The following is a 56,304-nucleotide window of genomic DNA, read 5'->3' on the forward strand; positions in this document are numbered from 1 at the left end:
CTTTTGTGGGTTCATCAAGGCCTTCAGCTTGCGTTGTAAGCAGTGATTCATAGCGCCTGTAGTATGCTTCAAATGTCTGGTTATTATCGAGATCATAATCAAATTGCTCCATGGAGTCAGCCAGACTTTGAATGCTGTCGAATCTTGTGCGGATATTTGCTGTTTTTGAGACTGTAAGACTAGTTTTAGCTCTTCTTGATGTTGAGCTGCATTTTCACCATTTGTTCGTGCATAGCTTGCACTTGCTGGCTACTCTGCTGTTGTATAGCAGCAAGTAACTGTTGGAATTGGTTTGCGTCCATTTCGAACGTTTGCACTAATGAGCGTGTTTTCGTTAAAAATCCTCGTCACCAATGTTGTAAACCGGAAGGTGGGATGGGTGGAAAGAAATAGGTTTACAATACTAATAATAAAGATATAAATTAATTAGTAAAAATAATTTAATATTTTATCTTTATACAAAATGTAATGTGTATGACAGCTAACGTAAAACTTGAATGAATTTTGTTAGCGTCGTTTAGCGTAGGTGAGCATATATGTGGTTGCTATGTTTACCACAGTGATTCTCTGTTATAATAAGTTATATGAAAATTTAAGGAATAACCTTAACTGTACTTTATAAATTAATTAGTTTTTTTTGCCCTATTTTATTGAAATTTACATTCTTAATAATGAATTTCATTTTTTTGTAATTTTACTAATTCCATACTTTTATTCCAAACTTTCTCACTTAGTTCTTTATTAGAGGCGATAGGTAATGTCCAATAATCTTTACAATCTTGAAAATATTTTCCAGAAATTCCATCTACTTTTTCACATACTGCACAATGAATTGTGGTTTCAGCACCTTCTTTAGCATTCTACAGACAAAATAACAAATTTTTAAATTAAAAAAAAAAAATTTTTATTGGCTTGTAAAATGACCAACCTTAAAGAAAAACCAGTAACTAAACGAAAGTGAAAGCCTCTTGTACCACGGTAAATGTTGCATTATTTCCGTGTGAACTATACCAGGATGTAAACAATTTGAAGTCACATTTGTTCCCTCTAATTTTCTTGCTAATTCGTTGCTCATTAAGATGTTACATAATTTGGAATTAAAATAATTTAGTTCATCTAATCCAGGTTTATTTAAATTATCTGGATCTAATGATGAAAATATATGTCCCAATGAAGAAACCGTCACAATTCTACTGGGTGCTGATTTCTTTAACAAATCTAAAAAGGATTAAATTTGATCAATCTGCATACTTTATTTTGTGGTTTAAGTGAAAACAAAAGAAAATATCCTAAAAATGCGAGTAGTGAACGCATAAGAGGGTTTCGGTTAAGTCTAGGTCAAGGGTAAGTTTTCAGTCCAAAATGGAACTGGTACTTTGAAATGAAATCGGACATGTTGTAACTAAACCAACATGGATAACTGTTACCTGTAATTTTAGTTTTCAAAAGTAACACTACAATAGAAATCACAGAAACTCCAAAATGGAACCGGTACATTTTGAAATGGAATCAGGAATGTTGAACATAAGTCAATATGGACTTATGATAACAGTCACCTGTAATTTTAGTTTTCACTAGTAGCACTACAGTAGAAATCACGGAAACCTGATCGTTTTTGAATCAAGAAGAAACTTTCGTCTAATAAAGAAATGGTTATCGAAGACGTTGTCATCAGTATGTATTACCGCTTTGAAATTTTATTTATTATCGCTCGTTTGGCGGATGCGAGATAAACGAGAAAAAGTTTCCGTCCGACACTTCAGTGTTTACAATATTCTCAACGAGGACTGGTTTTATGATAAGGGTCCTCGTTTGTCATGCAGCAGGTCATCAAATCAATAAATTTTGTTTAATTCTACTTTGTTACACAATGAGTGTACAATTTTTCTTAGCATAATTAGACAAGGTATGCTCTTGCGCAGGTATAGGTAGGGTGGGGAAAATCTCTCACTTTCGGTAATCTTTCTCGCATGGTACCCAGTCACAGCCATATTGATTATTTGTTTACGTTCGAGCTGTCATCTTGGTCAATGTTGTGTTTACATATTTGCAATGTCGATTTGTCTCATAACAAAATGTAAAAACCTGAGGCGAAAAAATTTCATTAATCATTAATTAATTATTAACTCATTTTAAGAAACGATTATTCCATTACTAAAATCAAGAATTGTTCACACAAACGTATTCACGTTTTTTAACATTTGAATCAGGAAGCGAGAACAAACTATGATGACATCGACTGGGTACGTGTGCGAAGTGAATCAAAACTCGTCCTCCATCGAAGATACCTTGTCTAACTCTACTATGAATACATAGTTTATAGCGAAAGAAACATAGTTCCTGCGAGGTGCCAACGAGACATCTGACTATTTTGCTTGTTTTAAATCCATCCATTCATAATTTCATAATTGCAAATATTAAGAATAATTTAAATTTATAGCAAGATTTAGCTTTTATTTAAATTAAGTATTTAAAACATAAACTTCAACAAATTACTTAGGAGATTTGAAACATTTTATAGAATTTTTTGCAAAAATAATACAAATGATAATGGAGTTTAACCTGGGTTTTTCAGATATATATCTAAAAATCTAAAACAGAATTCTCCCACATTATTATTCTTTTAATCTTTATTTATTTTATTTTAAACTTCATCAAATATACAATTAAATTTTTATGATGTGGGTGGAGTCCGTTACTTCGTTCTTATCCAAGCAACGACAGTGTGATAAATTTTACTGCCCCATTAATTATAATCTATCACATTCCCTCTGCCTGGATTCGAACTAGCAACCCCATAGTCAGTAATCGAACATTCTAAAGATGATTTAGATCGCACGATCACTGAGCCGGTTCGTCTTATATTTCTTTGGATGAGTTTTTAATAATGTAAATTTAATATAATTTTCCTTCTCGGATGAATATATTACTATCAATACTATAAGCCGTGGGACACAAAGAGCGCTTTGTAAAATGATTTATACATAGGTACTTGAAACTTCGTGAGTGGCTTCCTTTTTGCTATAGCAAAAATATATGATAGACTATAGTCTACCAACTTCTCATTTAAAAAAAAAGAAGAAATATATATATATATATATATATATATATATATATATATATATATATATATATATATATATATTATTTCTTTTTTTTTTACTTTCCTAGTACCTAGTAATTACAGAGTGTGTTGCCCAACGTATAAAAGCAGGGTAATTTTATTGCATTACAAAGATCCCATCTCTCAAGATTTCTATTTCAACAAAATTTGGACTGGTCTAATTAGTTAGAGAAGTTACGGCAAATGCGTGGTGAAGTACGCTTTTAAAAGTGATGTACGCTTTTAAATTTGGACACTCACGATATAATCGATAATAATTTCGAAATAATTTATAATTCATTATTTTATAATTTATAATTTATTATTTTAATTATATCGATTCATCGATATAATCGATATAATTTGGTTATCGAGTTTCATGTGCAATACCTATCTTTAAATATTTAGGTAAATATTTACTCAACCCATGGCAGTGTTTACCATTATCCACAGGCTTCATTCAACCTTAAAAAAAATGACACTAACAACTTTTTCAATATTTAATTGCTCGTTGTTTTAGTTCGCATTTTTTTCTAAATTAGTATTTTAATTATAAAGAAACATACCCAAAAGTAAATTTGTTAATAAAAATGGCCCAAAATGATTTACTTGCATGAGAATATGTAAACCATCCTCAGTAGGTTCATTTCCCAATCCAACAGCTCCAGCATTATTTATTAAAACATCCAATCGACTTTCATTTTCATGAATTAGTTTCGAAAATTCTCGTACAGACGTTAATGATTCAAAATCTACTTGATAGATAACAATATTTGTATTTCCAGTTTTTGAAATAATTTCTTGTTTCGTATCTTCAGCGAATTTTAATTTTATACATCCAAGAATAACTCTTGCTCCTCTAGCCGCCATATCGATTGCTGTTTCTTTTCCAATACCTGCATACGTATTTGCAATTAGTGAAATAAAATTTTGGTAATTTGCAAATAAATTATTTTGTACGCTAACTCATTCTAGATTTATATTATTATTTGAGACAGTTTTAAATTATTGAGAAATTGATTTATCGTAGAACCTTTTGAGTAAAATTTTTTCCAAACACTTCGAAAGCTTTGAATTATTTTTTAAAAATTTTTGAAATAATAATTTATAGCCCTGAAGGCTGTGACAGTAAAACTGCACTTACACGGATTTCCAAATTTTGCAAATGAATCAATACTATTTTACGATAGGTACAATATAGACTTAGGTATGCCAGGGCTTATCCTGGCAAAAATATTTTTTGCTGGGATTTTTTAATTTTTGACTAGTTTGACAGATATTTTGGTCAAATTTTGAGCTATAACACCGATATATTTCGAAAGTAGAACTCAAAAGGAACAAATTAAAAAAAAAAGTAATTCCGCGATAAGAGTAAAATTTTATAAGCTTTACATATTAAAAATCGGTATGACAGTCCTTTGTGCACGATAAGAGCTGTTACACCAAATTTTCCCAAAATAGATAAAATTTGCAATAAAATGGTCTCTTACAAATTAATTTCCATAAAAGTGCAAAATACTTGTAATTATTAAAACTATAAAAAATTTTTTTTAATATTTCTGCCAGGATAAAATTTGGCACACCTACTCCATATTGTTCATATGGTTAAATTCATGCGAAATTTCGAAATCCGTGTAGGTAAGTGCAATTTTAATGTCACGGTTTCCAACGCTATAAGTTGCCGGTTCAAAGACTACTTCAATGAGAATTTTAATATAAACATCCAGTTCGACCATTTACATCGACTAGTCAACATCTGCTCACTCCACTGATTTTTAGTAACCAAGTTCTTCCCGATCATAAACACTTGGTTATTATGTGACACACTGTAGAAAGTTGAAAATTGATAGGTACTTTTGAGTTGTCCGTCTATGGTGTCTGATATCATATGAACCCGATCTGATAACATTAAGAGTGTGAAGAAAGTGAGAGGGAGGTAATTCAATTTCAAAAATATTTATTTTATCAAATTGGGATTCATATACCAAACGAAAACCGTCTCTTGCAGTTTTGATGGATCTCTTGTAGGTTAGTAGATAAATTTTAGAAACCTCAGAGCACAACAAAATTAAATACAAAATCATGGTAATAATGGAAAAATTAATGGATCTTGGAATTTTCCACAGTTGTTTATTATTTTGTAATTACTTCGTACCAAAAACTCGATTTCTCAGGTGCGGACCTTAGCCCCTTTTTTGAATCTTAGTTGGGAGTTTTAATTAGTTTTTTTACAAATTAAAAAAAAACAAAAAAAACAAAAAAAAAACTATGCATCAAATAAATAAAAAATTCAAATAAAGGTTCTAGCTGATTTAATCGTGTACATTTTTGTTTTTTTATAGTCTTTCTAGCTTCAAAATTGACCAAGATATGCCAATTTTAAAATGGAATTTTTTTGCTATTTCAATCAAATGAAAAATAATAAATCTTGTAAACCGTTAGAGATATGAAAGTTTAAGTGTAAAAGTTATTCATTATAAATAACTAAATAACTTTTGTTTAAAATAATTTTTCGTAAACACCACTGTGTATCCATGTGGGCGTCTCGAAAATATTTATTAGACTTTCAAAAATTTCGAAAATATTTTCTAGAATTTTTTTTTCAATAATGTTACACAAGACCACTAGTTGAAGTTACCTGAAAATTTTCAAGACCAAAAAATTTTATAATTTTGGAGAAAATGGATACCAAAGTTGTTTGCTAAGTTTCCTCACGGGAAACAGTGAGGTTTACGAAAGAATGATTCAAACAAAAGTTTTTAGAAGGAATAGCTCTTACATTTAAACTTTTATTCTATCTCTAACGGTTTACAAGATGGATTTTTCATTTTATTGAATGAGCTAAAAATTCCATTTTAAAATTGGCATATCTCGGTCAATTTTGAACTAGAAAGTCGAAAAAAAAACAAATTGCACAATTAAATCCGCTAGAACTTTTATTTGAACTTTATTTATTTATTTATTTATTTGATGCATAGATTTTTTGTAATTTGTAAAAAAACTTGATTAAAAAAGGGGATTAGGCCCGCCCCCGAGAGGTCGACTTTTTGATACGAAATTATTACAACCTAATAAAAAATTGTGGAAAAGTTTTTAAGATGCATTATTTTTTACCTTTTAGATATTTTGTTTCATTGGAAATAATCCTATGGCATAACAATTTGGGAATACACGAAAATGAAAGATACAACTGATAGATGTAAGCAATATTTCCAACAGCATAAGCTATTAAAAATTTATCTCTATCTATATCACTATCTCTATATATTATAAATGTGAAAGCATGTTTGTTTGTTTGTTTGTTTTTTACGTTTTCACGCTAAAACTAACGAATGGTTTTTAATGAAATTGTACAGCAATATAGCTCAAACTTCAGAATAACACAGGAGATATAATTTATAAAGATATATTAATAAAAAAAATTTAAAACTTAATTTAATTTGACATTAAAATAAATTACAGATTTCTGTGAAAGTAGTCACTTGGCATTACCATAAATTACAGATTTCTGTAAAAATAGTCAATATAAAATATTTCACAGCCATCTTTTTTGATATACTCAATGAATAATTACGACTATTATACATTTAAAAAAATAGAAAACCATACATATATTTTACCTGTGTAAAACAATCTTTACCATTATTTCGAGTGTTATAGAAAGGGGATAAGCGACAGCGAAACGGGTGGGTGTCGAAGAACCCAAAAATTTTTGAAACCCATAAATATAAAAAGACAAGTTATTTGACAAGGAACAACAAAATTTTTACTATTCCTTTAACAAAAAAGCGAAAAAGTCGAAAATGGAACACGCCTCAGATCTTTGGAAGTTTTTAATTTATTTAGCTGTAGCCCTGCCATTTTGGAAGACATGAAAGTTCATGGAAGAAGTTTTCTGGCATCACTCAAGAGTTTCATGGCTCAAAATTATTTTTATAATTTTAATGAAATCTTTCATGTTGCGGGTGGCCCCGAGATGTACATAGCCCAGGGATGAAAGAGCTTTTTATTTTATGGCAGAGCTTTATTGTATATTTTTGTAAATGCTTTATTTATTTATTTATTCGTTTCGTTAATGTTTTATTGTAATTTATAATTTTAGACTATTGTATTTTTATTGATGGTATGTTATAATTTTATATTTGACTCAAAATTTTATATTTTTATTATATTTTATAATTTTATTTTTCATTTACTTGACAACAACTTTACTTCGGTTTATAGTATTAATATTTGACAACATTCTTTTTTTTTCTGTTCGGTCCTAGTATTTATTTAATTTCAAAATTGATACCCGCCCGCTTCACTGGGCTTAAAAGTAAAAACCGCTTTATAGCTCCATCCTCTCTTGATATACACAGTTTTCAATTTTGTTAAATGTAAAATAGTCATAATTCATTGAGTATATTAGAAAAGTTGGCCATGATTTTTACATTTGACATTTACTATTTTAAATTTTTACAGAAGTCTTTAATTTATGGTTCAAAATGATAGTCATAGATCCGTTCCATCTATTATCTTCATTTTGGCTCATAAATTAAACATTTCTGTAAAAATTTAAAAAATGGTAAATGTCAAATTAAATTAAATTTTTTTATATATATCTCTATAAATTATATAATTCATGTGTTATTCTGATATATCAGCTATATTGCTCTACAGTTTCATTAAACATCTATCGCTAGTTTTATAATGAAAGCGTAACAAACAAACAAACAAACAAACATGCTTACTTTCAAATTTATAATACATAGGGAGTTATATAACTTTTTAATATGAATTTTAGATTCAAGTACGAATCGATGATGTAACAACTATCATCAACCATCTTTGTTCATGGTTTTGCATGTTTTTCCGTGAACTTAGACGAATGTCGGGATTTGATTGAAATGAAATCAGCCATGACTGCAGGTGGACATACCATTCTCTTAACTTTTTTTTTATATTTAAAAAATAAATTTATAAATGACTTATTCTATACAAGTAATATTTTCAAAAAAAGAATCAATAAAATATTATTATTATTATTATTATTATAACAGATAGACTGTTCCCAATTGGCAAGTGATTTCGAAATTTTGGCCCATAGTGCTAATGGATGTAGCAGGTGAATTTTGAAAAAATTTTTCCTTATATCAAACTAAACTATAGACGATAGAAGGTTTAATATTTAATAGCTTTCATTCAATAATGTAGAGGCAGGAAAAATTGAGAAAGTGACAATTTTTCTGCTAAAATAATTTAATTTTTCAATTTCGTTCTAAAGTATATGGAAAAAATCCTAAGAAAAAGATGCAAAATTTGACTAGAAGTTTTTATACCATGCATGTATGTAATATGCAAGGTATATTAAGTTTAGTCCCAAGTTTGTAACGCTTAAAAATATTGATGCTACATAAAAAATTTTGATATAGGTGTTCATAAAATCACTTCATTAGTCCATTTCCGTGTGTCTGTCTGTCTGTCTGTCTGTCGTCTGTCGCCTGTCCGTCTGTCATCACGATAACTCAAAAACGAAAAGAGATATCAAGCTAAACGGTATCTTGTAAACCGTTAGAGATAGAAAAAAAGTTTAATGTAAAAAAATGTTTCTTATCAAAAAATAAACAACTTTTGTTTGAAACATTTTTTCGTAAATATCACTGTTTACCCGTGAGGGCGAAAATTAGGCGTAAATTGTATGTAATTATGGGAATATTAGTTATGTATGTGTGACATGTATGTATATGTGATATGATAGAGTCATCAACACTGTCTATGCATGGTATTTCAACAATTAACTCAGTCAATTGTTTGTTTTCACTTGTTTTTGGAATATTTTGCAGTATTTTTTCTGTCGAAGCAGTAGGTAATATACTTTTACTTTGAAGGAATTTCTAAGTTAATGATTGCTGTATTATATACAGTATCTTGATAATGGTATACTTTCCTAACATTATACCCAGAAAACTTTTGCACTGGCTGTATCTAGATAGACATTTTATTTTGCACTTCATTAGATATTTAGTAAATTAATTATCGGTATTTGACTTAGATTACCTACTTTTTGGGATGACTTGAAGAAGTCATTTTTCTTACTTCGTAGATAGAAAAATATAAGTTTGACTTAATTAAATAAATAAAGTAATTCATCTTTAAATAACCTAAATTTTGTTAAGGATACAATGATTAATGATTCGGCACTTTGAAAAATCTCTAGACATTTTTTTGAAAATCTAGAAATAAACAAGTAGTTTTGAAATAAGTTAAGTGTGTAAAATTACTTACCTGAATTGGCACCGGTAATAAGAACAGTTTTTCCATTTAGTTTCGCTTTACTTGTACATCGTCCTGTAGTTACCACTATGAATATTTTTACAACAATTAGAACAATTAGTATTAATCCAAGAGCGATCATTGTGCAATGTATCCAAGCAACGATTACTCGAACAGGATGCTGAAGCAAAATCATTTTTATAGACTGAATAAATTAGTTTAGGCGCTGAGTGGGTATCGTATGCATTTATAGGTTTCATCGAACAAGGAGTGTATTTCGACGTATTTTGACCCGCTGAATTCGAATTTTCAACTTCCTCATCGCTTATAGTGTGGGAGTTTGTTGTAAACAAATTAATTCTTTATACGTTCATAGCCAAACTATTGGAAATTTAGTAAACAATACCATTTTATTCTACATGAAAAACCGAATATTTATTTATTTTTTACTAGAGTGTTACCCAAACGCTTCGCTGGGTTTAAAAGTAAAGATTGATAAAGATTGCTCTCACTTATCCCCTTTATATAACACTCAAAATAATGGTAAGGATTGTTTTACACAGGTAAAATATATGTAAGGTTTTCTATTTTTTTAAATATATAATAGTCGTAATTATTAATTAAGCGTGAAAGCGTAACAAGCAAACAAACAAACAAACAAGCATACTTACTTTGGCATTTATAATATATAGATATTCGTCTTGATACGGCCAATAGAACCAGAGATATAATTAAAATTGCTAACAAAACATCCTTAGATTGGCCAATAAATAATATTTTTCTACTTTAAGGTACTCATTTTAAAAGTATGAGTCCATATTTTAATGGTTTGTACATAAAAATTCGTATTATGCAATATTGCAAAAATTAAGTTTTATCATTTTTCCGGCCCGCTATTAGTTTATAAGTTGAAAGCGAGCCCTTAGGAAAAGAAAACCATATATAATTATGTATGAAAAAATTGTAAATTTATTCTAGTTTAAGAATCTTTTTTATTTTTTCAAAATTCTCAATTAAAACTTTAGTTATTGCAACCGAACTCGAATATATAAATCAATTCTGATTCAATCAAATTAAACATGAAAAGGATATGTTGTATGCAATGTAAAGGCAATGTTAAATACGTTAAGTTTTCGACTTCGGAAAACGACCGGATCATGCCGAAAAAAAAATCTCGAAAATTTTTATTTTTATTTCAGTTTTTGCTGATTTTGAACTGGAAGGACTGATTTTTCATCAACTTATTTTAACTTTCACTTATTATTAAAGAATTTTAAATTTTCAATAAATTGAGATCAAGTCGGTTTTTATAGGACCGACAGTTTCGGAGATATAGTTTTTCTTTCGCTAAAGGCTCGCTTACGACTTATAAACTAAAAGCGGGCCGGAAAAATTATAAAACTTAATACTTACAATCGTGCTACCTTCGTTGCTATTGCACTACCATTTTTGTTTACAATTTTTACCATATCTCCGGTTCTATTGGTCCTATCAAGATGAATATAAAACCGAAATATTTGCTTTTTCATGTAAAATAAAATGGTACACGTTCCAATAGTTTGGCTATGGCCGTATAAAGAATTAATTTGTTTATAAAAATTTCCCCCCACTGTGAGCGATAGGTTAGGTTAAGTTAGGTTATAGTGGCTCAATTTCAGAGGCTGAGTGCACCTCCTTCATGCATATACCATCACCAGCCCATCACAACTATTAATTAAATTAATTTTGTTGCGACGGCGGGAATCGAACCCTTTACCCTAAGCATAACGCAGACGGAATTGGTTACGCCTTATCCAACTGAGTTCATAGGGCGACTCTGAGCGAAGAGCAAGTTGAAAATTAGGATTCAACGGGTCAAAATACGTTGAAATATCGTCTTTGTTCGGTAGGACCCTTAAATGCATACGAGACCTACTCAGGTATGTATAATTAATTATAATTTTAACTTCTATTGTTTTATTTTGGGGATAAACGTATCCGAGTAAAAAAAGGTGAAGGCTTTTCTCCGACACTATAAGGTGTAGAAAGTTGAAAATGCGCCTGCACCACCCAGTCATTACCTTGAACTTCCTTACCAAATGGTAACGTCAGGGTAGGTACTAAATTCTTCCCGATGAGCTAGAGACTTGAAATTTGGACCATAGCTCAAAAGCGGATGACAATGCATTCACATAACCCTAAAAAACATAATAAAAATACAATTTTTTTTATTTACCATGTTTTTATAACGGGCTAAAAAGTAAAAAATAATAAATATATTAAAATACCTGTAAGGTTGAAAAGAAAAATATAAGTTGCATGCAGCAGACGCTTCACTCTTTATAATTGTATGCGCCCCATTTTCGTTTCCAATCGTACAAGCATTTTAATAGCTATTTATTCGACTGTCCAGGTGTGGGTACGTTTTTGCTCGTATCTTGTACGTATGTATGTATATTTGTTTGTAAATTTCTTTAATACTTCGTAACTTCCAAACGGCCCAATGGATTTCAACATTTAAAGTATCATTATATTTATGTCAAAAACACAAGTGTTCTTAGACAGATGTTTGGAAAACAAACAAAATAGAAAACTTTTTTCGATTTATTTCAATAATTAATCATAAGTCTCGCAAGTTGAAGCTACCTACAAATTTTCATCCCTCCATCTTTTATAGTTTTGGAGAAAATGGACACCAAAATTTTGCCCTAATTTGCCCCTGCACGAGAAACAAATGATGTTTACGAAAAAATGTTTAAAACAAAAGTTTTTTATTTTGGTATAAGGAAAATTTTTTTACCTTTAAACTTTTGTTCTATCCCTAACGGTTTACTAAACGGTTTACTTAACTACAAAAACTGAAAAAAGTCCGAAAATTTTTCAGTTTTTCGTATTATAATAATATGCAGGAAGCAGAACTTTTTTTTTGCTTGCAAAATGTGGTTTCACACTTCCTTAAGGGATCCAAATAATATATCAAAAATGTAGCTTTACATCCCGTTTTGTGATTTTAGCTGTTTTTATTGTAAGATTTTTTTACGGGCGTACATTGGAAATTAATCTTAAAGTTAATTTTTCAACAAGTTAGACAATTGTTTATTAACAAAATTTTTATTGTAAACTAAAAAAAAAATTTAATAATTGACGTAAAATTTTTTGGCTTCGTGGAGCCCTTCTTATAATACATACTTAACCAGTCACATCAAAGGAATTAAAAAAATTTTAATTCTTTTTTTATTATACTGCTTGTTTAACAACTTAGTACTACTTTTGATACTTTGTATGTAATAATTTTTCAAGGTAAAATTGCAAAAAAATGAAAAAGCATGCATTTAAAAAAATACTATAAACAAAGTATTATTATAATTTTGAACTCTTTTTCATGATCTTGTTAAGTATGTACATGTATATAAGAAGGGCTCCACGAAGCCAAAACATTTTACGCCAGTGATTTTAACATTTTTATACCATGTATATATGAAATATATCATAGTATATTAAGTTTAGTCCCAAGTTTGTAACGCTTAAAAATATTGATGTTACGACCAAAATTTTGGTATACATGATAACTCAACATCAATGTACAGGGTAGCCAAAAATTTGGAATCACTATTTTTCTTTTTGGTAAACTGTCCGTTTTTATAAGTTGATAAAATCTCATTAAGAGAAGTTGCTCGCAATTAACAAGCATGACTCTATACAAAATATCAAGAACGTGTGTTAGTCGTGTCATTTTAGCATTTCATAGAGAATTTTTTGTACCTCAACCTATCGAGCCAGTTTTTTTTTTTTAAATATGGACCAGAAACGTATACTCGGGGGTTTTCGGGGTCTCTGATCACTATTCCGAAATCAGAATTTCGATATATTCTCCCCCTCTTGGGGTAATTTACCTCGCTGGTCCAAAATTGCAATACTCTGTAAATATTCAACAAAATGGATCAAAAAAGTATACTCAGGAGTTTTTGAGATCACTGAGCACGATTCCGAAGTTAGAATGAAAATGTACTCCCCTCTTCTGGGCTTTTTCGCCCCCGCTGGTCTAAAACGTGCCTGACTCTGTAAATATTCGACAAAATGGACCAAAAAAGTATACTAGGGAGTTTTTGGAGTCACTGATCACGATTCCGAAGTTATAATGGGGATATACACCCCTTCTTTTTGGAGTTTTTCGCCCTTCGTTGGCCTAACAATGCAATTTTCTGTTAATATTCAATTTGGACCAGCGAGGTGAATTGCCCCAGGAGGGGGGGGGGTATATCGAAATTTTGACTTCTGAATAGTGATCAACGATCCCGAAAACCCCCAAATGTACGTTTCTGAACCATTTTGTTGGATATTTTCAAGGTTTTAAAAATAAAAAATTTCAAAAATCACCTATTATAATAATGGGCTTTTTTGGCCCATAGCAATGGCCAAACTTTCTAGCGGCAAGAAGTTAGATGAAGATTTTGATATAAGGACCTTCCTGAACAAAAAAAAAAAAAAAAAAAAAAAAAAAAAACTGGCCGGATAGGTAGAGGTGCATAAAAGTTCTTCATTTTTGCCTTTTTTTATCTAAAATGATTCGTCTATATCTACTTTAATTTAAACATCATTTTTATTTGAACAAAAGTTGTGATTACTAAAAAATGTAACAAAGAAAATAATATTAAATCAACTAATATGTTCTTCTCCTTCCATTACACATTTTTCAACCAAAACTCTAATTTTTTATAAAGTTAATGCAATGTATGTACATTTATCTCATCTTCTGTGATTTTATTGTTTTAAAAGATTTTCATTGCCATTTAATTCACAATTATAAACTTTTTGTTTGAGATAGCCCCACAAAAAGAATCTAGAGTGTCATACCTATGTTAGAAAATTAATAACAAAATTTATTTTCTCGTATAAAGCAACATTCACTAAGAATGGAATTGTCAAAGTTGGAAAGATGTTCTTCAAATTTTGTACAGAGTCATAATTGTAAATTTCTTAAAATGCAAAATAGTAACAAGTATAGTTACCTCTATCCGTGCACACACTGTATATGATAAAAGATAGGCAAGTCTTAAAGAACGTATTTTGTTAACATCTTCATTTGTGTCCTTTTACTTTGGTTTATCCGACTCACCGTTTTGCTTAGAAATTCAAAAAACATCAAAACAGAGAAAGTTGTCGCTAAAATCATAATTTGTAATGATGCCGTAAATTGCAATTTTCTAACGTAAATCGATGGTTTTGACTGCACGAAAGTTCGCCTTGCTTATAATCAAAAAAAACTTTAAATGTAGACAATCTTTTAAATGATTTAAGTTGGGATTTTTGAATTTAAATGGGTGTTTGTTCCACTCTAGGGAAGCCTTTTTTGAAAAAATAAAGCAACAAGAAATATTTTTATGAAAAATTATAGTTATTCGTTTGCGTACAGAACCGAATTTTACCTCGAATTTTATTTTTTTTTATTACAAAATTTTTAATTTTGTTAACTTCTCAGTAGCTATAAAAAAAATAGAAATTTTCAACATATCTTAACGTTTCATTGTCAGGACAAGGCATGGACATCAATTTGGACAAGAAACGTTTTCATCAAAAATTGATATAAAAATGGTATTGATTGACATTTTTTGACAGATTTTTCGCATTTGAGGACTGGTTTTGGTTTATTTTCAACAGTTTCCGCAAAGATTTAAGTCGAAAGGTCAATTAGTTTTTCAGAATCGTGGGAACCGTTTTTTAAAACTATATTTCGAGGAAAAAACGAATAATTTTTTTAATGTACCGATATTATCAATATACATGTAACTAACAAGAATGCTGTCCAGGTGCTGTAGTAAGTGTCAAAGAAGAAGAAGATTTGTTATGCTAAATGTTTCAACAATACGACAGCTACCTTGAACAATTACTTTGAATATTAAAATATCTATTGATTTTATCTGTTAACATTAAATGGGAAAGTTGAAGATAAATAAAAAATACGTACTTTGAGCCAAGACTCGACTTTGTATTTTTATCCGTTCTCTAGTTATCCACATGTATTTTTAAAAAATTTTTATTAAGTCATCCAGCTGAACATTTTCATTGAATAAAAAGATTGTAGAACGATTATAGAATTTGGGTTGTATAACAAGATGTATAATATAACAAAATTTGTACAGTTAGTAGTTTTTTCGTATAAACTTGTGCGTTTATCATTTATGAACTTAATGTGTTTTTATACCATGTATATGAAATTGAAAAAAAATTGAAAATGTTTAGTCCCAAGTTTGTAACGGCTAAAAATATTGATGCTATAAACAAAATTTTGGTATAGGTGTTCATAAAATCACCAAATTAGTCCATTGCCGGTTGTCTGCCTGTCTGTCTGTCGTTTGTCGTCTGTCGTCTGTCCGTCTGTCCGTCTGCCCGTCTGTCATCACGATTACTCAAAAACGAAAAGAGATATCAAGCTGAAATTTTTATAGCGTGCTGAGGACGTAAAAAGTGAGGTCGAGTTCGTAAATGAGCAACATAAGTCAATTGGGTCTTGGTTCCGTAGAACCCATATATATATGAGTTTTACGGAACCAAGACCCAATTGAAATATTAAGAATCGGTCTATTTGTCAATTTGTAGTGGGCTGAGTTTTGATTTCGGTTAAGTATCTTAAAAAATGTGACCCGTTACCCTGTATGACTGTCCAAAATTTCAAATCGCCCACTCAGTCCACTACAAATTGACAAATAGGGCCAATTCTTAATATTTTGCCTAGCATCAGAGATGGTTAGAGATATCGAAAAAAAAACACTACTAGAAAAAGTTTTTAAATGTTATAATTATTAGTGTGCTATAAAATGTAAAAACTGGACAAATTGATAATTAAATATATGTTGTTATTAAGTATTCAAATATTTCTATAAACTTGTAATAATTTGAGTAAAGACCAAAATAATGAAAAAATTAAAAATGCGATTTTGGTCATAAAAAGGGTATAAAAAAATATTCTAAGCAACTTTTTCTGATAATTTTTTTCAGTACCTTTAACCATCTCTGATGCTTGGCAAAATATTTAGAATCTGCTCTATTTGTCAATTTGTAGATTGGCTGTGTTCCAAGTTTTGATTTCGGTTAAGTATCTTAAAAAATATGACCCATTACCCTGTATGACTGTCCAAAATTTCAAATCCATATTCTATAAATAACGAAAATATGAGGGTGTCTTCATCTTAAATGCGACACAAAGCTACGATTATTTGCAGTTGAATGAAATTTGGATACAATTGTTGTTTATGTAAATTTTGTCGCAGATTGTACTTTGATTTTAATTAACTTGTATATTAAAAATAATTTAAAGGTACTTACAAGTAAGTAATTTACTTTTAAGTAAATTACAACCGAGGCTGACAAAATAAACATAACTTACAAAATACAACAATAAGCAATAACAATGACAACTTTTAAAGTTAACTGTATACCTATTAAAAAATAAATAATTTCAAATAATAATTTTAACATGTATTCGTTCATGGGGATAAGGTTTTTATAGATATGAACTATTTTATTTCATGGGGATAAGGTCTTCAAAATTATCTCCTCCATAAGTATTACAACGTAAAAATTTTAATATTTGTTTTTGACTAATTTCAAAATTTACATTTTAATCGTACATTTTACTGAAATAAATGTGGAATAAACTTGTTATGTATTAATTCTTTCCAAGGTCAGCAAGGTCATTGGTTACTTTTAAAATTTGACCAATCAGATTATAAACATTACACTTATTGATTCTTTTGCCCTGATTGAAAAAGCAACGTAGCCATGTTTCGTCCTTAGGCTACTAATTTCGGGAGGCCACCGTGGAAGTTTTAATTATCCTGGGTGGCCATGAAACTCTGGTTGCTTCATTGCATGCCATAGTGACGGTTTTCACTAATTGTTCTAGCCAGCCCCTCCTTTGAGGAAGAACCTACTTTTTGGTAATAAAATTGGAATAGCTTCCTCCCCAATAGATTAATCCTCAGTTTTTCTTAAGGGAAGCAACAGAAACATGATTTGGGATAGTTCTAGAATTTCTAGGGGATCGGCAAGTTCGTCTGGGATCCAAGCCCTTGACTTTGGTCTGCCCGGGGTTGAGTCCCTTAAGATAGTTTTCAGTCTATCGCTCTCCCATAAATAATCTTTAAAAAAAATTTGTTGAAAAGTAATTTTTTAAATTTTTGTGTCTTTTCATCTTTTCTCACTCTTTCAACCCACAGTAAAAAGTGACAGGGGTGATAAAAATTGTTGAGCATAATTTTTAAAAACCTGAAAGTACAAGTTTTTAAAAGAGCATTATGAGATTTAGATGATGTACTATTTTATACAATGACAACCAGGTGAAAAAAATCCTAAAATATGGAAAAATTCGGATTTTTGAAATGCTGTAATCACGAAAAGTGAGACACTTTTTTACAAAATGATATGCAAGGGCTTAAAAGAAAGTAGTTTCATTTTTCAAATGATATGAAAAAATTTTCAAGGTGATGATTATTTCAGAAGTTACAGTATTTTAAATCAAGAAGTGGCATTTCGCTTGGAGAACGAATATCTTGGTCCAAGAAGCACGCACGGGAATTTTTCAAACTTCATTTAACATTTAGAGATAACATTTCTCACACTTTTAACCTTCCGTGCAAAGCAGCAAGGAAACAATCGAATTCAAGACTAGAAAGCACAAGTTTTCGAATGAGCGATTGCCGTTAAGAATTTTTCGAAGAGGTACAGCTGTTTGAACTTTTGTTTAAAAAATTTCCTTTAATACTTTGGTTTAGTATATTTCATTTTACAATTATGATAAAAGATTTCCTGTTATATTGAGTGACATGAGGAAGGAATACTTTAAGGACTGTATGCAATTAATTAATTTTTTCACTATTTTATTAAAAAATTTAGCATTTTTAATAATGAATTTCATTTTCTTGTAATTTTACAAATTCCATACTTTTATTCCAAACTTTTACATCTAGCTCTCTATTAGAGGCGATAGGTAATGTCCAATATTCTTTACAATCTTGAAAATATTTTCCTGAAACTCCATATACTTTTTCACATACTGCACAATGGATTGTGGTTTGGGCTCCTTCTTTAGTATTCTACAAACACAAAATCAAATTTTTAAACAGAATTTATTATTTATTGCCTTTAAAAATGAGCAAACCTTAAAGAGAAACGGGAATATAAGCGACACTGGAATCCTCTTGTACCACGGCAAATGTTTGAATAATGGAGTATAAATTACACCAGGATGTAAACAATTTGAAGTCACATTTGTTCCCTCTAATTTTCTTGCTAATTCGTTGCTCATTAAGATGTTACATAATTTGGAATTAAAATAATTTAGTTCATCAAATCTTCTAGGTTTATTTAAATTATCTGGATCCAATAATGTCAATATATATCCCAATGAAGAAACCGTCACAATTCTACTGGGCGCTGATTTCTTTAACAAATCTAAAAAGCATTCGTGCATTGCAGTTAACTAAGCTAGTGTAGTTTTGAGAGCAATAAATTTCTAACAGGCAGCGACTATAGGTAAAAATATTAGTTTGAGTTGTAAGTAACAGAGTAAAAATCAATTAAATTCGAGATCTTTGGAAATAGTGAAATGGAAATTGATTTTAGGGATGAATAGTGCAGTCATATTAGGGTTTCACCTCAGAATGAGAGATAATAAGGTAAATGTACCATATTACGGGATGTTTAGGCATAATGCCGTTTGAAGCTGAATATTGAAATAAATATAAATATTTCCACGATAAAAATTGATTTGTAGTACAAAATGATTTATTGAGAGTTAGTTTTGATCATTTTTTCACTCCTCAGTCTTTAATTTATAGTATTAAACGTTAATTTTCTGGACTTCGAGTTTGTCTTTAATTCCGTGATAAAATTTGGCTTTGAACCTGATTCCGGGGATGTATGTACATAATTCCGTGATACACACTTAACATAGGTAAATTAAAAAAATTGTTTTTTTTAATGTAATTAAGATTATTGAGTATTTTCATATAAAATTTGATAAAATCATTACATATTGCGGAATACTAATGGTAATAAATCACAGGTATTATAAGTATTATCGTTATTTAATTAATTAAGTTAATAGAAACTGTTATTTTTTTATTCATTTAATAATAGTAAAAGTTACTTTAACGTTAATAATCATCGAAAACTAATTTAAAAAAACAAAATATAAGTCAAGTTTCAATTTTCTCCTTTACAATGTGATACTCCCGGAATTGTATACATAAGTAAAAACTCGATTCATGTGAGATCTGTGAAATCTGGCGAGGCCACAATAAAATTGAAAGAAGGCAAGTATTTTACGCTGTGTGAAACTTAAAAGATTTAACTAAAACGGTGATTCCGAAATCCCAACTATTGCCTCGAATTGGTGATTTGGTGGTGGATGTTGGTAATTGAATGTTGGTTCGCTGCTTTGGGCATGCCTTTTAGTCTAAACGAGTTACGAAAAAAGATCGAAAGAAAACGGCATTTGTCACTCAAAGAGTTCATCGGCGATGAAAAGTACTTCCGTTTGGCTACAAAAATTCATGCTATTTTTCAAAAAGTTTTGGTGAATATAATTAGACGAAACAATTTGGAAAATTTTGCGTAAATTATATTGACGATATTTTAATTTTCTTCAAGAAAATTTCAGGAACATCTACAATTCATAAACTATTTTTATGTTCGTTAAAAAAGAAAGAACAAAATGTGAATACAGATGGACAAACAGACAGACAGACAACCGAAAATGAATTAATTAAAGGATTTTATGAACATCAATCTATACCTAAATTTTTTTCGTAGCATCAATATTTTTAAGCGTTACAAATTTGGGACTAAACTTAGAATACCTTTTTACATGTTATATTTATACAGGCTATAATAATAACGATAATAATCAGTAGCCGAACGTTTTAATGACGATTTAGACGCTCGACCACTGAGCGGGTTATACTTATATAAATAACATTTTTATTCATAGGACTGTGCCGGGACACTAAACAATCTAAAAAAAGGAAATTTAAAAATAAATAAAAGTAGGGTAATTTTATTACATTACGGTGATTCTATCTTTCAATGTTTCTATTTCAACCAAATTTCCGGCTGTCTAATTAGCCAGAGAAGTATTCGAAAGGAAGGAACGAGAAAAAGCAAATACGAGGTGAAGTTTCTTTAAAAAACTTTTAAACTTGTGTGTCCAAATTATCGAGATTCATGTGAAATACCTATCTTCAAACATAGTTAATTATTAGCTCAACTCATGGTAGTATCGATAATTTTTCAACAAGCTTCATTCAATGTTGAAATTAACAACTTTTTAAATACCGAATTGCGTGTTGTATGTTCGCCTTCTTTGTTTTTTTAAATCCGACATAATGTCATCAAAAACATACCCAAAAGTAAATTTGTTAATAGAAATGGTCCAAAATGATTCACTTGCATCATAATATGTAAACCATCTTCAGTAATTTTGTTTCCCAAACCCATAGCTCCAGCATTATTTATTAAAACATCCAATCGACTTTCATTTTCATGAATTAGTTTTGAAAATTTTCGTACAGACGTTAATGATTCAAAATCTATTTGATAGATAACAATATTTGTATTTCCAGTTTTTGAAATAATTTCTTGTTTCGTATCTTCAGCGAATTTTAAGTTTCTACATCCAAGAATGACTCTTGCTCCTCTAGCCGCCATATCGATTGCAGTTTCTTTCCCAATTCCTGTACACATAGGTACAATTATGAAAATAAAAATTTTTCATTTTGTAGATAAATCATTTTGTGTGCCGAAAAAAATTAAATTACAAAGTTGATCTCTCTCCTTCTAGATTTTTTTATCATTTGAGACAATGAATTATCATTTATTTTTTTCCCAATTATTGTCTTTCAGGTTCAAATGGTAATGACCAAATGATAATTTAAGAGTTAGCATGCGAAAGTTAAAATGGCGTAAAGTTAAAGGGCCGCTCTCTCAACAGTCGAAGGATTTTAAATATTTTTCATAAGCTGACTTATTAGAGCTATTTCCTTATCCCGCGTTTAGTGGATTGGGGCTAGACGGAAAAACTGTCTAAACAACACTTTGAACGCAGGGTGTTACTTTTTATTAAATACCATCTAAGAACACTCATCAAAACAAAATTACCAATAACTTCTGATTCTAATCTTTGCTAACTTTCGATTAGTGTTCATAGATGGCTTTTCAAGTTTATTAAAATTATTAAGTACAATTTTATTGCCATCCTTCATTGTGCTTGATACTGCAAGTTATATAGAAGCTCGATACACTTGTCCATAATGCACTAAATTACAGGAGTATTTTTTTTATTTAAATAGGCTCAGTTTCATGTACTGAATGTAAATGCACAACATCCTTACAAAAAAGAGGGGGGAAGTGCATCCATTTTAAGGAAAATCGTGATGAGCAATATTTCCGTAATCCTGCAGTTAAGACTAAAAATGGTAATACCGTTTTACTACAAAATTTTGAATTAAACTACTGATGGATATATGAATTACGAACCGGACGTATTTCAAAATTTTTCAAAAATCTCAATTAGGTCAAATGTTGTTGTAAAATAGGATAATGGCGCGTCACTTGCTTCAATACATCTACTTTTTCGTTCATAGATTCTCCCCTATAAATTTTAGATGTTAATAATTATCCCTTGCATAATAATAATTTCAAAAAAGCTTTCAAAATTTCGGATAAGTATTTTTATTTTTAGCAATCCTTTTGAAAACCTTTAACAAAGCAGGCAGTTTTAAAGTAAGTTTAGTGTGTAAAATTACTTACCTCCACTGGCACCGGTAATAAGAACAGTTTTTCCATTTAGTTTCGCTTTACTTGTACATCGTCCTTTAGTTACCACATTCAATATTTTGACAACAACAATAAAAACAATTATTCCAAAAGCGATACATGTGAACGTATTCATGATTCGAAATAACAATTACTTGAACAGGAACCTATAAAGCAATATTATTTTTATTGACTGAATGTATTTTTTACAATTTTAACTACTATTCCATTCCGAATTTATTGTAATCGAATCAGGGGAAAAAAATTAAACCTTTCTCCTAAATAGTGGAATTTTACGTTTCAGAGCAATCGTGTCGATTTCGAAACAAAAATAAAACTTTTTTCGCATTATAATTGCATATAAGGCCCATCTGATAATATTTAGAGGGTGAAATTGATATGAAATTAGGCACAATAAGCCAATAACTTGAAATTCCTTACCAAAATGGAATCTGTAGTATCTGATAGTTTCGGATAAAATTCTTGGAAATACCAAGGTACTAAATTGGGTAGTTTAGTTTTCAGATGTGTTCTCCAAAACTGTGAAAGATAGGATGGATATTTTATGGAAATTAATTTTTTTCAGAATCATCGCGTTGAAAAATCGGGCGGGTTTAGTTTTCTCTAATATGAAAATTCACAATCTATAATTGAGTAGTGAGCTGTTCTTTTTTATAGATTTAGCCAATGTAAATTTTGAAGCAAATGTAAATTTCTATCACTGATGCTGCACTCTCTCCTATACAAGATGGACCATTTTAATATATTATGGCTAATAGTTCGTTTTTGTAGTAAAGCAACCAAAAAATAACTTAATCAAAGTTGCAGAGTTTGATGGGGGGCATCATTTTCTGATATCAGATTGGACGTACTTCTCTGGGAATTTTAGAAAAAAGTTATCAAGGACAATAAAGGTCATTCATCCGTGTTAATAACTTTTAAGTCCAGGTAAATTGACTTGAAACTAGATTTTAATATCAAAGTCATGGCCCCAGGCGAATGCCCTCTAATTGCTCCTGACAACTCTAGGTAAACTATTTTTCTGTAGGTAGCGTGGTTTTTTAGTACAGTGCAACTTGATTAAGTACGCCCTAGATAAGTGAGAAACGTCCATAACTGGAACTCATGCTGAAGTCGCAGCACTTTTTAACTGAATTACCTCTGTTAGTGGGACGAAGCAAATCTCTATATCTGGGATTCGTTCTTTCGATTTTATCGTCTATATATGAGTATAATAATTACCTCTATAACTGAGAAAGCGAGTGAATTTCAAATTCATTAACCTTTGTGACTGAGAACTGAGATAACACCGTTTTGTTTGTTTGTTTGTTTAATTATTCTTATTCTACTCGCAAATTCTGCACTTAACTAATTTTGATCTTCAATGACCTTCAGTTTTAGTTTTACTTTACTATCATACGGATGTTTATTTGAAAAAGTCGAAACGAAGGCTCAAATCGTTATCAGTTCGTGAAAACATTTATATCCATTTATGAAAGTGGGAAGATACGTGATGAAGTCTGTGTCGAATTTAATATTCCCACATCTACTCTGTATAATAATTCAGAATAAAGATAAAATTCGTTCACAATGTTCTCTTCTGAAGGATGATTATTTACATGAAAATTTTATGTACACATTATATTAATATGAATATCTTTATGTATTACCTTTTTTATTTTTTTTACCCGACTGAGCAACGCAAAGGAGAGGTAATGTGTTTATCAGTCTATGTATGTGTATTCCTATATTGCACACTAGAGACCAAACGCGTGGTCGATTTTGATGATTCAGGCGTAAATCGATTTGTCTTAGACTTACGCGTGCTACTGAAGATATGACAGTAATGAAAATTCAATATGGCGACTACCAGACGCCATATTGTGAAAAAGCAAACAAAGAAAGTCAGCGAACTATGTTAAGGGGGTTTCTTGAAGAGCTATTAAATAGACAAATCGATTAGCGTAGTAATCATGAAAATTGGTTCACGCGTTTGGTCTCAAAGGGCCAAATATATATACTCAGGCTGAAATAAAAGTCTACAAACTATGTTGTCGGGTATCGTTTAATAGGTATTGAAAATCTTAACTAAGAAGAGTAAATAAAAAAAATTATTTAAAAAAACAAAAAACTCAACTGAGTTAATTATAAACTGAAAGAAAAAACACAAGTCCAGCAGTTTACATAGCGACTTCAACAGTCGGGGCCCATTAAAATCTACATCGGTTCAAATCTTCCCGATAATGGGTACCGATTGTTAAAGTCACTATGTAAACTGCTGGACTTGTTTTACGTAGCGGCTTTAAAAGTCAGGACCCATTAAAATGTAAATCGGCGCAAATCTTCTCTAAAATGGATCCTGATTGTTAAAGTCGCTATATAAACTGCTGGGCTTGTTTTTGTCCCTTCAGTTTATATTTAACTCGGGTTTTTTGTCTTTTGAAATAATTTTTTTATTTGATTCCCAAAAAAGATTAAAACTCACGTATAATGTTTACATAATACGTTATTTTATTTAATAATCGCACCTCTATTTATGAAATAACCTGTATTCTGATCTCTATTAATGGAATCCTCTGTAAACGAGTCAGATATTTATTTATACCTGGATATCTGAGATACTGGGTAAGTGAAATATTTCTATAAGTGAGAATAAATTGAGAGATTTCTACTGTATTAAATGCAATAATGCCATATTTTTAAGTGACATCTTCTCCGCAAGCCTAGCCAACTATTTTTGAAAAAATGTTTTTTTTTAAATGTTTGTTTTTTTTTTTTGTGAATCAACTTTCTATAATTTAAAGTGTTATTATATCTTTTACCTTTTAGGATTTAAATTGACTATTAAAGCAACCCAGAAAACTAGGTCCAATCTTATGTCTGAACATGATTCCCCTTTCAAACTCAATAATATCTCTTTTATTTAATATAGACGTCACGCTAACCTCCTTTAGATTGACGTCACGCTAACCCCCTAATTTGTAATGACTGCACAAATGAAAAAAGTGAATATATGAGAATTGTTGCTATTTATGTGCACTAAGAATCCAGTAAAATATTTACAAAAAAATCGTTTACAGTGAAACCTTTACAAAATTAAACAACACACCTATAAAATTTTTCATTTTATTATTTATATACCATAGATTACAACATTACTAACAAATATGTATAATAAGTTGCCTAGCATTAAAAACAATTTTTTTGTGATTTTGAATAACCGCCATATTGCATAGCCAATTGTGACTCGTAATGGAACTATTTTAAATTGTAACGAAACCCTGTACTTTCAAATCTATTTATGGTAGAACAAGGAAACTCATGCATGAATTATTATTATTATTATTATTTTTTAATAGATGATTCGAAAAATATGAAATTATTCAACAAAACATAAATTATAAGTACATACATAATTACCTATTCGTTCTGTGCGTAGTCATGGTAGGGGAAAAATTTTGGCGATAAAGGAGGCTGTTATTACTAATTTGCAATTCTTTACATGTTTATGTTATAGAAAATGTCAAATTAAAATTATTGAAAATCACTAATTAATTAAACTTAGTGCATTAAAAAATGTGAAAATAAGAAATCAAGTTGCACAAATATTATTTTTCAAATGTAAAATATCATAATTATTTATCTAAAACAGAGATACAATAATATTTAATTTTCAATGTAAGTCATAAATGCAATCCATACAATTCTCTAATTAAAGTAGTGTATCGCTACCATGGAAACGCCTCCAAAAAAACTCACGCACGGTGCGAATAGCCTATTTTTATTATCAAGATTCATTTTGAGAGCGCTGGATAAATAAATTTATAATATTTATTTTTCAAGTTTTTAAAAAAACAAGAATAAATGTTTAAAATTTATTTTCAATTGATTGCCATTTCCAAAGAATTTATTTTGAACAATTGATAATCATATTCACCACCCATTATAGATTTAGTTGTTTATCATTACCATGTGTCTTATTAAAAATGAGATGTCGCTGATTTTACAATTTGACAGTGTTGCCAATGTCCGGATAATTACTCGTTTTCGGGTAATTTGTCATCAAACGAGTAATCGAGTAAGTAATTGAACACAGATGGGTAAAATCGGGTAATCATTTATTTAATAGAATCGACTTTAAAAATTCTGCCAAAATTTTTTTAAACTCATGTATTAAAATTCATATTTTATCGCTGGCACTTATCAAAAAAATTATTAAAATAAATAGTAGTTTTAATTATTCGATTTTTTTTAAATTTAAATACCCTTTATCAAGAGATATTCGATTAAATTTTGAATTTGACGATAAAAATAGAGTTGGTAACCGCATCAAAATCCGTTGCGTAGTTTCAAAGATTTAAGCGTACATAGGGACATAGGGACAGAAAAAGCGACTTTGTTTTATAATATGTAGTGATTCATGTGTTCCCTGTTTACCATTTCGTGCAATTCATTTACGGCTACAGTTAAATTTATGGTTGACCGTGTCAAATGCGGTACTGTCATAAAACAAAACAATCATCTGTTTTCAAAAAGAAATTAAATCCCCTTTAGAAACTTCAAGCTTTAAAATGAATACAAAATTTAGATGTTAATTTTATTTAAAGTTTTTTCAAAGCTACGATTATTCGAAGTTGAATGAAATTTGGATACAATTATTGTTTATGAAAATTTTGTCGCAGATTTTATTTTGATTTTAATGAACTTGTTTATTAAAAATAATTTAAAGGTACTTACAAGTAAATTACAACCGATACAAAATAAACATAACTTAACAAAATATACAACAATAAACAATAACAATGACAACTTTTAAAGTTAACTACACATATCAAAACAACAAATAATTATAATAATCATATCAAGTGTTAATCAATTTCTAATAATCATATCAAGTGTTAGTTCTGTACTCTGTAGATATACTAATTCTGTAAATATACTAATTATTTTGTTTCATGAGGATGAGGTAGGTCTTTATGATTTTCTTCTTCAAGGCGATCAGAATATTATAATTTTTTTTTTTTTTTTTACTAATATTAAATTTTACATTTTTTGAATTTTATAAAATTACGGAAATAAATTTTGTGTCTACTAATTTTTTTTCGTCCGCAAGGTCAACAAGGTTTGTTTATATATTTAAAATTAGATCAGTTTAATTACCCAAATTTTTTTCCTTTAGATAATTTTATGAATTATTTTTATAACAAAAATAATGGTCAAAAAAAAATCTTTAGCCACAGCTTCTTGTATTTTGCAATTGTTTAAACAAAAATATTATCTACTTAATTTGTTTAAAAACTAAAAAATGTGCTTTGAGCAGTTTTTAGTTTTTATACCATATATGAAATATACATAGTATATTAAGTTTAGTCCCAAGTTTGTAACGCTTAAAAATAATGATGCTAGGAAAAAAATTTTGTCATAGGTGTTCATAAAATCACCTAATTAGTCCGTCCGTCTGTGGACACAATAACTCAAAAACGAAAAAAGATATCGAGATATTTATGAAAGAAAGTTTCAAATAAAAATTGTCGAAAAGTTATTTTCCTAAAAAAAGGTAGAATGAAAAATGGTGATATCATCTGCCATTTTCCCGAAAGTCGGTAAAAACGACCAAATATATCTTGAAACTAATTGATTTTATAAAAAAAGTTTTCAAATAAAAATTGTTGGAAATTTTTTTCCTAAAAAAATGAAAATTGAACAATTTCGATATCTTAAACTGTTTTCAAAACGATCAATTTTATTTATATTTTTTGTTGATATTCCAATTATTATCCTCGAATTATGTGTAAAAAGCCCTGAGTTTTGTTACTCGAGGATTTTTGAAGCCGCTGATTGTGAATATGACGATAAATAGGCTCCAGAACCCACCTGGAGGTCGGTATCGACATCGCTTATAGGAATAACTACCCGACCTTGCCCGGTGTAAAATTTAGTCACCTCCATCTAGTTATCTACATCATCGAATGTCGTGAAGCACTAGTTCCCATATGTTCAAATAATAATTTAAATATTATCCAGTTTATTGATTAAAAAAAATTGTTTTAATTTTAACACATAAACATATTTATACACAAATTTAAGACCCTTCAAGATAACTACAAGAAATATCTTTTATTTCAATTAACATTAGCGAGATTTTTGACATTTCAACATACCTCCAGGTGTATTCTGGATCTTTTTTATCGTCATATTCGCAATCTGGGACTTCAAAAACTCCCGAGTGGCCAAATTCAGGACTTCTTACACATAATTCGAGGATACTGATTGGATAATTAAATAAAATGCATATATAAAATTGATCGTTTTGAAAACGTATAAAGATATATCGAAATCGTTCACTACACATTTTTTAGGAAAAAATAATTCCTTTTTTTTTTGAAAAAATCTGTTATAAAATCAATTAGTTTCAAGATATTGTTAATTAGCATATACATATATACATTGGTCGGTTTTGGGGAATATGGCTGAAGATATCACAATTTTTTCGGTAATTTTTGTTTGAAACTTTTTTTCAAAAACTTGATGGATTCCGAGATATTGACCTAAATCATTTTTTTATTTATACCTATATAGCGTTAATTATCGCAACCCCAGCACTTCCGAGGCTGCGGGTTAGTAGGGTCTTAAACTAAATGCCGAAAGCTTCCTTTATATTTAGTATTTTTTTTTTTTTTTTGCCTTTGAATTGAAGTTCAAAATTTCTGAAAAAAATTCCATTTTTGACGCCATTTTGTTTTTTAAACATGTTGCACCACTCCGGGAAAGTAAAAAATTTCAAAAAATACTTATTTTGATGTGAAAAGAAAAACCCCAAAGTTTTGCTGCTCGAACTTTTAATCCATACACAAGGCGTAATTTCACTCTACTAAAACATTATTTTGAGCGGACCATGGTTTTCCATACTCTTATTCAAATTAAAATGAGCATTTCTGTGAGATATTTAAGAAATTAAATATTTACTCTCATTGGGAGAAACAACTGCAAAAAATTCAGAAATAAATTGTTAATTTGAAAAAAAATAATACAATAAGAAATATTTTTATATAAAATTGTTGGTATTCCTTTATTCGCCACGCGCCGAATTTAACCTTGAATTATTTTAATATTGTTTTAATATTATTAAAAATCATCACGCAGGAGTAATCTAATTTATTATTCTACAGCCTGAAGCATCATTGAAAACTTTTTATCCAATTAATTACTGATAAGATTTCTAGTCTAGTCAACAAGTTCAAATAAGTGAAATATAGAAATGATGCTCGTAAAAAAACTGTAATAGCTCATTGGATTCAGAATGATGTCTAGAAAAATGTGCTGGAAGCGTTTTTTAGCACATAAAAAAATGGAGAAATATTAGAAAAAGATTCTTAAAGAGGAGGAAATTTTCAATAAAAGATCCACTCCCCGGAACTCTATCTCCATTATTTATAATTTTAATTTAACGCTGAAAATAGGTCTTCATGCTTCATTTTAGAATGTTGTAGTAGCAACAAAAATTGGCTTAAAATTTTTCGACTTCGTTGGGCCCTTCCTATGTACATGGTGCTTCTTACGTAGGCTATATATTGAAAACTTTTTTATTATAAAGTTTACGAAAAAAACTTGTTCTTTATATAAATATCTGCTTCCGAAAATATTAAAATTCAGTTATTCGCTCTTGACATCCATCAAATATACAGGGTGTTCACAAATTGAAAAAGTTCGATAGGAATGTTAATGGTCGTTTAGAAATGTACACCATTTAGACACACTCCCGAGATATGTAGGACTGTGTTTAGAGAATTTTGCAAAAAAGCAAAAACATGTATCGAACGCGAAGATGAACGGTGACTGATTAATTAGGATAACAGATAACGTGTTTTATAAGTAGGAAAATTTAATTTAAAATTCATTCCTAAACAGTTATCTTTAGTTTTTTTTTGCCTTAACGTAACCACCTTTGTGTTCCATATATGTAATTGTTCTTTTAGAAAATTCTAAACGAAATATTTCTAAACGACCATCACCTCAAAAGAGTTTAAAAAATTTTAATACTTTTTTTAGAATAATTTTTTTAAGTTAACAAAAAATGCATAATGAAAAATCCTAGCATTAGAACTTGTTAAGTATTTACAGGATGTATACTTAAGTTTGCTACAAATGGAAAGCTATCTATATATATATATATATATATATAAGAAGGACTTCACGAAGCCAAAAAATTTTACGCCTATAATTTCAACATTTTTTTTAGTTTACAATGACGCTTCATAGCCTATAACCAGTGGACGGTCAAGACGCTTTTAACGATACCTCATTTATCAAATTATGATAAGTAGTTTAGAAGCTCGGAGGGAACAGACGAAAATTAATACATTTTACACTATTTTGCGGTTATAATTTCGTGATTAAGTAGAATAATATATATAATCTATTTTTGAAAAGTGCTAATTATGTCCTTTAATTTGATACCCAATACTCCATCAATTAAATCGAAAGTTTTTCGACCATAACTTTATGTCCTCTAGAGGGTGCCATATTCAATTTAATGTGACGCCTATAACCAGCGGACAATCTAGACACTTTTAACGATAGCTCATATGTCAAATTATGATAAGTAGTTTAGAAGCTAGGTTCGAACAGATGAACATACATAGTCGCTCATTGTATAGCTCATTTTGAAGAGAAAGTTTCAGGTTTTTATAGAGAACTAGCTTGAGACCCGCCCGCTTCACTGGGCTTAAAACTGAAAATCACCGCTTTATAGCCCCCACTTCTCTTGATCTCACTTGTTCCTCTTCCATAACAATCGAAGGAATTGTTTTACACAGCTAAATATTTACACAATTTTCAATTTTTGTAAGTGTAAAATAGTCATAATTCATTGAATATATTGGAAAAGAAGGCCATGAATTGTTTGACATTTACTATTATAGATTAATGCAGAAATCTTTAATTTATTGTTTAAAATAATGATCATAGATAGGGCAGTAAAATGTCAAAATAAATTTAATTTTTTTAATTATTTTTATTTTTTAAATATATCTTTATAAATTATAGCTCATGTGTTATTTTGATACATATATAGTATGAGCTATATTGTTGTACAGTTTCATTCGAATCCGTTCGCTATTTTTTGTGTGAAAGCGTAACAAACAAACAAACAAACAAATATCCTTACTTTCACATTTATAATATATAGGGATAGGGATGGGGATATAAGGATAACATTTTTCTCCCTTTCAAACTCTGTGAAAAGCGGATATCTGTGATAGAATTTTTTGAGCACTATATTCCAAAACTAGAAAGTACAAGTTTTTCGATCCTTTATCGCAGAGATGCAGCTGTTTGAAATTTGGGTAATATTTTATGTAAAAATTTTGTTTCTTTAATACTTTGGAGCAATGTACAAAGGGGTCTCCCTTATTATTTAGACCAAAAATCGATGTCTTTTGGATTGTTTTTTTAAAAAACTATTATTTACGGCAAAAAGAGTGGTTTCAAACAGTAGCAGGTATAAGAAAATGTATTATTTAATTTTTAAATACTAAAATACTAAACACTGTAAAAATCGGTTCCAACTCTAGCATCGGCGTCAGGAGTGATGGATTTAGGATTGATGCCGCCCTAGGCACGGTTTGATATGTCGCCCTTTGTGCTATGTGAGGGAACGATTATTATTACTTTTATTTAATGGTATTCTAATCCTAATATTCTATTATCAGTTTCGAGATTATTTGAAATTAAAAATCTAATTTTCAAAATTTTTTTAATATTTTATGGATTAAATTTTATCAAATTAAATATATAAACTTGAACATAATTTTTCAAATAAAGAATTAACATTTTATTTGAACAATCACTTATAGAATCACTTTCTTCTTCCTGGCTTTGATTTGAGCAAAATAACGTCGAAAATATAGTGTGTCGCATTTAAGATGAAGACACCATTATCTATTTAAGATACTTAACCGAAATTTGAACTTTAAACTCAGCCTACTACAAATTGATAAATAGGGCCGACTCTTAATTTTTGCCTAGCTTGATGGTTAAAGATATCGAAAATGTTGCTTAGAATAGTTTTGTTTATTTTTGTTCACTTTTCAACTCATTTGTATCACGTTCAGATAAATTATCAAAAATTTTATAATGAGATTAATTCATTGAAAATATAAATATTAAATTGTTCACCAAATTTTTCAATCAACATTCTTTTTTTTTAAATAATCCATAGTAAATATTTATCGATCAAGACACGTATTAAAAAACTAACATTGTGGCAAATTAGAAAGTAAGTTCAATCATTTTATTGAAAAAATTAAGATTACCCTTGAATTATTTCGCCTTTAATATTTTGATTTTCCGAAAATTTTACCGCCGCTAAAATTGTGCCACCCTAGGCACGAGCCTCACCTGCCTAAGCCTAAATCCAGCACAGGGTGTTAGTGATCAGAAACAAAAAATCAAACAAATTGTTTAAAAAATTGTTATAAACAAATACATTGTTTATGAGTAAAAAATTTGAAAAAAATATTTTTATGTAGCTGTTAACTATAAAAAATTAAAACAATTAAAAAAATTTTTAAAAAAAATTTTTCATTACTTTTTTTCATTTGTTAATTTTCAAATGTTAATAATAAATTTAAAAACGGTAGTTTATTTGTAAGCCTAATAAGAATAACTTCACGGAGGGAAAAAAATTCTGGGGATTTAATTTAATAATTATCGGAGATTTTATGTTAACATTCTGTATAGAAAAAATTGTTAGTTAACAATTACATAACTAATGGAAAAATTGGGAAAAAAATTTTTAAACCACGGATTATTGTTTATTCATGTATCTCAAAACTACATTAATTTTTTTATTTATTAATATTCATATTTTATATGTTTAAATAATTTTTTTTGTTAGTAGGTCTCAGAGACAGAACGCGCGCGACTTGCCGTATTTTGCGCTATTTTCAAGGCTCTGTAAAATTTATAAATATTAGAGATACAATTTCGGCAGTCGGAACTTTATTTTAGGAAATTTCTTCATCTTTTTGGATCTTTTTTCAGATTTTGAAAATTTTCAATATTTTTTGAGTTATTCAAAAAAAAACTGAGCCCCCTATTTTATTTTTCACTTAATTGTTTATAACTTTTACAATTTTTTTCAGCGCCATTTCGGATTTTTCAGTAAACTTTCTACATAAAATTACGAATCGAATGACACCTGTTTCGTAATTTTCGGAGAATATACAAAAAAGTTAGAAAAAATCGTACATGTGAACTAGACTAAAAATTTTGTTTGTAATATCGCCTTTTAGTCCCTTAAGGATGTATGAGCAAGACAACAATGTTTGATTTTAAGGCTCAAAATTTTTTCATCGATAGACTTTTACTCAAAGAATATGTGGTTAAAATTTCAGCTTAGGTATTCATGCAAATTTTTAAGAACAAAATCGATATAAAATACATTGCTCTTATGGAGAAATCTCAAAAATTGACATATTATGAAAGTTTTTGATAATTTTCACTTGGAACGAATTAAAACAAATAAAAAAAAACTTTTTAATAGAAAGCAATAACATATCAACAATGACATAGAAAAGAAAAGAACCAAATGTCTCCATCCATATAAGACTTGTACGAGCAGGGTAGTGCTATGGTTGAAATTATTTTTATCTTATTTACAACTTTGTTATAACTTCATGAATATAGACGAAAATTAAGAATAAAATTTTTCGATAGCTGACTTGGTTTTCGAAATATCGGAAGATTAATAATTAAAGAAAATTTTCAATTTTCGATATTTTCAAAATTACGCCAGATATCAAAAATTTTTTTCTTACTTTTAGTCTTAAATCGACAAGTTAACACATAATTCACCATCAAAATTAAAAAAATATTTTTTTTAAATTTGTGCTACCGCTACCGTGCTCATACATCTTTAATGTCAAAATTAGTCATAATTAAAAATAAAAAATATCAAATTATTAATGTTTTTGTGAGAAAAAATAAATAAATAAATAAATAAAACAATAAAAAGTGAATTTTTTTGCCAAAATGATAATAAAGTACAATTATTTACTTTTTTGATAGACTTTGGACAACTGGGTACTGTTTTTAGTTGTTTTCACTTTTCAACGAGTTGTACAAATATTAAATCCGACAGGTGAAAAAGTGTTTTCAGAATCGTGGGAATCGTTTTGTAAAACCGCAAGTTGAGGAAAACACGTTTCTATTTAATAATAATAATAAGTGTCATGTTTGTACATCACAAACGTTGGCCAATATGCTCTTCCATTTAGCTCGACCGTATGCCAGAGGAATAATTTGATTGGCGTTGTCACATGGCAGGCTATCTAGGTACCTTAATGGCCTTCTCCCTCGTTTCTTACACCCTTCTATCTTTCCCAATAGTGTTACAAATTCTAATTTCCCTTTCCTAATTATATGTCCCAAAAATTCCAGCTGTCTTTTGTGAACACTATTTAATACTTGTTTTTTCAGTCCAGCCTTTCTCCACACTTTATCATTCGAGGTATAATCAGTCCATTTTATTTTCAATATTCTACGCCAACACCATGTTTCACACGCTCCCAAGGATTTCCACAAATTTTTATTAACTGTCCAACTTCCACAACCATAAGTTAACACAGGCCACACACACGATTGTAGAACTTTTTGTTTAGTGTTTAAACTTATGACTTTATTACATAATATCCGTTTTAACTTGTTGAAAGTTATTTTCGCTAGAGAAATACGTGTTTTTATTTCGTTTGCAAACCCTACATCGTTGGTTATCAGGGTTCCAAGATATATGTGCTTATCAACCATTTTTATTTCTTCGTTGTTTATCTTTGCACTAAGTTTTATTATTTGGGTTTGTTTGCTACAACCATGCCTACTGTTTTCTTTGTGTTTAAAGACATTCCCAACTCTTCACTCAAATTGTATACCTTATTTATAATGTTCTTTAATTTTTCGCCACTGTCCGCTATCAGGATGGTATCATCTGCATATCGTTTCTATTTCTCTATGTATATTATCAATATACTTACCTATCTTAAATCAGCGACGCCTGAACTGCCTTTTCAAAGACCTACACAACAATTACCTACATGAAAAGTTTCTTTTGACGTTTCTATTTTTTGAATAACTTTTAATGTATTAAATAATATTCCATAAATCATTTTTTAACTATTTACTTAATTAATAGCAATAATGTAAACAATATGTAGCCAATGACATATAGATTAGACAAGGACACAGGAGAACTCACTTGTAGCCTTCTCTCTGGCTCTCTGTTATAATGGCCCTCTGTTATAATTAATCTAGTTGGCTACGACATATACATGGCATAATTAGAAGGATTCTTTTCGGTTTCCATTTGGCAATGGAAAAATATGAGAATAAGTAAATTGTATATTTATTTCATTATTTTATTTTAAAAATTAAAAAAAACATAACTATATTTAATAATGAATTTCATTTTTTTGTAATTTTACTAATTCCATACTTTTATTCCAAACTTTCTCACCTAATTTTTTATCACGAGCAATTGGTAATGTCCAATATTCTTTACAATCTTGAAAATATTTTCCTGAAACTCCATCTACTTTTTCACATACTGCACAATGGATTGTGGTTTCAGCACCTTCTTTAGCATTCTACAAACAAAATATCAAATTTAAAATCAAAATTTATTTTACTTTTAAATTATACTAACCTTAAAGATAAACCAATATAGAAACGACATTGAAAGCCATTGGTACCATTCCCAGCGTCTAAATATTGACGTTCGTATTGCACCCGGATGTAAACAGTTTGATGTCACATTTGTTCCCTCTAATTTTCGTGCTAATTCATTACTCATTAAGATGTTACATAATTTAGAATTTACATAATTTTGGAAGTCTATAGCTCTAGGTTTATTTAGATTATTTGGGTCTATTGATGCAAATATATGTCCTAATGAAGAAACCGTCACAATTCGACCCGGTGCTGATTTCTATAACAAATCTAAAAAGTTAATAAATGTTTAGATTCACAGTAGCGAGTACGAGCTTGAAAATTTCAGTGACCACGATACGTTTTTTCGGTCATGATATTATCTGCATTAGCGCATTACTCGGTATGAGAAATTCAACGGACAATTTCGAAATTACTGGTTGCCCGGCCACACGTTGCTGTGTCTCAGATTACCGCGCTATTTCCTTCACTTACGTTGCCCTCAGTTGTCTCCCCTTTTGTTCACAATTTCTTTGATATTAATTTTTTGATACGGAACCCTATTTTTTTTATAAAATAAAGTATTGCCCATGTTATTTGCTGACAAATTCTATAGAATTCTATAGGCATAGGAATTTTTAAAATCAGTAAGTATAGTGAATTCAAAAATGAGGGATTAAAAAATGCATAGCTTTTTAGTAAATTGCCAAAAATTGTGGAAAAACGTGGAAGATCGTTGATTTTTCCAAAATCATCCTATTTGTATGCACATTTGAAAACTTTTGTTTTGCAGGTAAAAAGCTAAAACTTGGCAAAGGTGACATAGGTGTTACCTTTGTTCTAGTTTCAGATTGACAGGGCTTGTGAGGAATTATCACTGTCTTCACGCGGTCATTATTTGACATTTGCCTATAATACAATGAATAAGCCGGAAAAAAGTGTCGAAAGTGTAAAAGTGACGAACATTCAGCCTAGTCATAAGTGGAATTGGGTCCCAGCGGGGTGCATATGTAGACCAAATTTTTTTGAAATATATATTTTGGCTTAAGATAGTCATCTTGTAGTAATTTTGGGCCCTTACTACCCATTTGTTGTCAGATTAACGGATTCTGTCACGTATTTTGATACCGTGTCATTTTTTTGCCAAGAATTTCACTTTTTTGGCAAAAAAGACTGCAAGCTTAGTATTTATCGTCCAAACTTTGCTCTAGGAAGTATTTTTGTGCAGGCCACTGAATACGCAAGCAATGTCCAACACGGATTCTAGGATTCGTAATCAGCGAACAAAAATACCCCTTAGAGCACACTTACGATGATAATACGATAAATACTTAGCTTACCGTTTTATGCAAAAAAATGGTTTTGGCAAAACATGGTACGATTTTCGGCAAAACATGGAACGAAGACGTAATCTGACATCGGATTCATAATCAGCAACCAAAAATACCTCTTAGAACACAGTTTGGACGATAAATACTTAATTTGCAAAGTTTGTGCCAAAAAAGTGAAATTCTTGGCCAAAAATGACACGGTTTTTGGAACACGTGGCAGAATCCGTTAATTTGTTAATAGTTTGGACGTTAGATACTTAGTTTTTCGTTTTTATGCCAAAATGTGGAATTCCGGGTCCAAAATCGGCTACCTTAGGCATACTGCGAACGGAAACCAGCTGAGCTACTAGTTGAAGAATGAAAATACATTTAAGAATAAAAAGTTGACAAATTTTCTACTCAGCTTATCGTTATGCGAGGAACAAAGCTCTAAAAGCTGCAAAAATCGTGTATCGAGTCTGAATGCCTTTAATTGATAATTTAATTTGACTTTAATTGGCTTTTTTTTAAATATTTATATTATTTTATATTTAAAAAAAATTATTTTGCAGTACTTTAAAAAGTGTACGATTTTTTTTTTTCAAAAACGTCAAATTTTTCTATTATTAGTATTGACTTTTCAAAATATGTTTCAATGACACTTTTTGCTTTGAATTTATTCTTATATCGATTACCGTTGTCATTTTCAGCATAAATTTTCCACCCCCAAGAAAGAGTGACTCCCACTCCCAGGGCAAGATCACACAAATTTTTGTTTTCAACTTCTTTAAGTAGGCTTTAAACAATGCAGTAGCACAGTTTTTATAAAAATTCATTGACTGTTCTTGAATTCCGAGGTATAAATCTTACGGCTCTCCACTAATAAGAAAGTTTGTATAAATAAATCAATAATATATTTGTTATAAATGTTTAATAAAAAAAATAAAAATTATAAAATTAATTATATTTTTTTTTATTTATAATTTAACTTTTTTTAAAACACTCTTTTTGTATTTTCTCAAAATTTGATGTAATATCTTTATTATCAATTTTCTTTACATCATCTTTTTCTCTTCCTTGTTTTATTTCAAGGTTTTCATCTTGAGTTAAATGAAACTCTTTTATTAAATCTAATCCGATTAAAAAATCGTATTTGAAATCTTCATTATCAATAATATGACAACAAACTAATTTTTCTATGTTAAATATTTTAATTTTTAATTTAGTCAAACCACAAGTTTTTTGATTACCATTAATTGTCTTTAAATTAATCTGATTATTATTATTTTTATTTTCTTTTATTTTTAATAATTTTGAATTAATTAATGAAATATTGGCACCTGAATCATATACTCCTAGCACCTCTGTTATATCATTAATTAGTAGTTTGACTGCAATTAATGGCATTATTCGTTTTTTTGTTCTTCTTCAATTAATTCTGCATCAATAGCATTGTTTACTGTTTGAACTCTTTTTGTATAATCATTTTCTTTGTAGTAACATTTATTCTCTGGGTGATAACGTACTCCTTTTTTTAATCTATTGCATATAGAGCACGGAGTTCTCTGACCTGGTTCTTTATAATCTGATTTTGTTGTTTTTTGTTTCTCTGTTTCTTTCTTCCTTGCTAAGAACTCATACTGGCTAATCTCTTTAAATAAATCTGTGGTTGTCTTTAGTGATTCTTTTTTTATTTTATTCATAATATTGTCCGGTAATCCCATTACTATTAAGTATATCATTGTAGAATCATCTATGTTTCTATTCACTTCAAGAATCAACCTCTCCTTCTTTGTTGCATATTCTAATATTGGGCCCGTCTGGTATCTAAAATTAAAGGCATATTTAACTTGTGACCAACCTTTAATTTCATAAGTTTCAAGAAATTTTGCAGTCCATGTGTTCCAATTGGACTCTACGGTATATTTTATTAGCATGCTGCTATACCAATCGTGACATTGTTTTTCTAATAAGAACTTCAAGATTTCTATTTTTTTTTCTTCTTGATTTATACCAAACCTTGTGCATTCTTGTTCAAACTCCTTCAACCACTGTGAGGCGTTTGATGTTCTGTTAGAAAATTTATTAATTGTGAATCTCTCAGCTACTTTAGCTAAATTTTTTAATTTGCTTTCATTATCACCACCATTATTGGTTGAAATGTTTTGCACTGAATTTTCTATGATTGTCTCTTCCAAGTAGGTATTTCCAAATTGAATATTTTCTTCATCATCTAAATAGGTACTCCTTAAATTTTCATCTAATGCAATCCATACCTTTCTGTATTGATTTCTTCTTTTTAAAGAGTTTTTGACTTTCTCAAAAGTATTTGTTGCATTAACATAAGTGTGATTTTTTGCTGGTTTTAAGTCATCAGGCACTTCGAAATTCCGCCCATCTGGAGTCGCAATTGAAGTTACACATATAATATTTGACTTATTATCTGAGCTCGGTAAAAGCTTGAAAGTGAATTGTAATTTTTCCATTGTTTTAATGTATATATATAAATATATTTCTTTCTTCTTGTTTATCTATTTTTTTCTTGACGAAATTGTCGTTTTATAATGTGAATCTTGGAAATAAATGACAGTTTTTGAATAAACACTTGTGTTGCTCTGAAAATAGAGAAACGACAATAATGTCAATTCTCACAATGACATTTATTCCCTCTCGAGTTATCAAACTATATCTAGTTTTTATTATGATTTATACAAAAGCTATTTATACAAAATCTATAGTAACAACAATTAACATACGAACATACCAACCCGCGGTCAAGTGAGCGCTGGGGTAATTAATTAAAGAAATGCATTTCTTTACATATACATATTTTATTAATAAGTTATTAATTGTGTTAATAATTACTGTGATGTATATCATAAGAATATACATAGACAATAATATCGCAAGATCAATAGCAGAGGAGCCCCAGAGGGAATTTGGAGAATAACTCGAACGAGTCAAATTAACATATGGGAGGTTCCTTGGACCTTCCTAAGTACTTACACCAAATATTATCCCTTAATATAGGGACGCGCGTGTCAGGATGCAGACGATCAGATTAGTAAAAAAAATCGATAGGTAATTTAACTCGAGTGCATCATATTAAGATACTAGCTATGAACTACCTGCTTTGCTGGGCAACATCCCCACTTGCACCCCTCCCTCCACATTTCCTTGCGTGGGATAACAGTTTTGTAATGTACACGTCATGCTCTTTTATTTGATATCCCACTTAGGTATATTTGTAAATATTCGACAATTCCTTCCCACTTTCTCGCTACACCTTTCTACCCTCCGAAGGTTAAAAGTAGATAAAAACAATAGATCTTTGAAACTGGTTGTATATCGTGTCAATATTTGAGCTTAATCGATGCACAACTTTTTTAGTTTTTGAAGCATATCCCTTTCAACCCCTATTTCAACCCCTTACTCTACTATAATATGGATGTATTATACATAAAAACCTTCCTTTTGAATCACTCTATCTATTAAAAAAAACCGCATCAAAATCCGTTGCGTAGTTTCAAAGATTTAAGCGTACATAGGGACATAGGGACATAGGGACAGAAAAAGCGACTTTGTTTTATAATATGTAGTGATGATGATGGGTTAATTCCATGCTAAAAAGGCAATTACTTTTCAATAATCTGACCGTTTAACAAAAAAAACTTTGCAGTAGTAATTCGGGCTCAGAGATTGAAAAAATAACAAATTTTGCTTAAAATCGAATATAGCATTTTTAGTTTGCCAAGAATAATTATTTCGAAAACTTATAACTAAGCGTCTAGGAAAAAAATCACAAGAGTTCTTTTATTTTTTTTAATTTGATCAAAAAATACAAAAATATTTTTTTTTTTGAAAAAACCCCTCTTGTTTATCTTTCGTTTGAAACATTTTTTCGAAAATATCACTGTTTACCCGTGAGGGCGCAAATTAGGTTCGAAAATTGTATGTATTGCATAGTATGTATTATATGGGAATATCAGCCATGTATGTGTGAAATGTATGTATGTATGGCTGGATATTATTTCTCTTTACTTACATGACGTTAGAAAAAACCAACGATTCCGTAATCAACACTGTCTATACATGGTATTTCAACAATTAACTCAGTCAATTGTTTGTTTTCACTTGTTTATTTTCTGTTAGCTATTTTGTTATCGTTTCGTTAATAAGTTATTTTTATCCGGTAGTATTTAATTGTGTATCTTTTCATTATGTTAAACAAAAACCTGTATTAATCACAACCATATTGGTCCAAAACCATATTGATCGACTACCTGTTAGAAAATTTCATTCTATTTATCGATTTCTATTTATTTATTTATTGACTAGTAAAATATTATTTATAAATCTTGACCTTCATAATTTTTGTTATATGAATTAATTACGTATTGAATTTTTTAAACCTGTATTGAACCTGTTTTAGTACAATAGTTTGAAACTGTTACCAATATTTTGAAAGTGAAAACAAACAATTGACTGAGTTAATTGTTGAAATACCATGTTTAGACAGCGTTGATGACCCAATCGTTTATGTTCTTACGTTATGTAAGTAAAGAAAGATATCCACACACATGTAACTGATATTCCCATATATATAATACATACTAAAAAATTTGCACCTAATTTGCGCCCTGTGATGTTTACGAAAAAATGTTTCGAACAGAAGTTGTTTATTTTTTTATAAGGAACATGTTTTATACTTAAACTTTTGTTCTATCTCTAACGGTTTACAAGATGGACCATAAGAAGACTCAATTGACATATGTTGCTCATTTACGAACTCAACCTTACTTTTTACGTGCTAAGCACGCTCTAAAAATTTCAACTTGATATCTCTGCTCGTTTTTGAGTTATCGTGTTGACAGACAGGCGGGCAGGCAATCGAAAACGGACTAATTAGGTGATTTTATGAACACCTGTACCAAAATTTTGTTGGTAGCACCTATATTTTCAAGCGTTACAAACTTGGGTTTATTAGGGTGTAAGCACTTTGTAAAAAAAGTCGACCTCTTAGGGACCTAACCCTCTTTTTGGGGAGTAGTTGGAGAGTTTAGTAAGCTTTTTACAAAAAAAAAAAAAAAATCAACTATGCATCAAATAAAAAACTAAATTCAATTAAAAGTTTTAGCTGAGGTATTTGTGCACATTTTCGTTTTTTTCTAGCTTCAAAGTTGACCGAGACATGCCAATTTTAAAATGAAATTTTTTTGCTCATTCAATCAAATGAAAAAGTATCCATTTTGTAAGCCGTTAGAGATAGAACAAAAGTTTAAATGTAAAAATTATTCCTTCTAAAAAAATAACAACTTTTATTTGAATAATTCTTTCGTAAATATCACTGTTTACTCTTGAGGGCGCAACTTAGGAAAAAACTTTGGTGTCCATTTTCTCCATTTTTTTATAACGAATAACTTTTATTCTATCTCTAACGGTTTACAAGATGGATACTTTTTCATTTGAATGAATGAGCTAAAAATTGGCATACTTCGGTCAACTATAAAGCTAGAAAGTCGACGTGAACAAATACTTTAGCTAGAACTTAATTGAATTTTTTCGAATTATTATTTTTGGTGAAAATTAACACCAAAGTTTTGCTTTAATTTATACCCTTCACGCGAAAACAATGACGTTTACGAAAAATTGTTTCAAACAAAAGTTCTTAATTTTTTTATAAGGAACAATTTTTACACTGAAACTATTATTCTATCTTTAACGGTATAACATAAGCAAAGCTAAAAATTTTAACATTTCTAAAAACCATGTAAATTTTTCAAGCAGCATATCTCAGAAACTATTAGACATACGGAGTTGTGGGTTGGCTTCAATTGTTCAAATTCAATATAGTTTCAAAATGATAGTAGCAACTTTCACGGATTACGCAGGTAGTACAACAATTTTGCTTGCAAAATGTAGTTTCACACTTCCCTAAGGTGTCCAAATAAAATACCAAAAAAAGCAGCTTTACATTACATCACGTTTTGCGTTAGTTGCTTTTTTATAAGATTTTACTGGCATTATTCTTAAAAATGAATTTTGCGGTAAGTAACAAATTTTAAATAAATCACTTTTAATGTGTGTCATTGTTTTTTTTTTTTGCGTACCTGCATTTGCACCGGTAATTAGAACAGTTTTCCCATTAAGTTTCGTTTTACTTGTACAGCGTCCTTTAGTCACTTCTATGAATATTTTTACAACAATTAAAATTATACCATAAACAATGAATGAAAGTGTAATCATGATTAAAAGTACTGATTACTCACATTTCTCAACATTAAATAAATTAAATACACGCACCGTGTGGTGTCATAAAACACACAACTTAAGTTGACTGAAAGTCAAATTGAATCTATTTTTATTGATAGCATGAAATGATAATGTGTTAATAGAATTTTTTGTTTATCCGTGTAATTGAATTTACTGCTTATAGACTACAAGCCTATGCTAAAATTTTCGGGTGAATATCCCACAAGGAATCATGTTGAACAAGTGAAAACGAACAATTGACTAAGTTAATTGTTGAAATACCATGTTTAGACAGTATTGATGACGCAATCGTTTGTTTTTTGACGTCATGTAAATAAAAAAAGATATCCACTTTTAAATAGCCACACACACATAACTGATTTTCCCATATTAATACATACTATAAAATTTGCATCTAATTAGCGTCCTCGTGGGTAAACAGTGATGTTAACAAAAAATGTTTTAAACAAAAGTTGTTTATTTTTTTTATAAGGAACATTTTTTATATATAAAATTTTGTTCTATCTCTAACGGTTTACAAGATGGGTCCTATAGGTTATTTTATGAACACGTATACCAAAATTTTTTTCGTAGCATCAATATTTTTAAGCATTACAAACTTGGGATTAAATTTAATATACTATGTACATTTCATTTATACGTGGTATAAAAAGATGCTCCTATATGTAAAAGTTTAAGCACCATGGCGACACTTTTGTGTGGTACAAGTGAGAATATGAATATCACGCTCCTCTGTGTCTCACCCCTATACCAGCAAATATATACGACGTTTCTGGATACTAACATCGCATAAGTATTCGAAACTAATTACATAAATGCCGTGCAGAAATAAATCCGGTAATTTCGATGCCGGAAAAAATTTGTAATCTCCCGTCAATTTCCGAGGCTCTTACGTGATTTCTTTCTGTATGGCATATTATATTACTGGCATCGAATACTTATGCAGAGTTAGTATCCAGCAACGCCGTACATGTGCTGGGGCAGGGGTGTGACATTCATATCCTTACCTGTGTTTATCAGTACCGCGCAAAACTGACGCCATGGCGCTTAAATTTATATTTACATACAGGAGCATGTTTTTCAACATGATTACTATATGATTGAAATTAACCGGAAAATCGTGAAAATCACTCACTTTTTAACATTATGACCAATAGTTTTTTTCTTCTTACACTAATTATAAGATTCGTTTAGCTATAAGATATAAAAATAAGATGTTTAAACCTAAGTAAAAATGAAAAATTTCAGAAAATAGATTAGAAAATGCGTGTACCTACATCGTCTTACGGGCTTGAACTATGTCACATATCAAATAATATGGTTTTTTGTTAGCTGATGATGAACTTGACTTTATAAATAGAAAAAAGGTAATTTAAGTAAAAGTCATGACAAATGGACGGAATATTAAACAAACTTATTCTTTAGTAAACAGTCTTGATCGATGTTTACCAATTTTCTAAGCGTTTCTTACTTTGTTAGTAATAGATACTATGTCTTAAGAAATCATTAATTGGAAAATTTTCTTCAATTATGAAAGCCCAACGAAGCAAAGAAAAAAGAAGTGGTCGCTGTTTGCTAATTTTCTAATCGTTTATCACTTTGTTTAGTACAGGCATTAAGTCTTAACAAATCATTAAAAGGAAATTGGCATTCAGAAAATAATCTTGAAACTCGGGATCTTTGTAAGGCTTCCGAATGTGCACAGATAGAATACACGTTGTCTGTGAATTTTTTGAGCGTTTTTACTTTGTTTAATTAAAGTCAAAAATGATTATGTTGGAAACGTCAGCAATTTTCTTCAGCAAAATAATTTTTTGTGACTCACAAAGTTGTTTTCGAATTTTCAGAGCATTAATTAACTTCGCTTATTTAAAATTTCTGCTATGTTGTAAAATATCTGCTATGTTGAAAGTTAAATTTTATTTATTCATCCAAATAATATATTAATTATGTCACGTGAGTCAATTACAAGTTTATCACAATAGTACTTGTGATGCATAGACAAAAGTACTTATCCAACTTGTGGATGGTGTATTGTAAAGCATTACTGATTTCTCTTGAGTATTTTCTCGAGCTCTAATGGAATTTCCAGTATCTGCATTGTGATGAAAATAACTTTTTTCAATTCATATAATGTTTACACGATATTTACATAACAGTGATATAATATAGTAATCAATTGTCGTTTGAAAATACGGGGTAGTCTGCATCAAATCTGGTAGTTCCAATTTTTCGCAGGCTTGTTTATGATGTTGGTCTAATGAAAAATCCGTGAAAATTTTGGATTTTGGCGATTATAACTCTAAAGGACTAGTTTTTTTATGAAACCTTTTCAGAACGTTTTTAAAGAAGACAAAATTTTCTACAATATGAGACGAGAATAGACCCTGTAGAAAAATTACTTTCCGAGGAAAAGCCTTTCAAAATTTTTCGACGTAACTTTATACATCAGAACTAACGTCAAATCCGGTAGATCTGAGTTTTAGCGGACTTGTTTATGATATTGTTCTAATGTATAATCCAAGTTTGTGACCTTGAGCGACGAGCGCAACTTTGTCAAAAATTGAAAAAACCCCTGAAAATTTCAGCTTTTTTTTCAGATTTTGGCGATTATAACCTTAAAACGGGTAGTTTTTGAAGTACCTTTTCAAGATGTTTTAAAGTAAGACTAAATTTGCTAAAATATGCGACTAGAATCGTCTCTGTATACCCAATAGTTTCCGAGATAAATCTTTTAAAATTTTATCATTTTTCGAACTCACAATTTTTTCGCAATATTATGTCGTTTTGAAAATTTTTTCCCCAGAACAACACTAGCACACTCCGCCAGAGGTAAGTTAAACTACCTCCAGCTAGAGTAGTTCGAGTGCTGTCTAAAATATTTTTAAAAAATTGCGAAGTTAGAATAAATGATGAATAGCTTTTTCTCGGAAACTATTGGGTCTACAGAGACAATTCTAGTCTCATATTGTAGCAAATTTAGTCTAACTTAAAATTTTCTGAAAAACATGGATTATGGAACACCAAGTGCTCCATAATTCATGATAACAATAATACTCCAATATTCAATGCTCAATATAATAACCACTGCTCAATAAAGATGTTGTTACCCAAAAAACAATAACCCATGTTCACCTCCATTACTTGTATTAATGCATCCCAAACGCATCCTCAATACGCAAGTATTCGTACTTGTTCGCTTTTTGACTTAAAAAATACTTCATAACGTATCACTTTACATTTTTTCTTACAAATTTACAACGATAAGTATGCCAACAACACTTTGTTTTGACACTTCCACACCGCCGCCATGATGAATTTGACCCATGCAATTACCTCAGTTGTTGGCACATTTTAAATCGTTTGACGCTCCGTACATGTACTTAATGGTCTAAGCTGAGACCACTGTAAGATATGACATATATTCGGTATACTGCGAAGCAGTTCCTTTTTAGCAAGCTATACTGGTTACTGGTTAAAACGGAACGCAGTCCAATATACTGTCACCCTGTCTTTTTGACATAGTTTCAAACGAAAATAATTTTCATTAAAAATTTCTCTGTACAACTAAATAAATTATTGTTTGAATATTGTTATAATTAAATATTTGATGCATATTTATAAAATATTCAAGATTAGTTAAAACAAGTGAAAACAAACAATTGACTGAGTTAATTGTTGAAATACCATGCATAGTCAGTGTTGATTTCTTTATCACATTACACATACAAACATGTGACACATACATAACTGATAATCAAGTATAGTACATATTATAAAATTTCCGCCTAATTGGCGCGCTCACGGGTAAACAGTGATGTTTACGAAAAAATGTTTCAAACAAAAGTTGTTTAATTTTTGTTAAGGAACGTTTTTTACATTTAAATTTTTGTTCTATCTCTAACGGGCTCGATATATTTTTTCGTTTTTGAGATATCGTGTCCACAGACGGACGGACGGACAACCGGAAATGGACTAATTAGGTGATTTTATGAACACCTATGACAAAATTTTTCTCCTAGCATCATTATTTTTAAGCGTTACAAACTTGGGACTAAACTTAATATACTATGTATATTTCATGTATACATTGTATAAAAATTAAATTTTATGTACTTAAAATAAAAAAATATAGGTACAAATTTTTAATTAGTTAAAATGTTAATCGAAGAGGCCATAAAGTAAATAAAATACAAGTGGAAACAAAGAATTGACTGAGTTAATTTTTGAAATACCATGCATAGTCAGTGTTGATTTCTTTATCACATTACACATACAAACATGTGACACATACATAACTGATAATCAAGTATAGTACATATTATAAAATTTCCGCCTAATTGGCGCGCTCACGGGTAAACAGTGATGTTTACGAAAAAATGTTTCAAACAAAAGTTGTTTAATTTGATAAGGAACATTTTTTACATTTAAACTTTTGTTCTATCTCTAACGGTTTACAAGATGGGTCCTACGGACCCAAGACCCAATTGACCTGTGATGCTCATTTACGAACTTGACCTCACTTTTTACGTCCTGAGTACGCTGTAAAAATTTCAGCTCGATATCTTTTTTCGTTTTTGAGTTATCGTGTCCACAGACGGACGGGCGGACGGACGGACAACCGGAAATGGACTAATTAGGTGATTTTATGAACACCTATGACAAAATTTAAGCGTTACAAACTTGAGCCTAAACTTAATATACTATGTATATTATATACATGGTATATACATGGTATAATGATGATTAAAGTAAACAACAAAAACAAAAAGTAATAATAAAATGTTATATTTTGATTTAAACATGAATGTAATGCCAGTTGAAAAACAAAAACAAGCGGGCTACATTTTGTTCCAGTTTTATTTTTTTCGGTTGTCGCGACAAAGTCAAAACACAATTTTTCTTGAATAACCAACCAATCAACATATTTACCACGATGATTTTTTCTATAAAAAAATATTTTATTTACTTGCCTACTAATTTAGTATACAAAATTCGTATTCAGAGTAGCAAGTCGAAACCCTTTTATGTGGCCGCTTCCAACTGTTGCACGACAGTCTTCAAATTTTCAAAAGTTGCAGTCTGAGTTTTGTTTTTGTTTGGGCGTTTAGTGCATTTTATAATTATGAGGAATATAATTTATTATACCCTTTATATATGTAATATATATCACGGTATATTAAGTTTAGTCCCAAGTTTGTAACGCCTAAAAATATTGATGCTACAGAAAAATTTTTTGTATAGGTGTTCATAAAATCACCTAATTAGTCCATTTCCGGCTGTCCGAGCGTCTATCCATCTGCCCATCTGTCTGTGGACACGATAACACAAAAACGAAATGAAATAACAAGTTGAAATTATTTTACAGCGTGCTCAGGACGTAAAAAATAATGCTTAGTTCGTAAATGAGCAACGTAGGTCATTGGGTCTTGGGTCGGTAGGACCCATCTTGTAAACCGTTAGAAATAGAACAAAAGAACAAATGAAAAAATGTTCCTCATAAAAAAATAAACAACTTTTGTTAGGGTGAAACTTTGGTGTCCATTTTCTCCAAAACTAAAATTCTCTAAATTAAAAAAAAAATTCTAGAACAAAATACTTCGTTTCGAAAAGTTTAGAAAACCAAATAAGTGGTGGCCGTAATTGTGTTGGTTTTTTAAACTTTTCTAATTTATAAAAAAAAAATGCAAGCAGTGATATTCAACACCTTCCATACAGGGTATTTCAACAATTAACTCATTCAATTGTTTGTTTTCACTTGTTTATATTAATAACTGACTCAAAATGTTATAAAACTGGCGCTGTTTGATTTTGATTACGTGACTAAATCACTGAGAATATCGCACCTCTAAAACGTCAGTGCTTGCAGTACAAAAATGGTGGTGATTCATTATGTTTCATGACATCATAAATTTCCTTAGAGTACTGTGGCAGTGTAGTGGTAGACTATAACGGAATGAATTTCTCTCCAGTATGAGCACTGAACAGTGCTCTCGGTGTACATCGGAGCAACCCATATGCTATGAACATATGAATTACTGCCATTTTTGAAGCTAAATTTAAATTTAAATAAACGGGATTTATATAATAGGTTAAATTTCATTCATTTAAATCCTCATAAACCGCTGAGGATCGGTAAACTTAAATCAGATTCGATTTTATCAATTATGGCCTTTCTATTTGTAGTAATAAACTCGATTTTAACTTTCGTACAATTTCTTTACAAGGTTTCCGGTAGCATCAAAATAACAGCACTGTTAGTTTTTCTTCTAGATTTGGAGATCTTTTTATTTGTGAATGGATAATTTATTAAATAACAATAATTATTATTTCACAAATGTTGATTTAATGATTCATTCATAACAATTTTAATTACAATGTATATATTTCGATTATCAAGTTTTTATTATTCAATTCAAATAATTCTTGATATAACCTTTTCTATTTCATTTTTCATGACTTAACAACGTAACAATTCAATTAAATAAACGGGATTCATATAATAAGTTAAATTTCATTCAAGTAATGCCTCACGAACCGCATTGAGGATCGCAAAACTTTAATCCGATTCGATTTTATTTTATTATGAGCTTTCTTTTTGGTGCTAGTTGTTGATATATTACGTTGTAAAAGAAATCGGTAATTGTAGGTACGTTGTGACTGGTGATTATGAATTTTGCTATTGGAAATGGGTCCAAACGTGCTGTTTTAACCTGTTGGAATGGATAATTTATTTAGTAACAATATTTTTTATTCCACAAATGTTGATTTAATGATTCATTCAGAACAATTTTCACAATTTCAATTTAAATATTCTTGGCATAGCCTTTTTTGCATTTTGTTAGAATATATGCCCTTCAGTAAATACAATAAAATATTTAGCTAGATCATAAAATTATTATTAATTAGCTAGACCGGTTTCGATTGCTTTGGCAATCCTCTTCAGTAGCATTACTTAAACCTCTTAAAATTAAAAATTATTATTATTACTTTTTATTTTTTTATTTTAAGAGGTTTAAGTAATGCTACTGAAGAGGATTGCCAATTAATAATAATTTTATAATTTAGCTAAATATTTTTATTGTGGGTCTTGAAGGGGATATATTTTAACAAAATGCATAATACAGCTCACAGAAATGCTCGTCTTGATTTGAATAATAGCTTTTTTTATTTCATATTTCATGACTTAACATGCCTGAATCTACACAATTCAATTCCTTCCATAATACAGTGTGATTTAAGATGAAGGCACTCCCACATTTTCGTTATTTATAGGAATTTGTCTTACTGGTGATGGATCACATTTATTAAAATACTTAATCGAAATCAAAACTCAGCCTACTACAAATTGACAAATAGGATTGATTCTTATATTTTGCCTAGAGTCAGATATGGTTAAAGATATGGAAAAAAAAACTATAGAAAAAGTCGATTGGAATATTTTTTTAAACCCATATATAGCGATTTTTATGACAAAATTCTCATTTTTAATTTTTTCATTATATTGGTCTTTACTGAAAATTATTACAAGTTTATTGAAATATTTGAATATATAACACTATTAAATTATTAATTTGTCCAGTTTTTACATTCCATAGCACACTATTTGTAAAAGTTTATTATTTAATTTTGTAACTAGTGTACTATGGAATGTAAAAACTGGACAAACAGATAATTTAATAGTGTTTTGTACTTAAATATTTCAATTAACTTGTAATAATTATCAGTGTGGAACAAAATAAGAAAAAAATAATGCAAAATTTGTATAAATGAGAATTTTAGTAATATATGGGTAAAAAAAATATATCCTAAGCAACTTTTTCTAAATAGATATTCCTATAAATAATGAAAATATGAGAGTTTCTTCATCATAAATCACACTGTATTATGAAGGGAATTAAATGTGTAGATTCAAACATGTTAAGTTACGTTGTTAAGTCATGAAAAATGAAATAGAAAAGGTTACGTCAAGAATATTTGAATTGAATAATAAAAACTTTATAATCGAAATATATACCTTGTAATTAAAATTGTTATGAATGAATCATTAAATCAACATTTGTGAAATAAGAATTATTGTTATTATTAAAACTTAAATATGAAACACTGTATATAAAAATAGAATCTATCACAACAAAATAACAAAACAGATTTCCTTAAAAGTAAATAAAAAGAGCGATAATTCAAAATTCATGTACCATATAAAAATAATTAATCATAACAAGAACACTGAGCCTGGTTTTAAATTTCAAAGTGTTTGAAATGGAAAGACTGATAATTTCTGAATAAATCCATATTCTAGATTTCTTCCACCCCATTTCTTATTAAATTTTTCTATTAGTCGATACATACATTCCATATTGTCTTAATGGATATATTTATTTACTTTCTCGACATTCATCTAAAGTCGCTAAAATGCCAAATTTACCGCCGATCTCACAATTTTGTCATAGCATTGAACTGCCAATTTTCCTTCAACTTCATTTTTTAAAAGAATTCGGTTGGGTCCATTTAAATATCGCCGATAATTTTCATTTTCATGAAACACGTACATACTTAAGGAAGTAAAAGGCTGTGGCTTTGAAATCAATTCTTACATATTTTGGTTTGTATAATTGGTGTCCCTCAAATGACAATATACAATACATATACTTGCGTTTTTTTCAAGACTCTACAACAAATTTAACAATTATTAAAATCATTCTGTTTTGATGGTTTATTGGGTAAATATATCGGCTTTTGATAATAAATTCAGTAAATTTTGGGAGAAGACTAATTTTTTTAAATAGATTTCTTTTGTTGTAAAAAACAGAGAAAAGATCCGCACGCGGTTTTGAGATAATTTATCTCTACATTATTTTCTTTGGTGAGTATTTCTTGAGTATTTCCTTGAATGCTTCTATTGATCGGATTGAGGCGATTGAAAAAATAATTGTTTGTTATGAACTTTTGCGTTGACCTTGCTTGCTATCGAACCCTGAGCACAACAAAATAACCTCAAAATCTCAAGAAAACCATAGTAACCTCACATTTTCAACTTTCTCTGATAACTTTTTGAAAAATAAAGGAATTGAGTTGAAATTCTGGAAAAAGTTGTAACTTATGATCATAAAAAAGTGTGGCGAATTTGAGCCCGATACATAACCTCAATTTTTCTAAAAAATTTCAACAGATTTTCGAATAGTGCGAATGATTTTTTTTTCAAAGCTTGATTATGAGCCGAAACATTACAAAACAAAAATGCAAAAAACTCAGAATCTGCATCATTACAAATAAAATCTGATCTGTTGAAATTTTTCGATTTTTTTTTTAAATTGATGTTATGAATCGGACTAAAATTTACCACACTTTTTTATGACCATAAGTTATTCTTCTCTCTTCTCCCAAAATTTACCGAATTTATTATCAAAATTCGGTAGAAATACACAACTAAGTGGTAAAAATTGAGAAAATTAAAGTTTTTTTTTTTTTTTTAATTTATAGTATATGAAATAATTTTAAGTATTTAGAATCTTACCTACAAAGGTTGTTTACACTTTGTTCAAAAGATAAATAGATATACAAGAACCCATAATACATATTTTTAAAATTACGTAGATTGGAAAGTAAAAGTTAAAATTAGCTAACACTTTCACTAAATGTTGGGTACGAAAATCAAATTAGGAAAATTAGCTGGTGCTTACCTTATTATTATTCCTTGGAAAACATAACTTTATTTAAACTATTATATTGGCGCGATATCGTCCATGAAAACACATAAAACTTTATATAACACGTATATTGTTTAAACTGGTTTTTAACTCAACGATCAAAACGTATATTGATTAAACTGGCTTTTAACACACCACAACGATCAATAAGGTATATTGATTAAAGGTGTGTCTAGATCACGCACATAATTTGCGCATTGTGCGTTTGTGTAGGCACCAGTGTAAAGGGAATGGTTTAGGGATCCGTACCATAAGGAAGGTCCATACATTACCCCCCACCAAAATGAACATTTTTCAACTGCAATGGATTGCACCTTTAACCATTTAGACAATTGTGAAATCGGCGATTGGCAAACCATATTTAAAACAATTACAAATACAAATAAAGATGCTATAGCGATAGCATTTGGCACTTTTACAAAACTCGAAATTAAAATTAAAATAAGCACGGAACAACATTTAACAGGAAACGGGACACAGGAAACACTAAGTGGACTGTATAAGGTTACGGAAGGACAGGGAGTATCAACAATTTACGAACGGCTCGGGTGAGATGGCCGGAACTAGTTCGCAATTTAACGATGCGAACTACTCCATCTTTCGCCGGCAACAGGGCAGTAATTCTTGCCAATGGCCATCTGATCGGGGGCTGGTTTTCGACCATGATAACCACGACATCACCCACTTTTACATTCTCAACGTGATCCCACCACTTTTGTCGTTGAATTAAAGTGTGCAGATATTCACGGGACCACCGTTTCCAGAAATGTTGGGACACTTGACGCAATAGCTCCCACCTTGGGATACGATTGGAGGGTACATTGGTAATGTCTGGTTCAGGGCGAGACAATAACGGGGCTCCGATCAAAAAATGACCAGGAGTTAGGCAAGAAATATCGTCAATGGGACAAGAAGCAGAAATACCCAACGGACGTGAATTCAGGATGGCCTCGATGCGCGCAAGAAGGGTACACAATTCTTCGTATAGCAAGGCTCTATCAGATAAGAGACGTTTTAGGTGGTGTTTAACCGACTTTACCCCGGCTTCCCACAAACCACCGGCTGACGGGTTGGCTGGAGCGTTAAAAACCCACTCGATTTCCCGTCCCAAAAGGTAATCCGATAAAATCTTACTATTTTCTCTGACAAATTGAAAAGTTTCTTCCAGAACTCGAGACGCACCTACAAAGTTCGTACCTCGATCAGAAAACATAGTTTTGGGCAAACCTCTTCTCGCAATAAAACGATCTAGAGCGGCAAGAAAACAGTCGGTAGAGAGAGATGATAATAGCTCAAGGTGAATAGCTTTCGTTGAGAAGCACACAAAAAGGGCAAAATAACACTTATTAATTGGACTATTTCGTCGAGATCCATCTTTTATGGGATATGGTCCGGCTAGATCTACCCCAGTATGAACAAAGGGTCGACCTTGAACGAACCGTGACGCAGGCAAACTGGACATAAATGGCTGATTAGGCTTGGCAATAAAACGGACACAACGAGTACATTTGAAAATGATTTTACGAACCAGTTCACGCACCCGAGGGATATAATACGATTGTTGGATAAGACATTGGACAATTTTATTACCACCATGTAGGCTGGTAATATGAAAATGTTCCACAATGAGCTTAGAAAGATGACATTTGGCAGGTAAGATAAAGGGATGGCGAGCATCATATGACACTGGAGCTTCGGCTAAACGACCCCCCACCCTGAGGAGATCATTATCGAGAAAAGGTGTTAAAGAGGGAAACGAATTAGATCGAACTCCTTGACGGACAGAATCTATTTCGTGTGGCAAATAAAAATGTTGAGTGATTTTTATTAATACTATTTCGGCGTTTCGAAGCTCGGCGACAGATAAACACTGGAAATTACGTTGTTCCTTGGGAAGCGAAGTGTTTTTCTTAAATCTCAACATCCATGCTATAACTCGCTTGGCCCTAACAAGAGATGAGAAACGTTCTAGAAGAAGAACAACACCATCATCTCCACCTGTAACATGGCCTATCAATGATGGGACAACCTCTTTTAGGTCGGGCAGGTCAGGAACCGAGGCTACTTCTTGGCTTGGCCATAAAGAAAAATCTTCGCGCAAAAAATCGGGACCTGACCACCACAACTTATGGTTTACAAGCTGACTTGGCATACAGCCACGACTGGCAATATCGGCAGGGTTATCAGCTGTTGGAACATGGAACCATTGAGATGGTAAAGTCCGATCTAAAATGTTAACAACACGATTAGCAACGAAAACCTTGAGTAGATGAGCAGGGGTTCGTAGCCATGACAAAACTACCATTGAATCTGTAAATAGGTAAAGCTTTTCTATATGAAGACGAGCGCGGAGTGGCAATAAAGATTCTATAATCTTAGCAAGCATGCAGCTGGCATTTAACTCAAGGCGGGGAATAGTGACTGGTTTTACTGGAGCGACTTTAGTTTTAGCACGGATCAAGCTAATCAACACGCGTTGATCCGAACAAACGACTCGCAAATAGACAGCAGCAGCCATTGCAGAGCTAGAGGCATCAGAAAACCCAACAAGCTCGGGTGGATGAATGTAAGTGTCGAGAATATCACGTGGAATTTTGATGGTTTGAAGGCAAGGCATTTCTTTGGCAAACTGACTCCATTGATCAATCATACGAGACGGTAAAGGATCATCCCAGTCGATTCCTTGTAGCCAGATTTTTTGCATCAATATCTTCATCCAGATAACTACAGGTCCCAAAAATCCTGGTAAATCATAGGTACGGGCAATTTGTGATAAAACTTGGCGTTTAGTGGTGCAATTAGGGATGGTTTCAATTCGATAGCAAAATACATCATCCTCAGATATCCATTGAATTCCAAGAACTTGAATAGTTTCAATGTCACCAAATTTGTGAGGCTTTTCCTTATATTCGTGAGGTAGGTCACTTAGAACGGCGGCATGAGAGCTTGCCCATTTTCTTAACTCAAACCCAGCCGTCGATAACAAAGCAGATAAGTCGGCACGTAGCTGACGGGCTTCAGCAATAGAGGAAGCTCCGGTACACACATCATCGATATACATGTCAGTTTCTAGAACTTTAGCAGCAGTCGGATATTTAAATCCTTCGTCTTGAATTAATTGTTTCATCACACGGAGGGCATGGTAAGGCGAGCTAGTAAT

At 30.3% G+C, this 56,304-nt stretch overlaps 3 protein-coding genes and 1 long non-coding RNA gene across 6 annotated transcripts in view; all 4 read right to left on the minus strand.

Annotated features, from left to right (window-relative positions):
• Nucleotides 1-516: 516 nt before the first annotated feature.
• Nucleotides 517-27,053, minus strand: LOC123300852 (retinol dehydrogenase 12-like). Of its 3 annotated transcripts, XM_044883508.1 has the most exons (7): nucleotides 26,888-27,053; nucleotides 22,145-22,317; nucleotides 20,740-21,069; nucleotides 18,576-18,787; nucleotides 8,025-8,028; nucleotides 929-1,005; nucleotides 517-860 (listed from the first exon to the last, which is right to left on the minus strand). In XM_044883508.1, exons 2-7 carry the CDS (start codon nucleotides 22,284-22,286, stop codon nucleotides 666-668), a joined length of 960 nt encoding a protein of 319 aa, XP_044739443.1. In that variant the 5' UTR covers nucleotides 22,287-22,317; nucleotides 26,888-27,053; the 3' UTR covers nucleotides 517-665. The 3 variants fall into 3 exon arrangements, with proteins under 3 accessions (XP_044739443.1, XP_044739444.1, XP_044739442.1); XM_044883509.1 differs by lacking the exons at nucleotides 8,025-8,028; nucleotides 18,576-18,787 and having other exon boundaries at nucleotides 929-1,218; XM_044883507.1 differs by lacking the exons at nucleotides 517-860; nucleotides 929-1,005; nucleotides 8,025-8,028 and adding an exon at nucleotides 18,235-18,429 and having other exon boundaries at nucleotides 18,495-18,787.
• A 7,207-nt stretch (nucleotides 27,054-34,260) lies between these two features.
• LOC123301340 (retinol dehydrogenase 12-like) lies at nucleotides 34,261-37,865 on the minus strand. The gene is made up of 4 exons (XM_044884077.1): nucleotides 37,857-37,865; nucleotides 35,850-36,131; nucleotides 35,661-35,790; nucleotides 34,261-34,358 (listed from the first exon to the last, which is right to left on the minus strand). Exons 1-4 carry the CDS (start codon nucleotides 37,863-37,865, stop codon nucleotides 34,261-34,263), a joined length of 519 nt encoding a protein of 172 aa, XP_044740012.1.
• Nucleotides 37,866-49,911: 12,046 nt separating this feature from the next.
• Nucleotides 49,912-53,068, minus strand: LOC123300856. The gene is made up of 3 exons (XR_006535411.1): nucleotides 52,952-53,068; nucleotides 51,633-52,105; nucleotides 49,912-50,147 (listed from the first exon to the last, which is right to left on the minus strand). It is a non-coding gene; the product is annotated as an uncharacterized LOC123300856 (long non-coding RNA).
• A 1,662-nt stretch (nucleotides 53,069-54,730) lies between these two features.
• The window catches only part of LOC123301341, a 4,079-nt gene continuing 2,505 nt past the window's right edge, over nucleotides 54,731-56,304 (minus strand). The window contains exons 1-3 of the mRNA XM_044884078.1: nucleotides 55,632-56,304; nucleotides 55,096-55,370; nucleotides 54,731-54,745 (exon numbers count right to left, since the gene is read on the minus strand). The exon at nucleotides 55,632-56,304 is cut by the window's right edge and continues 2,505 nt beyond it. Of these exons, the coding sequence (XP_044740013.1) occupies nucleotides 54,731-54,745; nucleotides 55,096-55,370; nucleotides 55,632-56,304 (963 nt within the window). The remainder of the gene's footprint in view (nucleotides 54,746-55,095; nucleotides 55,371-55,631) is intronic.

Source organism: Chrysoperla carnea, chromosome 5 (assembly GCF_905475395.1).
Source record: "Chrysoperla carnea chromosome 5, inChrCarn1.1, whole genome shotgun sequence".
Lineage (NCBI taxonomy): Eukaryota > Metazoa > Arthropoda > Insecta > Neuroptera > Chrysopidae > Chrysoperla > Chrysoperla carnea.

Bases quoted from the DNA above. Each gene is read 5' to 3' on its own strand.
- LOC123300852 (XM_044883508.1), bottom strand. From the start codon at position 22,286: ATGAATACGTTCACATGTATCGCTTTTGGAATAATTGTTTTTATTGTT. The intron at 18,788-20,739 runs GTATGTTTTTGA...AATGCTTTTTAG, and splicing joins ATTAACAAATTTACTTTTGG to ATTTGTTAAAGAAATCAGCG. The intron at 861-928 runs GTTGGTCATTTT...TTTTGTCTGTAG, and splicing joins GTTACTGGTTTTTCTTTAAG to AATGCTAAAGAAGGTGCTGA.
- LOC123301340 (XM_044884077.1), bottom strand. The intron at 35,791-35,849 runs GTTAGTATAATT...TTTTGTTTGTAG, and splicing joins TATATTGGTTTATCTTTAAG to AATGCTAAAGAAGGTGCTGA. The intron at 34,359-35,660 runs GTGAGAAAGTTT...ATTATTAAATAG, and splicing joins TGCTCGTGATAAAAAATTAG to AAACGTGTTTTCCTCAACTT.